Below are 66,959 nucleotides of genomic sequence, written 5' to 3' on the forward strand. Positions count from 1 at the left end.
GCATCGAACTGGCAACGGTGGAACACTGAGTGATCCGCGGTTGACATTAGGGCTACTGCTTGGTGCTTGCTTGGTCCCGCTGTGTTGCGGAATCCCATGTCCCGAGCAACAAAGCCTTGGCCGAATACAGCTGTGAGCAAGTAAAAGAATGGTCGGATGGTGACGAGGCCAGAGAACTTATTTTCATTTTAAAATCATATAGATGAACTAAGAGTCCATGACATCGTCTCTGTACGGTTTTTGAGTTTTACCACTTACTTTCTTATCGTTAAAAACCTTTACAAAAATTTTATATACCAATTATATCTCTAAAAATCTTAAATATCATGTTTCATTCATTGTGTCAAAACTATAATAGAAAAAAAAACATACGGTCTGAAAGATAAATATAACATTTTAATGAACAAATAAACAAGGATAAATACAATGAGAACTTACCAAATGTTGCAGTTGAGAATGTGGGAGTCCCGTCGATGAAGTTCCGGTGGCCGGAAACTATTGTTTCATTCATACCATCACCAATCATCACGACATTCCACTTTGGCTTCTCAATCCTAACATTTTCTACATAAACTCCTTTCTTAACGTAGATGATGAACTTCTTTTTGCTTTTATCTGGCACAGCTCTTAGGGCATCATTGATAGTCTTGTACTTAGCAAACCGATCTTTCCCCACAACGGCATTTGCATTCTTCTTCCAATTCTCCGCCGGACTCTGCAGCAGCTTCCGGTCCTCAGGCCGCAGCCACTCATGCGGCGGTTCACCCAGTAACCGCCTCAGCTTCAGAGAGCTCTCCACTTTTGAAATCCCGGTCAAAATGGCAAGCGCATTGCTTGTCATTTCAGTAGAGTTCCTTAAATACTCCAAAACCCTAGCTCGGAACCCTGGTTTTGCTTCTTCCAAGCCATCAATGCATGTCTCTTGATACGTTCCCGCTGAACTCAGCATCGTCTTTAGATCATTCACAGCATCCGACACAGACTTTCCCGACGACAACGAGCTGTCGAGGCTGTCCCATGCCATGGACAAAAGCTCACGACAGTTTCCCAAAGCATCAAGAAACATTATATTATTATTATTATTATTATCATCAGACGTTCCATTATGGTCCGAGAAAAATTTATCAGATGCTTTCGAAAGCTCGTTGGAGGCCACTTTGATGGCCAGCTTAAACAACTCTTCAGGCTGAATTTGGCTTGAATTACTAGCCCCCTTACTGAGACTATCATAACAAGTGTCCTTGTACATCGTGACATCGCAAACAGCTTTAATGGCAGTAGAAATGACACGTCCACGGCCATTATTTTCGGCCTCAACTCGATCAGAATCAGTGTTGCGAGTGATTCCCACAACGGCGGCGACAATGACGGCAACAAGAACGATGGAAGAGAGGGAAACGATGGCGATCCTTCGTCTAGTTCTCCGGCGAGCTTCGAGCCTCGCATGCAGATCAGCCTCGTCGACCTTGCCGTATGATCTGAAGGAAGACATGTTTGGCATTTAATTAGCTTACTTATTTTGCAATTCTTATTCTTGATTTGTTGTGAGTTTGTTTTATTTATATATAGAAAGCAAGATTACTATACCGTGGTGTTACGTGCGAGTCACTAAGTTTTCGAAATAGCAAGCAATTAGAGAGTTTTCAAAGCTTAACAAACTCATGAAGTGCTCCTCATGTTTGTACAGTAGAAACTTTTAAGAATGTGTATAAAATGAAATGATTGACAATAAATATATTATTGGTGGTTCATTTCATTTGAGAATAATTATTCTATATCTCATTTGACTCACTAAAATGTTATTATAAATCAAAAAAAGAAGTATAAATTGTATACAATTGTGTCTAAGTAATCCACTATTTGGCTTTCTTAATAATTGCGTACCATATAGATGTGTTAGAATAAGAATGGGTTGGATTCAATATATGTGTTAACATATTTAGAGTAATTTCTCCTAAGTAGTTTTCAAGCAATTTTATTTAGGTGGCCATCTAAATTTGTCCTTTAGAGAAAATACAATTAAAAATCAATTTAAACTATGCACACCCCCTAGTTTTAATAAGAAATTAATTAAATATATCCCGATATCTCTTTTGCATATACATTTTTTTTAAATGAATGATGGATTATGAACTAATTTTTATTTGATGAATAGGAGTCTTTTGGATCTAACAATTATTATTGTATAACTATTTATTCATCTATTGTTTGAAAATACTCTAGGCCTTGCAAGGTGTTTTTAAATAACTTTATTTAATTAGTCATTCGAGTTCAAAACCAGGAGAGGTAGGGAGTAAAACATTCTATGTAGAGCTTTACCAATTCCTCTACCTTTTAAAAAAAAAAAAAAAACTCTATTGTTTGAAAACATGCATCCTTTATGTGCACGTTGATTTTAGTATTTCATTGTATTAGGGTCCTTTCCTTTTTTTTTTTTTTCTCTTTATCTCTTCTTGCCTTAATAATTTAGTGAAAAAAAATTGACTTCATTATAAATAAAGTGAAAAGATAAATATATAATTCAATCTTAGCCACTAATTAAATAATGAGAGGTAAAGAGAGATAAAACAAAAAAAAAAAAAAACAAGAAGAGAATCTTTGCCCTATTTACATTAGGGAGGAAAATGTAACACTAATAATTAAATATTTGAATATTACATTAGAGAGTACAGAAAATTAAAATTAAAGAGGTGCTGAAAAATAACAAATAAATAAACACAACCAACTCAACCAAAGGATTCTTTTTTTTTTTTTTTATATAGAGCTAAATTATTTTATAAATTCCTGTTTGTAGTAAATTAAAGTAATTTGTAATTTGGAATACTTTGCACAGTCGAAGCAGATATAAATATGCCATGCTCTAAAATATTAATAAAAAATAAACAAACACGTAAAATTCATTCCATCACCAACCTTTTAAAATTATGAATATATATATGATGATGATGATGCATTGTGCTTGTAAATAAGATCATTTGTATCTTTGTCAAATTTGTTTAACACTTCACCCCATGTCTAGTCCAACAGAAAATATTTTAATTTAAACGATCGACAATATGCAATGATCGATGCAAATGTCAACTGTGTCTAGTCTCTAATTTCTCTATGTCAAATTAAAACTATTTAGAGCAGTAGCCGGTGTATAAATATATATATATAATCTCTATTATTGAGTTAACAACCCACGGGCAAAAGAAGAGTATCCACAATCAATATTCTCATTTAGATTATTATACTTAGCTAATTCGAGATTTATGATCTTAATATTCCACCACAGTTCACAATCGATGCCCATAAACTAACATCATACATATCCAGTTTAGATATGCAAATATTTCCCAACTATTCTGATCCATTCACAGTTATTGCTTCTATGAACACAATAGTTAAAACAATCCCAAGAAATTATAAACCTTCATGAGTATCGTCATAGATAGGGCGACATGACTGAAAAAAGACGAGATCAATTCCATACTCTTGAAGTGATGCCGCACGTAAACTTATTTATATTTAGGCCGTGTTTGAGATTGAAGTATTATACTTTTTAAATTATAATTACTGTAAAAAAAATTTGTAACTATAAAATAAAAGTTAATAATATGTAGTTATATAAGATAATAATTTTTAAAAAATATTAAAGATATAATAAATTTTTTATTACAAAAATATAAAATCAAAGCAACTTAATTTTTAAACTGCAGCTAGCAGTTAGTGTTTATAAATTATTTTAGTGTTATAATTCTTAATTTAGTTAGTTATAAATGCCCAACTTGAATCCCAAATAATGGCTTTAACAGATGTGAAATTTATAACCTGTTTGGGGCAGCTGCTCCCCAGGCCAATTTTAGGGGAATATTCCCCTAGAATTGGCCTGTGGAGCAGCTGCGCGGTGGCAGCGCAGCTGCCCCAAACGGGTCTTTAGTATCCCAACATATATCTAACTTTTGATTCGCTTTGATTTTTTTTGGGAAAGGCATTGACTGTGAACACAGCGCATGCATGATTGTCTTCCAATTCTCCTCGCAGTTGCTTCGGTGGATTGGATAGATTTTTAGACAATTAATGGCCAACGGCAATAGTATCCTTTCACCAGCAATTTTGACTTTTGTTTTGAGTTATCCCTTTTTTGTTTCATTTTTTAAATCTTAATAAATATTTTTATGGTTGATAAATATTTAATTGTGAACACAAATGTCGTTTTCAGGTTTAAAAGTTTTCGGATGGCAAAAAGGCCAAATTTTAAATTATATCAAGGCAAAGCCTGTTATAATTAGCACAAGAACTGATTGGTTGGAAATTTTAGTAAATCATAAATTTGAAATTTGTTTATGAAAAATAATTTAAATGTTAAACGAATAAGTAATGATTTGATAATGCAATGCAACTCCAAGCATGAACAATTTTCGTCGAAATTTTACTTACAAATATTAATGTATCCATTTTTACTTGAACAAAATAAATTAAAGAATAAAGAGAGGATGAGTTTGAGATGGGATACTTAACTCTTAAGCTCCTGCTTGTCTAACACTAAGTCGACATTCAAATAAAGCAAATGCTTTTTGAAATGAATTAGCTAAACCTCTCTTTTTCTTTCTTTTTTTCTTTTTCTTTTTTTAAATTTTAAAGTCCAGCTTTAATTTAACTGTAAACGCTGTTTGGAAACGTGATAGCATTTTTGTATTTTCAATTTCATGTCCTATAGAGAAAAATAAACAGAAAATCTATCTATTAACATAGATTATTGAAAATAGTAATAATCAAAGTCAACTTTATTTTGTGGACGTGATCATTTAATACAAATGTATTAAGTTCCGTCAGAATTTCACAATTTCGCGTATTAAAAACTTGATGGATTAATTTTTAAACAGTATTTGAGTTACCATCTAAATTTAAACTCTAATGAATATAAAAGACCTAAACTCCGAAAGATGAGAATGTCAATTTAAACTTTAATCATACACTCATAGCTTTTGAAAAAAAAAATAAATAAATAACTAAAAGTCACATTCATCTCACCAAAAGCATGGCCCTCGTATTAATAGTTGCATGTTGATTGTTGAACCTCAGCAAACGATTTGGATAGCCATTCAATACATAATTATCTTCTCATCCTCTATATATAAATGTAGTACTTTTTAAAAGGGCCGGAGAGATAAAATTCCTCATAAATAGTATAATTCACTATTTTAATTGACGAGTTTTGGTGAATTGATTTTAGGGAGCAAATAGTACAAAATGGATAATTTGTTCTTTCAATAACGCTCGCAATTGGTCAAAGAACCTGTGTGATAAATTTACAAATCTTAAGGGATTATTTTATATTTTTGCAAACGTCTGGCTCATATGCATTTTGGTTAAAAAAACAGGGACCTCAACGTAAATTAGTCTTTTGGTGTTTATCCACTTCCGCTCGTGTACCGTGTCCCTTTTGAAAATGACAAAAGTCACGGAATACACCACAATCACGACAACGTGGGGCCCAACCATTTTTGGACGTGTCAATTTGTGAGTGAATGGTAACAGTGACAGCACCTGCGCAAGTGGTAATAATCTTCAAATGCGGCAGCTGTTTTAAATTCCTCGTGAATTTACATAACTGCCCCTCCGACGTTGAACTCTTTTTTTCCTTGGTTCTTTATTATTTTTTATTTTTTAATTAAAAATATAATTTTTTGTGTTTATTGATTTTCTTTTTCTTTATTTTTAAAAATAAATTTGAAATGAATAATGATATAACCACAAACTCTTGTACAAATTTATTTTGTATAAACTGGTGTGTCATTAATTCGTTAGTTGAATTAAATATCTTTTAGCCCACATAATTTATTTTTATTATTTTATATTTTCATTCAACTAATGAATTAATGCTACATTAGTTTGTACAAGATAAATTTATACAAAAATTTACGATTGTATCATCACTCATTTAAAATACTCGACGGACAGTTAATATTATCCCTCATTCTTAAATTCATCATTGAAAGTATTCTTAAATGTTCAAGTAACAAATCTAAAAATCTCTTTTGTAAGCATACCGTAATGAGATAAGGTAACGAATCACATTTAGAGATAGCAACCTTAATTTAAGGATAATTCTAGAAAAAAAAAACCTAATTTAACGAATATAATAGGACAAATAAGAGAGAAATTTAGAATTGCACAAAAAAGACTATTTATCTTAAAGGGGGGTCTACGTAAAATTTTGAAAAAACGCTAACGTTTACTAGCTTATTTGTCAAAAAAACAATAGATTACATTATAAAGAATTAATTAGTAAGTTGAATATCCGGGAGTCAAAAATATCGTTAATTTGAAACAAAAGTCATGACTTTATTATGTAGCATGATAACTCAAAACAATAAGCGTGTTTTCTTCTGATAAGAACGATATTGACTTAACGTAATGGTTGCCATGCGCGAATTTCACATGTCATGTTCGGTCCATTTGATTGAATGATTACCAATTTATTCTTTTATTTTCTATATTGAAAGAAGTAACACCTTTATTAGTGGTAATTTATTCACAAAAATAAAGATTGTTATTCTCTACAAACATTGTTAAATTAATAATGTAACTCAAATGATTTATGCTTTTCTTGAATACGAAATTAGAAAATTGAACATGTCGTTTTGTCATTTAAAGAAATTCACCGGTCGTGTAAAAACTCCATTAGAAATTCCTTTCCCACCTGATGGTCAAACAATTGAAGCACAAAATTCTCTTCTCAATTTATCATGCCCCACCACCGCATCCTTTGGTTCATTGATCTCAAGTTGATGTGATTAAAGAACCATGATTAATCAAACATTAGCAACGCAAAGCAAAACCCGCAGTCAAATTGATTCCTAATACCACCGTATAAACCCAAAGAAATAAGGAAATATGATCATCTCCTAATATGAGTTCTATTGAGCTTTTAAAGATATTTTATCATGTGTCTTTTAGTGATAATTTATGGGTGATATTTAACTTTTTATTTTTATTTTTATTTATTTATTAACAACCAATCAGTAATTGCGTTATTTGCTCAGGATATGATCAGATCATAAGGAGAGAATCTTGATCAAAGAAATAAACATAGGTTAATTAACGCTCGTATAAGCGACTTTTGTTTCTAAATAACACGTCACCAATAAATGACTATCATGTATTTAGTAATAGTTGATTTTTTATGCTATCATTATTGAAATAATTTCACGATACTATTAAAATAGTTGAAGGACGATAACACGTTATTTGAAATATAAATTTTTTATGCAAACTTTATAAACACATATATCATTACTCTGATTTAAAAAAAAATTCATATGCAGCCAATAGATAAGTCTTGATCAATACAAAATTGGATCATGCATGAATAATAACGATAAAACATTAGAATATATGCTTGTGATTTTCTTTGAAGTTTACTTGGGGTAAATTTAAGACCAAAAAGAATCTCATATTTTCACATATGGAAATGAGTGCATAATGCGATTGCATTCAATTGAAGGTCCATCTCTTATTGTCTAAATGTCACTAACTTGGTGGGGGCTTTACGTTTTGATCAAGCCAAGTACTTTGACCTGCTAACTGTCATACGCTATTCTTTGAGCTTGATTGATTTCGAAGAAATTTGACAAAAAAAGATAAGATCTCCCCAAAAGTTTGAAAGTCAAAGGATTCGCTGCAACATGAAGGAACAGTAGCCACCGCGCTATCAAGGATAATACCGTGGCAAGAAACCAAATAATCTTTAGTACAAATGCCCAAATGGGTTTATTTAACTGTAATTATAAAAGTATCTCCAATTTTTCATCATATATATATATATATTATGAATTGAAAATATACATAAATATCCACCATCCCTTTTGAGTACTAAATCATCTTACTATGCTGAGATGTATGCTAACTATTATGACCTTGCAGATTATTGCAGATAAAGATTGGCTAGAGTGTGATTCAACGGCTATTATTGCTTGTTATCACCCACTATATATTAATCACCTTGGGAGCTATATGCAAAACTGTTTAAGTTTCTATGCTCTATCAGACTATCACTTTCAAATGCTCTCATTTTTCCAGAGAGAGGAAGCTTTATTGGGGACTCTCTAGTAAATATTCCTATTTGTAAGAGTTTGTAGGAGAATTTCTGGGACTTGCTTAAATACCGTTTTTTTAATTGGTGTTGCAAATTCTATGCTTTCTAATTTCATTTTTCTTTATAGAGCTCCTACATTTACATAAAAATAAAAAATAAAATTTTTTTAGAACTATTATCCAATATTTAATTGATGTGAGTCCAAAAATACTGTAAACAAATTGCAATCATCAACGGTATACCGATTGTTTGCAAAACGTATCAACTTCTATCTTTAGGGTTTTATAAATTAATCACTATTCTCGTGACATTATCAAAAATTGACGTTATTAAATAACGGAGTGAAAAATTGATACACATTTTAGATCTTAGGTGGATTGCCGATGATTTAAAAATAAATAAATTGAGATATTTTTGAAATATTATTAAACATTGGCGGTAAAATTGATAATTGATGTCTGCCATTTAAGCGACGGCAACTTAATGAATGTCACAAGCGGACAAACTTTAATGTGACTTTCCGAAAAAGGGTTCCCAGAAAAATAATCCAACTGAGCAGCCCTCTATTATATTATACACATCCGAGTTCAGAAAGTTAACATACATACAGTCCACAGTCCATCCATTTTGTGCTAATTTTGCTCATCTTAATTTAAGACAGCTTATAAAAAAAATAAATTATTTGCAGATAAAAAATTTATATGAAAGAATTGACGAGAATTGAGAAATTGAGAAAGGGCAAAAAAAGAGCTAATAAAATAATTTTGATTATAAATTGACCTCCTTCCACGAAGCCAGGCTTCGATTCAGGTGCTGCTTGCACTTTCGCACGTTCGTGCGCCGTCCCAAACTCGGCTGACCCTATTAAACTTTTACGGGAAATTTCTACGGTGCTGTACATGCACTCTACTTAAAGTACACCATACAACTTCTATACTAATTATGGCAAAATTTTAAAAACACAAACCCCACCCACCCGCTTATTTATCAAATCAGTATGATTTGATACGTTGATATGATTAATAAACGAGTTAATTTTATATTAATAATAACTGCGATATGATTTTTGGATTAATATGTCAACACAATAGTGCAATAATATGCTTATTAAATATATAAATGACTAAAGAGTTATGACATATAAGATTATTAGATAAATTATAAAAAGTATTATAAATAAGTAAATTTATCAAGTAATCTAATACGAAGACACCAGGGTTATTAAATGAATTGATGCAAATTTTAAACAATTAATTTATGTTAATTGGAAGAAAAAAATTGCGTTATAATTCTTATTGCTAGGCATAAGCATTCAGTTCAAATAAAATAAAATTGAATCGTATCGAATCTAAAATTTATTTCAATTTAGTTTGATAAACCCTAAAAGTTGATTAAATTGAGAATTGAAAACCAATTAAGTTCAGCTTTGATTACCGAACATAAAAAACGATTTAGGTACATTTAAATAAAAAAATATCTAAATCTAATAAAAAATTTTGATTTTCCTCAAATCTCAACCCTCTTTCCTTCAATTACAATTCAAACTAAATTCTGACATGAAATTATAACCTGAGCCCAAATCCGAACCGAATTTGAGCCAAATCAAACTAACTCTTGAACCGGTCTGAGTTAAATTAAAATCAAACGAGTTATAATCCAAATTGAAACTCGAAAAAAATCGAACCAAAACCCTAAATGCTCACCCCCAGTTACGGCCACCCGCCCGATCCCAGAATAACTACCCTAACATATTGCCACGTGTCACACGTCATTCTTATGTACGATAATTTACAAACGAGAGACGAACCAAGAAGCGAGTCCTGCAGAAAGTTAAGCGAAAACGCCAGGCCCACGGGTTAACCGCGGTTAAAACTGAGCCTAACCATAGTTAAATAGATAAAGCCACCAAAAAAGCTTTTTAACTTCGCCTTCCCTCCCTCTGGCTCTGTCTCTGTCTCTCTCTCTCCTTCTTCCCTCTAAAAGCAGGACCAGATCAAATTCATCAAACCTTTTTCTCTCTCCTCTGTTTTCTCTCTCTAAAAGTGGGTTTCAATTTAAGAAAAAGAAAAAGAAAAAGAAGGCTTCTTGGATTACTCTATCGAACAAACAAATAATTATCCGGTACAATTACTATTCAGTATTATTATCGTCTTCATTTTCACTTCCATTTTTTTTTTTGCTGAGTTTTATGTTGTAAGCTCATGTAGTTTTGTTTAGTTTCTGTTTTTTATCTTCTATAAGCTTGTTTTTATGCTAGTGTAAGCAGATCTGAGCTAGTTTATTGAAATTTAAAACCTTTCCTGATAATTTATTAAATTTTTGAAAGTACATAATGGTTTTTTTTTTTTTTAATTTGTTGCATTTATTGTTTTATTACTTGCTCAATTTGTTTAGATTACTTTAATGGGCAGTTTCTATGTATGTTGATTAGGAGTTATTATTGGTTGCAGATTCTGCGTACCTGATTGATTATGCGAGAATGATTTATTTATTTAATTTAATTTGCAGGAGTTCACACTTGATCTACTTTTGCATCAAAATTTTTTTTTTTATTTTGAATTGCAAGTGTGTGGATTTGAGAATCTGAAAGAGGAAGGAAGAGAATTGAAGTGGGTTTGATTTAAGTTTTGAATCGGAGTTGTTTTCTGTTGGCTTATAGTGAATGGGAATCTTTGAGGAAATGGGATTTTGTGGGAACCTTGAGTTCTTCTCGTCTCCCCATGGGGAAGGAGAGGCGTTTCTGGAACATGAACAGGAGACGGCGGCTGAAGAGGATTATAGTGATGAAGAAATGGATGTTGATGAGCTTGAAAGGAGGATGTGGAGAGATCGGATGCTCCTGAAGAAGCTTAAAGAACAGAGCAAGAGTAAGGAATGTGTTGACAGTGCTAAGCAGCGTCAATCCCAGGAGCAGGCGCGGAGGAAGAAGATGTCTCGGGCACAAGATGGAATCCTGAAATATATGCTGAAAATGATGGAAGTTTGTAAGGCTCAGGGTTTTGTGTATGGAATAATTCCTGAGAAGGGAAAGCCTGTGAGTGGAGCGTCTGACAATCTTCGAGCTTGGTGGAAGGAAAAAGTGAGATTCGATCGAAATGGCCCTGCCGCTATTGCCAAGTATCAGGCTGATCATGCAATCCTTGGAAAGAATGAAGATTGTGGTTCTGTGGTGTCTACACCTCACTCCTTGCAAGAGCTTCAGGACACTACTCTTGGATCTCTTTTGTCGGCTCTTATGCAGCACTGTGATCCACCGCAGAGGCGTTTTCCGCTGGAAAAAGGTGTTGCTCCACCATGGTGGCCAAATGGGAATGAGGAGTGGTGGCCTCAGTTGGGTCTGCCAAAGGATCTAGGTCCTCCCCCGTACAAGAAGCCGCATGATCTGAAGAAGGCTTGGAAAGTGAGTGTTCTTACAGCAGTGATCAAGCACATGTTCCCTGATATTGCTAAGATTCGAAAGCTTGTACGTCAATCTAAATGCCTGCAGGATAAGATGACTGCCAAGGAAAGTGCCACTTGGCTGGCGGTAATTAACCAGGAAGAAGCATTGTCCAGGAAACTGTATCCTGATAGCTGCCCTCCAGTATCGGCTGGCGGGAGTGGCTCATTCATCATCAGTGATAGCAGTGATTATGATGTTGAAGGTGTAGAGGATGATCGAAATGTTGAAGTTGAGGAGATCAAACCTCGTGATGTTAATCTCTTTAATATGGGGGCTATGGGAAGAGATAGGCTTATGATGACTCCACCTATGGTTCCTCAAATCAAGGGAGAACTTGTTGAAACCAACTCAGATTTCATTCAGAAGAGGAAGCAGCCTGCTGATCAGTCTCATTTGATGATGGATCAAAAGATATATACCTGTGAGTTTCCCCAGTGTCCCTACGGTGACTACCGCCTTGGATTTCTTGAGAGGAGTTCGAGAAACAATCATCAGTTAAATTGCCCTTATCGCCACAATTCTTCTCAAGGGTTCGGGATGCCAAACTTTCAAGTTAACAATGACCAAACTGTGGCTTTCTCTCGACCTTTTGCTCAACCAACTCAACCTAAGCCGGCAACTCCACCGAAGAACCAGACTCAATCACAATTCAATATTTCAGGACTTGAACTTCCTGATGATGGACAAAAGATGATCACCGATCTGATGTCCTTCTATGATACTAATCATCAGCAGAACAAGAGCTTGAATTCAGGGAATCTTAATGCTATTGGAGATCAGAATCAGCAGCAGGAGCAGCGGAAATTTCAACTTCAAATGGATGATAGCTTTTATAGCCAAGGAGCTGTGATGGGACGCAACATGCCAGGGCAATCTAACATGCCAATGAACAACTCTGTTTTCTCCTCGGCTGAAATTCGTTTTGATCAGTGCAAAGCATTTGATTCCCCATATGATGCCAATCCCAGCGACAGTATCGCTGACTTTAGATTTAACTCTCCATTCAACATGGCATCAGTTGATTACGCCATGGATTCTATTCCGAAGCAAGATGTATCCCTGTGGTACCTTTGAAGAAGGAAATGGACCTGTCATATAAAGTGCTTACATTTTATGTGGTCTCTAGCAGACTAGAAAAAAAAGCTGTACATCATTGGAAGAAGGTTACTGTTACGAGTTCTGCTCCAAAGGTGCGAGACTTCTTCCTTCTAAATTTGGTATGTTTCAAGTCTAGGGTTATTTAGGTTTTGCTTTCATTGCAGTATTGAAGATGGGCAATAAGTAACTGGTAGGAACCACAACCCAATATTCACTGCTGCTGTTGAAGTTTAGGAACAGTGTCTTGTTGCTATGGTTGGTATTGGCCAGTAGTTGTATACATATATATACATATACATTATGTACACATATTTTTAATGTATGCTTGTTTTCCATCCACAACGGCTGTATTTTTTTAAGCATTCACCTAGCCAGATGTGCTACTGGGTATTGTTTTTTGGGGCACGATTCTTATTCCTTTTGTTGTTCTTTATATACGATGGATGGATCGATCGAGGTAAAATAGTTTTGTTTGCCATTTTGTATGCGTAACTCGGAAATGTTAACACTTTCTTTTTCTGTTTGTAAGCTACTGATTCCAAGTTGAAGGAACTTTGATTTTTTCCCCACTTTAAATCTACTTTTGGCTAATGAAGACCGATTTTGAACAGTTGAAATTCAATGTATTTTTTGTTAGGTAATAACACAATCGATTTTGGGAAACAACTTTTTTCAGCATGATTTTAAAGGGGTGTTGCTTTCCCTCTTTGACAAACACTACGCAACCCAGTTAGGAAAACTGCTTAATCGGATGACTCATGATAGGCAAATCTGACCGACAAAACCCAAATGATCCCATGACCACCAAAACAAGCTTCCTTTTGTGCCAACACTAAAAGGGTAGTATTATTACTTACCAGGCATGGACAAGTTATGAAAGTAAATTGCTGCTATTGGACTATTTTAATAAAAATAATTTGCCATCTAATTTCTCCTTTTTAGAAGATAGATATTATTTTTCTAGAGTGCATAGTGTGTGTCGCAATGGATATACACTTTCAAAGTTGGGGTATATAGTTTATATGTGAATTGGTATCTTGCCTCGCACATCAGTTGGAGTACAACTTTGTAAGTTTATAGTTATGTTAGAATCATTTTAATGTAGAGTATCATTTCATAATATACGATCAAGTTGTAATGAGTCTTTTTATTATTTATCATTTTATATGTGTAGTTGTGATTTGTGATCTATCTTAAAACAGTTCTAAAATAGTCATAATTTTATTATTGTAACTTCAAACTACACATTTTGCAAAGAAATGAATATTATAATTTTCTTTTTAGATTACCCTTATTTAAATTTAAAAAAAAAAAGAGTTTGGAGAATTAATTTGAACTTTCTTTATTTGAAATAAATAATAAAAATGAAGTGGGAGATCGAGTGAACTCTATTATCTAATCCGTTAGTGTTTTTTTTTTTTAAGGGTTCAAGGAGGTGACGCGTACTCCGATAATACGACGCCGTGGGCCCATCTCGATATACGCGTCGATCATTGAATGGCTCGTTAAAGGAACAGCACGTGGGGTATTGAGGATAATCTTCAAGTGCGGCGGCTGTGGACTTTTGAGACTGATTTTTTGAATAATTTGAATAATATTTTTCTTTTTCGTTGCGACAAATGCGCTTTTTGTAATAATACACTGAACTTCTCCTGGATTTACGAAACTGCCCTTCCTATTGTCGAATAATTTAATGAGAAACAATTATGAAAAAAAGAATAATTTAATTTTCAAATAAATGAGGAAAAACAACTAATTAAAGGAATTATAGAATCCTAAATTGAGATTGTAAACTTGTAATGGTAATAAAAGAGTCTTAATGGTTTTCATAAATTAACTTTGTCTTGGTTAAGCAGTGATCAATTACGGTAGATTTGTCCATGAAAGAGAGGATCAAAGAGTTTATGTGCATACATTTTTTAAATATATTTTTTAGCCAAAAAAAAAAAAAACAGGTTGGCAATGAGCACGAAAATTTAATAAAGATTTTTTTGGAGATATAAAAAAAAGTAAAATAATTTTAATTTGGATATTAAATTAGACATTATTTTGAGAAAAAAATACAGGAATATGTAGTTTTGATTGAGAAATGAAAACAAGTAAGAATGGAGTATTTTTTTAAAAAATAAAATTTTACATTTAATTTTAGAATAGGGTGAATTTCAATATTTTTAATCCATACAAATATAGCGACATAAAATTTTATAGGACTTTTTAAACATTGTGGATTAGTTTCTTAATAGTTGAGCCGTAAATAAATGACTAAAAATATAGTTGTTTTTATATTTTCGGCGCAAACACTCTCAGCTTATAATTCACACTTTATAAATCACGGATGCTTCAATTAACCATCATTTTGCATGTAAACACGTAGATTCGCATTGTCAATGAAAATATTTTGAAATATTACTTTAAAAGGGTAGCTGTTATTTTTATTTTTATTTTTCTATTTTATATGCATCTTAAACCCCAGAAGCTTATAATTTGGACCCCAAAATATATTCAAGAAGAGGAATCCAAAAACAGAAGAAAGAAGGGCCAATAAAAAAAAAAAAAAACAAATCTCCATTCTTGTTACTTTTTTTGTTAATTGACCAATTTGAGCAAAAGCTTACACTAAGGGTTAGTTTGATAATGTCGTAACTTTTAAAATAATTACTGTTAGTTGTGTTATAGAAATAATTAGCGGTGAAGAAAATTAGTTAAATGATTGTTGAGATTCAGTTTTAAAGGTGCCGTGAGTTTTAAAAGCAGTTGTATGTATTTAATAAATCTTACTCTTAAATTATTATAATAATATAAATGATTGAATTATATATAATATTAAATAAAATTTATTTACACATTTATAAACATGTATATACAATATATTTTTTTATTGTGTACATATGTTAATTGATAAATAAAATAAACATTTTACACTATTAATTTTTTTATTTTACTATCTCAATATAGTTGGTTATAATAATAATTTCTTTAAAGTTAATGATTTCTTCTAATTAATAAGAATAATTTTTATTTTTATTATATATATATAAGAATATATATGAAATTACACTAAGTATAAAAATAATTTTTCAAAATCAAATTTTACTACCCATTCGTTGATTTTCATAATATGTAATAGGATGAGATAATTGTTAAGAATAAATTAAAAAAAAACATATCAAACAGTAAACTTAACTTTTAATTTTTTAAATTTACTAAATCTCAGATGGGCCCTAAAGCTGATAATAGCTTAAGCTTTTTTATATCGCGTGAAGTTTCACTAGACAAGTCAAAATTTGCACTAAATTCTTACCCCCACGTGCGTCAAATATTTATAGTCCTTAAAGTCCTTCAAACAAAGCCAAAATTCTCCCTCCCATCAATTTTACCAGGCCCCACAGCGCTTTCTAGGTTCAATTGATTTATTTTATTTATACTTTGACCAAACTTTTTATAAAAAAAATTATTTATTCAAAATGATTAACAGTTCAGCACTTATTATTCTTGCACTCGAAAAAGAATAAGTCTTCTATCTTGTTCGAGACTTCACCATGTCTTGATAAAGACTTGGTTGATCCTCCATATTTGTTAAACATAATTCTAGGACTTAGTGAGAGCAATTTACGTTAACTCAATGAAAGTCATTGGTGCGATCATTTTTATTTCATTATTTTCAAAGATTAATCTTTTGAATTGAGTATTTGCATAATTGCATCTTTTCATTTTTTACCCCCCTCCCAATTTATCTTTTTTTTTTTTTTTTTTTTTTTACTTTAGTTATCAAATTCTAGCTAGCATATTACAAACTTGATATCATGGTCACATTTTCATCTAGCACCTACAGTTATATGCGTCCACACTATATGCACTATACTTCATAATTATGGATTCCAACTTCATTATTTAGTATTGTAGTGCTATGATTTTATCTGCATAAAATCACAGTTTCAAACTCGATAGTTGTAAATACTTATCAAACACATTATTCGTATAATTTTAGAAGTTAAGTTGTAAGTTTAGAAGCTAAGTTGGTCAATATCAATATTAATCTATGGTAATGCAGCCGTAGTATCACCTTTTGTAAATAATGAAAAATAATATAATATATAGTTAAAAAAAAACATGTTAAAATTGAGATTTGTTAACTTATATAATAAGGTAACAAACACCAATAAATACACAAGCGTTAGATTTCAATCTAACGGCTGTGTAAATGTAAGGTAATAGTATTAAAAACTATAGAGAAATGAGAATACTTACCACATTTATAATGTTTGTTACCTTATCATGTAAGATAATAAGAGCCGTTAAAATTCGGTTCATTACATCAAACATAGAGTATACATATTTACATCACAGTACAGCAATGAGAAAATAGTTCAGTTTACAGATGCCAATATATAACGGCATTTGTTCAAGTAAACCTCCGTGAAATTTAAGGAGAAAAACAAAGGCGCTAATCTCTTGCCACGTTACATAACCTGATTTGTTAATTTTAAGAAAGAAACGAACAAAAGAAACACAGAAGTGAGTCCCACAAAAGTAGTAGTAAAAATTATTAAACTCTGCATAATCAGCAGCGTAATCCAAATTCCCGCGTTTTAACCGCGGTTAAAAAGAAACTGACCGTGGTTAAATAAATGCAAAACAAAAGGTCACCGCTCTCGCCAGTCGCGAAAAAGATTTTACTGTGTCACTTCGCTTTCCTTTGTTTTTTAGCTTCTTCGTCTTCCTTCTGGCTCCATTACAAAAGCCGGAGGGAACAATCCCACATCCCATCAATTTCAACATCAAAACGGTTTTGATGGCTCGAACCAACAAGTGAAAAAAATCATCTCGTCTCAACTTAGCCGGTACATTTAACTTTCATTTGCGACTTCTTTTTTTCCTTCTTTTCCCTCAATTTTTTTTTTTTTTTGATTCATGTTAAATTAAAGTTATAGTTTTGTTCTCTTGTAAATGATCTTCAGCTCTTTTGAGCATGTGGGTTCTTATTCTTTTGGCTTTTGGATCATCACTGCTGCGGTTTATGTGTTAAGCTCGTGTCGTTTTGGTTTGGCTTGGCTTGGCATACTGGGTTCACTAAAATTTGCAGCAGGCTCTGTCTTTTTCTCTGTCCTTTTTTTTTTGTCTTTTCTAATTTGGGATTATTTAGTTTTAAATTTGTCTTAATTTCATTTAAGTAAAATTAACGAAAGCTTTCATTGTGATCGAAACCCCGAACTTCCGGATTTGTATGGATAATTTAGTTCCGTGTTTGTGTAGCTTGTGTTCAAGATAAGTGATTTTATTTTAATTATTCGTTATTATTATTATTATTATTATTATTTTTTCTTTTGCTTATTCGGAAGGGAATCTGGCTGTAAGCTTCTGTTAAAAGCTATTACACTTTTTTTATTTTTTTTGGGGGGGGGGGGGGGTGGGTTTGCCGTTTATGTATTTTAGTTCCAACTGTAGGCAGATCTGGGCTCTGGTAATGTGGGTCATTTTTTTTTTTTAAATAAATTTCGTTTTGTTAAAAGCTCTTGACACATTAATTTGTTGTAATTTTGTTTTTTGTTGCATTTATTATTTTATTACTTGCCTTGTTTATCTAATTAATGGGTTTATGGGAATTTGTACTTGGGGTTATATGTCTTTGAATAGAAGTTGATACAGATTCACTGTACCGGGTTTATCTAAGCTGGAACTGATTTGTTTTATTTATTTAATTTGCAGGACTTGACGGTTAATGTATATTTCTATATTCTGAATTGCAGAGTTCTCTGTTTTCAAGTTATTTGTGGAGTACTTTTGTGCATTTGTTGGTCGAGAGGGAGAGAATCAAAGTGATATTGACCTGGTTCAATTAAGCTTGGAATCGAGGTTGATATTTGAGGCTATAGTGAATGGGAATCTTTGAAGAAATGGGATTCTGCGGAAACCTTGAGTTCTTCTCAGCTCTCCCGGGGGAAGGAGAAGCAGTTATGGGGCATGAGATGGAGACGGCAGTGGAAGAGGATTGTAGTGATGAAGAAGTGGATGTTGATGAACTCGAGAGGAGGATGTGGCGAGATCGGCTGCTCCTGAAGCGCCTTAAAGAGCAAAACAAGAGTAAGGAAGGAGTTGATAGCGCTAAGCATCGTCAATCTCAGGAGCAAGCCCGAAGGAAGAAGATGTCTCGGGCACAAGATGGCATCCTTAAATACATGCTCAAAATGATGGAAGTTTGTAAGGCTCAGGGTTTTGTTTATGGAATTATCCCTGAGAAGGGGAAGCCAGTGACTGGAGCGTCTGATAATCTTCGAGCTTGGTGGAAGGAAAAAGTCAGATTCGACCGTAATGGCCCTGCGGCAATTGCTAAGTATCAGGCGGATCATGCTATTCCTGGAAAGAATGAAGATTTTGGTACCGTGGTGTCTACGCCTCACACCTTACAAGAGCTACAAGATACTACTCTTGGATCTCTTTTGTCGGCTCTGATGCAGCACTGCAATCCACCGCAGAGGCGTTTTCCTTTGGAAAAAGGTGTTGCTCCACCGTGGTGGCCAACTGGGACTGAGGAGTGGTGGCCTGAGTTGGGTCTGCCCAAGGATCAGGGTCCTCCCCCTTATAAGAAGCCTCATGATCTGAAGAAGGCTTGGAAAGTGGGGGTTCTCACAGCGGTGATCAAGCACATGTCCCCTGATATTGCTAAGATCCGAAAGCTTGTTCGCCAATCTAAATGCTTGCAGGATAAGATGACTGCTAAGGAAAGTGCCACTTGGCTGGCAATAATTAATCAGGAAGAAGCTTTGTCTAGGAAACTGTATCCTGATAGCTGCATTCCGGCGTCTACTGGAGGAAGTGGTTCTTTCATCATTAGTGATATCAGTGATTATGATGTTGAAGGAGTAGACAATGAAAGGAATGTTGAAGTAGAGGAGATTAAACCACTTGAAGCCAATCTTTTCAACATGGGTGCTATGGGATCAAGAGATCGGCTTATGATGCCTCCATCCTTGGTTCCTCGAATCAAGGGAGAGGTTTTTGAGACCCACTCAGAATCCATTCAGAAGAGGAGGCAGTCGGCTGATGAGCCACATATGACGATTGATCAAAAGATTTATACCTGTGAGTTTACCCAGTGCCCCTACAATGACTACCACCATGGCTTTCTGGACAGGACTTCGAGAAACAATCACCAGCTGAATTGCCCATACCGCAATAACAGTTCTCAAGGGTGTGTAATGCCAAACTTTCAAATTAACAATGACCAACCTGCAGTGTTCTCTCTACCATTTGCTCAGTCTACTCACCCGAAGCCAATAACTCCAGTAAAGAACCAGACTCAACCTCAGTATAATGTATCGGGACTTGGACTTCCTGATGATGGACAAAAGATGATTTCTGATTTGATGTCCTTCTATGATACTAATCTTCAGCCTAATAAGAGCATGAGTCAGGGGTGTCTGAACGTTACGGAAGATCGAAATCAGCAGCCAGAGCAGCAGAAATTTCAACTTCAGCTGGATGATAGCTTCTATAACCAAGGCGTAGGTGTTATGAAGGGGGGCAACATGCCCGTGAACAACCCTGTTTTCTCCTCAACTGAAGTTCATTTTGATCAATGCAAAGCATTTGATTCCCCATTTGATAACAATCCTGGCGATAATATTGCTGAGTTCAGATTTAACTCTCCATTCAACATAGCATCAGTTGATTATCCCATGGATCCTATCCCAAAGCAAGATGTTTCCATGTGGTACCTTTGAAGAATGAAAGCTGATCTTCATGCTTCCGTTTGCCGTAGACTCTAATAGAAGTTGAAAAAGGCTGTATATTATGGGAGAAAGGTGTGAGGCTTCTTCCTTTTAAATTTGGTTACTTAATGTGTTCAGTATTTAGATGTTTAAAAGCCCCTGTAAGCTTGGGTTTCTTTGAAGTCTAGGGTTATCTAGTTTGTCTTTGCAGCAGTGTTGAATAAGGGGCAATAAAATATTGGTAAGGAAACCCCCAACCCAATGTCCAAAACTGCTTTTGATGTTTAGGGACTAAGTCTGGTTGCTATGGTTGATATTGGCATGTAGTTGTACACATACATATATAATCTATGTACACATACTTTTATGTATGTTACTATCTTGTGTTTCTTTTTGTTGTTATTTGACCATGGTACTGGATTGGATTAGCATGACAGCCAGTAGGCACTGTTAATTTATAATGAATAGATGGGAAGTTGTGAAAAGTTCCGCCTGCTGTTTTGTATGGTTTACTTGGAATTATACAGAAAATTCCCAATTTTAAAGAATGAGCTTAAGAGGCATTTTACCAAGGTACACAATATCGAGAATGAAGCATATCATAATTTTCTATTTCACATGCTTTTGACCTGCTCTTCTTGCAGTGCCAAAGTCGAAATTAGAGAGCAAGTCATTTTGAGCCAGTGATGAGAGGATAACAGGTAGTCTTTTCCAGAATTGGAGCAGTGATGAAAGGATAATGTGTACACACTAGGAAAGCTTGGAGACCTTACTAAATGGTTATGCCGGTATTTTTTTTTCCTGAAAATGGAAATATGTGGAGTCAAATTACCCTTACTTTTTGTTGGGAAAACTTAGCATCAGATTACTGTGGGATTTTGGCAAATTCTAAGGTCCAAATGCTTGTGCAGTCAAAGTTAGGCGTAGACACGCTCAAGCAAGTTGCCGTTGGAGTAATCTAATAATAAATCTTTTATTTCATTATTAGATTTTTTTTTTTTTCAAATGGGGTTAAAATTTTGATATCAAATTATTGTCAGAGTCCGTGTCATTGTTGGCAGAAAAAAAGCATATACAGCCAACTTATTCATAACCGAATTTGATGTGTTGTTGAGCTTAATATTTGGGTAAGATCATTAACATATTGTCGTGAAAGATATGTTTGTAGATTGAGATTGTCTTTTTGCTTTAGCTTTAGCTTTGGTGATCAAGAAACACATTGAAGAATCAGAGAGCCTAGACATTGTGAATAAGGAACTTCAGTACAAATCAACATAGAAAGGATGTATCACCCAGATGTCAGAGATACAAGTAGCTATTCCTGACTACAAGTCTACAACTAACTGAAATATGGACAATTCAATAGCACTAGCCAAACCTTATTTGAACGAAATCCAATTCTGTCAATAGAAATGGTTCACAAATGGTCATATTTATAGAAACACACCTTTGCCTGCTCTTTCACATGCTGCAAGCTTTGCAGAAGATGATGGCTCTGAATTCGATCAGCCTGCCCGAAGATGATACATTCTTCAACACACATATACCAATAGCAATATAACTTTGAAGCTATATTTAGAACAAGAGCGATTACAAAAAACAAACACAGGCAGACTGATATTACACAACAATGTAGCCATCTATATTAAAATTCCAGAGAAGAGGAGGAAAGAGAATTTGTGGGGGAGAGAGACTGCAGTCCATGTATTCAGTACCTATCTCAGATTACCATAACTCTCCACTATGTATCCAGAACTGCTGAACATTCAGCAATTCAACAAAAGATAATAAAACGGTACATAATTTGCTCAAATGAACAAGTCAATGAACAAGTCCTACAGGCTTGCTTATTGTTGGATTCTTCATTCTGACCTAACTGTTGAGACAGATGAAAACAATACATAGTTGCTTGGGTATCCTTAATCTCTGCCTCTTTGAATTTATACAAAGACACCTACCAATGCTAGAAAAGAAGCTCAATAACTGCACAGAAGTAATAACTGGTTCAGTGTTTTTTTGGCGACCCATAGCAAATGATTATGATGGAAAGTATTGTGATCTAATAGACAATTGGTACTAAAATATTTCAGTTACCAAGCAGCCAATCCCACAGAATTGATGATAAATCCAGTGAGACAAACTGCAGATTCAGAATAGATGATAACTCCAGTTAGACAAATTACAGATTCAGAGAGCACCAGATGCTGCTCCAGGCAACATGTAAGATAAAAATAATTTATGCTGTGGTGAGAAATATGGTCTTTAGTTCATATTGTTTGTTGACACTATTGCATCAACGTTTCACTTTCACATTGCTTTTGGTAGTGTAAATAAGAGACCATCTAGCGAAAAGTTTTATTATAGTATTTCATAAGACTATCCGTGTATCATCTACCGGCTATTTTGATCTCTGAAAAATAAATGGCTTAAACAACCAAAATTTTTATCTTTTTAATGCCAGAGAGGGAGTATCCAGAAGTTATATAAGTCGAACCTGGCTTCATTGACTATGGATACGGATGCTATTCTGGTCTCCCTGATGATCCATACGTCCAGATTTACACAAGTCCTGAGAAATTAACCTGAACTGGCAATAGGCAGAACGCAGCTGTTGATATATCTCTTCCATTCTCCCACCCTGCTCATCTTGTCGATCCATCTCTGTAAGAACCTGTCAAAAACTAATTCATCATAGATGGGAAACAAACATGGAAATGCATACAAATAGAGAGGGAGAAATTTCCAAAGCACCTGGGCAGACATCTTAGTAAATGTAGGAAAAAATCGCTGCCTACAATACTCGTTAAATAAAAGAGTGCCAAAAATAAGTGGAATAGTGAAACCGAATGCGACTGTTGACCGTTTAATCCCAAAAACTCCGAGAGCAATAATTTGTGTCAAGACAAGCGAGACAATTGTAGAATTGTGAGCAATGGGCCAGAATTTTCCCCCGCTTTCATAATCCGTTGTATACACATTGATTATCTGAAAAAGTAATTTGATAATCAGCAATTTTTGCAGCACATGCGTGCACAGATACTCACAGAGCAATAATGAATACGTAACCCATCAACGGTTCTAAGCAGATCACTTTTTACTGCTTGTTCGCAGACAGAATAAGTAAATGGGTCTTGCAGCTTGAGATGAGTGTGCAAAAACAAACTTGAATGCAACAAACAGTGGGGACAGTTTCCTTTCCCCACTATTAATTCTCATGAATGTTCAGCATATTACTCTTTTTTGTCTCATTAGTAACAATAAATTCCAAAAAATTCCATCCTCGTCTCCTCATTAATATTTTTCTTAATTTGTGGATCAAAACATATCAGATCATCAACTAGTTTAAAAAGACAATAAGAATAATCATTCCTTGAATACCCAACAACAAAGCAAATGGCATGTGTGTAATGAGTCAGATGATAAAATTTATACATGGAGAAATTCCAAAATTAATCTCATATTTTCATTTAGGTCTGGAAAACACAGTGCTTTTCTTCTCTTATTTTATACAGTATATTTTTCTTCACTCTTACGCATTTTTATTAGTTTGAATTGATTTCTCTGTCTAGATAATTTTGGTTTGATTTTCCAATTTAGGCAACAAGGTACTGCTAATAAATAAATTCATATGTAACATGATCACAAAAGCCAACAAATATAGTCCTAACAATTACTGTCACTGTTGTTTGAATTCAGCAAACTTGTGCACAAGATGCTGAACAGATGAAAGAACATTATAGTTCACGTATAGTAGCTACTGAAACCAAAACTACCAATAGATGTACTCGCCGTGACCTAGACTCGGTAAACAGCAAAAAGGAGCATGATTCAAATTAAAATTTCAGTAACCTTGAGGTTAAGTACATAAACACTCCAAATCATGGAAAATAAAAGGGAGTAAATCTCTAATAGAGACAACTAAACTAATAGATTCTCTTTCACAAAATTCGAAGAAAAGCATATAAGAATTGAAGAGGATGGAAGTATTGACTGGAAATAAGAACCTGGTTTTTGTACACGAGGTAAGCAAGTACAAAATATATCAGCAAGAGAGGCAATATCAATGGTGCCATAACTGAACAGATGAAGCCAAGAAAACCAAACATGAGCAGTTTCGAAACTTCTGTATGATATGGGAAGGATAGAAATCCATTAGGCTGATCTTCCTTGATTCTGCACACACACTTTTTCATAGTGTTGTAGACAAGACCTAGAGGTTGCACCATTTCAACAGCCAAACTTGCCCAACCCGATGTTAAAACATACGTCATGAAGAAGCTAGCCTGCAGAAATTCATACATGAAAGTTTCAATTAGAATCATTTTTTATGTTTTTCAGCTATCTGGAAGAGAAATAAAGGAATTGTGAAATTTTTTTTACTATGTCCAGTCACATTGGCTACAGGGCTACAGAATAAATCCTTGAAGAGAACATTAAGTCTTGATGCAATCAGTTTTGAGATATCTTTATTATTAATCAGATTATGGCACATATGGAAGGAAATAGACCAATTCAAGAACCATGGAAAAATCACCTGGATTGGCACAGCTGCAGCCAGTTGGTTCAGTATGATCTTAACACTTGATATTGCATTCAATTGCCCCATAATGGACCCTGATAAAACATTAACGAAGAAAACATTCCAAATTGTAAAGGACAAAACTTTGATGCATGCACTCCTTTTCCTCCCACTATGTGAGACAGATCCCTCCACTGTTGAAAACAGCATCATTGTTGGTGGAACAGCATACTGAAATAAAATCAAAATGACACTTGGAAGGTAACCTGTTACCAGCTGTTTGATGTATTTCCTTCATATAAACACAAGATAAGTTCAGAGAAATTTCATATCTATTTCAAAGCCTATCAAGTAAACAACAATGCTTTATCAACCCAAAAATTGGAAACACCTGTAATCTAAAAACATATGTTCCGGTAAAATCTTGTTTTTCTATAAATGTGCAATGTTGTCAAGTGCATTATTTTTAACTTCGACAGTTTTTATCCATGTGTAATACTGATAGGTGAGCCATGTCTAGAATACATGTATCAGAATGACAAATATAAACACATATGCGTTTGTAATCACAGTTATAATACTTACTGTTTAAACATTCCTTTCAGAAATGGAAATGCATGTGACAGCTGGTGAAGTCGAGTCAAGCCTTGTACAAATGCTACAGGAGCAAGAAAAACAATCATGAAAGCAATAGCAGCCAGAAGTATTGCTATTTTGCGAAACCACAGTTGTCTATATGGTATACAAAGATTTGACCAAAGAACATCATTTGGTTCAGGAGCCAATTCTGTTACCCATAACATGGGATTCTCTGAGTGAAGAACCTCGGCAGCAACAATGGCAGCATAACGAGTCTTAAAATAAACGAAAGCAACTGCATACTCCTGCATAATAGACCATACCACAATAGGTCACAGTATTGCTCTGTTCCTGGAGTTTGTAAAGCTTACCAGCTCACTTTGGATACATATGGGTTAGGTTCTATGGCACCACATTTTTGACACAAATTCATGAACAACTTTTGGATCCTTGCACTTTTAATGGTTTAGATTAAATCCCACGTGTTCATTGATTGCATTGCATTAATTGCATATGTCAGATTTAATCTCAACCGTTGAAAATGTGGATCCAACAGTCAAGAATTTGTATAAACATCTTTCACTAGACCTTTACATCAAATAGTTCATACCACATATGTCATAGTTACACAATGTTCCCTCACCGGTCACTAACATGGGAGACAACAATAGGCTCACTAAATTTGAACACCACAAATATGGTGAAAGGTATTAAAAATAGCAAATGAAATCCTAAGAACATCATAAAATATGTTTTAAAGACAGATGAGAATATTCTTAGAGGCATAAACAGGTAAAACTACAAAGAGCATAACATTCCCTGTTAGAATTTAAAAGTGTTAAAAAAAAAAAGAAAAGAAAAATGCAAACATTCACTTTACTAGTAATACATTCATGTAGCCCAACTAAAGCCTCCCAATGCTGCTATATCTATATATATTAATGGTTACAAAAAGTTGTTACCCAATAGAATTGCAATTTGCAAAACAGGAAATACAAGAATTAAGTTTTGACAGAGAGATTGAAGATGAAGCAGAATAATACGTCCACAAAAGCACTTTGAAAATGCAAATGATCAAGGGTAAATATATTTTCCTATAAGCTTAATTATTTGGGATTAAAGTAATTTAACATGGTAACAGTGCCTTTATGGACAAAGTTTTATGTTGGAAGATTTAAAATCTCTTAATAATTAAATTCCAAAACAGAAGGGTCTGAGTAATCTATGTGATTAATCCTTCGATAAAATATGGTCATGCACTGAAAGGAGTGCACTAAGAGGTAAATTGTATTATATGGCCTTTAACTAGATGTTTAATATTTTGGGACAGATGTTCATTCTACTTAAAACAATAATCAACAAGCTCAGATGTTCAAACAAAACCACCTATATATGACAGACAACCATGATGACAGCAAAACACAATCTTTAGCTCAATTTAGGCAAAGATTTTTTACCTTCTCAGAAGCTAAATCCGAAATATCAAATCCGATGTTCTCCCTAACACTATCTGATTCATCAGAAAGGACCTCAAAAGAGTTCGGCTTTCCACAAAGGCATGGCAGTAAACTCAATTTAGACTTCTCCTCTGTGGAAAAATTCTTAACAAGCTGGCACATATTCTCTGCATCATTCTACAACAAAGCAATCTCAGAGACCAAATATAGAACATATTACAGATTTCTTGGCTTCACTTCTTTCAGTTAGGAGCCAAATAAAAGTTTAAAACAATTTGACTTATGCCTTTTAACACCAAATTTCCTCTATAATTCCACAAAGTGTAGTCTAACATCATACTGTTTGCTATTTTCAGGAACGAACTGTCAAACAATTCTTAATTTCATTCAAATTTTTTCATTAATTCTGCATTCAGTATCATTTTAATCTCCATACAGGATGCGAAAGTCAGCATATGGAGGCCAAATGCTGTAAGTGGCATCTGTTGAATATCTAAATTATTTTGAAAACTAAAGCCATAAAATTTGATAAAGCGAAAAAAGGCGCATGAAATTCATTTAATTAGAGATTTCTAGAAAAATAAAATAAAATTCTGATGCAATCAAGCTGCATAAACAATAAATTAATATTTCATCATCAGAAATCACTCAATAATACAGATGCGCACCATCAGTTTCCGAACTGTACTTGCTCGATAGACTATTTGATGTGATAAGTAGCTTGACGAATAGTAATTCATAAAGAATTGTTTCACAGAATCACTGTATGAATGTTCTGAAGACCAAGGAACAGCACGGACAAGAACTGTAAAGTGGCTTGGATCTGGAGGAGATCCGGTAATGTGTGCCAGCCTCGTTCTAGTGATGCTTTTATACTCCTATGGAAAAGTGGCAATGGTTATATATATGATTCAGAAAATATTATGAAGAAAAGAATTGATAGAAAATTCATCATGAAACAATGGAACTGTGGGTCTAAATTCTTCATACTTACGAAGTATAGGAGAACACAAGCTGACCAGGATATGACATGTAAAGCAAGGCAATGGACCCAAAACCTAGGGAAAAGGGGGAAAAAAATGAGTGATCACTTCAATTTAATGATTTATTTTACGACAAACTCAAAACATTGTGTTGACATCACATATGCCACCAGTGAGAATAAGAAAGCAAGAATGACAAGGTTAAAAATAACTTTTCTGAAATTTGTGCTGACAATTTTCTGTCAGTCCCTCCACAGAAAAGAAGAACATAAAAAAGAAACAGATATCCTAGATATTCCGTAATCGAAGCATAGAACAAAGTGAATCCATTGTTTCATCTTAACTAATTGTCTGCCTGAATCAATATGTATGCATCTACAAAATCGTTAATATACAATTAGAAAAATGAAGTCCCTCTGCAAAGTGGGTTCAACAAAATAAAAATTACTGTCGGTACCATTTTGAACCTTCTTCGACATTTGCAATTGTGAATACTTCTAGAGATTCTGAAGAAATTTCCATATGGATAATGTCATTCCCGTAATAATTCACTGGAAGCACTAGGAGAATGCAAATGATAGCAGCAATGCTGAAGATTCGAATGCTGTGGACCAAAAAATTGCTGAGCGGTCAGTAAAACTGCAACAAGCATAGGAACAGAATTAAGGCTGGGAAATTCATCAATACATCAATGTTTGAAAAATTCATGTAAAGGTAATTTGAGGCAGAGTATACATACTTAGCATTTAGAATTGAAATACAAAAGCCATTAACACAAACATTTTTAAACAAGTTACTAATGAAGAAGAAATTCTACAAGAATGTAAACAAGCCAGCATCAAGAAGTTTTGGGTTAGATCACCTGAAAACAATGATTCTGATAATAATCACTGCATCCATGCCGCCAATAGCCAATATTTCATCTTCAGATGTTTCCCAGGCCTTGACTATCCAACTAGAGGAGGATGCAAATCTCTCCAAGCTGAAAGAATCATCGAGTCTATTCCCGACTGAAGCAAGCCTTTTCCCAAAGTAGACACTTAAATTGCTTGGTTGCTTTCTCAATATTGAATACACAGACAACAGCAAACTAGTGACTGATATATTGATTCCAGCAGAAGTTAAAAGAGCAGAAACGTCCATCTCCTTCCACTTTATATGCAAGTTCTACAAATTAATCTAACAGAACATCAGTATTATATTATGTGCTGCAAAATCTAATCATTCTAAATAATCTTGAATTTACAAAATGCTGTTCCATTAAAAACATAATAGATTCTGATAAACCGGTGACTGTATCCAAGAACCAAAATCTCATCCAAGATCTTAGAAAACACATTAAATTCAATAAATGTATATCTAGTTTTACGGTGCAGTAAACAGTTATGAACCATTAAAACACATCCTGGTAATAGAAAGTCTATTGTAAAACCGTAACATAAACCAAAAGCACCATTAACAATGTGAAACAAGCCCACACTCCATTGAATAAAAATACATTAAATGTGAAACAAGACCACACTCCATTGAATAAAAATGCATTAAACAAGTCAAAGTTTTGGCTTTGCTAGGCTTGATTTAATTATGTCTCTAAAGCCCTGTTTGGGGCAGCTGTGCTGTCAAATTGTTTAACAAGTCTTCTATTGTTTCTAATTTGACACGAACTAAGCTCAGATACCAAAAGATAATCTTATTTCTCAAACTTCACCAATTATATGAATTACTTACACTACAAGAATCAAAACATGTAGATCTAAAATTATGACAATAACTGTGAATAAAGGATATTATGAGATATAGAATTCTCGTTTGAGCTAAAGTTAGGTACAGGATGATCCTAATGAGAACAAAAAAGTAAGATTTGCAACTGACTTTTGTTAAAACCCACTCGGCCCTATGGGGTAATGACAAGAACTAAATTAACTACCGTAATTATTCCTCCGTTTCTTCCTTGTTCAAGAACTTGCACAAACACAGCAATATTTCTAAAGGCAAGAGGGTAGTAATATGACCAAAATGGAAAGCTGGAATTGTGGAATGAGTATAAGAGAAATTAAAATTGATTAAAAAAAAAAACACAGCTGCTAAATCCAATAACCAACAGAGGGCAAGAAGATTTAACAGATAAATCCCTTAAAAGGGAAAAGCATTTTCTTTTAGATCAGCAGGTCATCGTTCTTGCACATGATAACAGTAAACAACACAAAGCTCGTCATATTCTCAATATATATATCTATATCGACAGATGCCAACACTAAATTCACAAATAAGAAGTAAAATAAAATAATTCGGCAAGTCAGAAAGAAATGGCAAGTACATATCTTGGAATGGCATTGACAATGCTGCAACTTCTTTTGTTAAAATATTCACACACCTCTTGATACAATCAATCAGAAAATAGCACCATTTGATTGTTAAGTAATTGCTACTTCAGATCGCAGAATTCTTTAATAATCTAATAAACTGGAACAGTATCATACTATCATTCCCTTTATCACATATCAAGTGCAATTAAAAGTGCATTAATTATCATATAAAGAGTTACTCTTTCTTTAGCCCATTTTGTCAATTCTATTAAACTACCGATCATGATAATTAACTTAAAATCAAACATAAATACTTACAAGAAAAAAAAAAAATCCCAAACACATAAAAAGATTAATGAACAAGATAATAATCAAGTAGTTCCAAGAGATACATTACATTGTATGTTATTGGACATGAAAATTTGATCAATGTTAAACCGATGATATATCAAATGCTCAAAATAAAATTAAAAAAAAAATAGCTAAAAAAGTATCATAAAACACATTGAATTAAATAAATTTCATATAACAACTCCATTCAAATAAAAGAAAGAAGAAAAAAAAAAGGGGAACAACAAATGGAGACCCCTACGAAATTGTAGATTAATTCACAAGTATAGAAATAAAATTTTTTAAACGAACGAACAATTACCGCGAGGAGAGTCGAATCGCCACAAAATTGGAACCCAAAAAAAAAAAAAAATCGAGGAGAAAATTCAATGTGAAACAACGCGTTTAAAGAGCATTAGCGCCATAACTTAAAAAGTCCATTTCCCTCGCTTACGATTGCTTGCTTTTCCACTTCACATAAACAAAATTAATTGCATTGATTTTGATTTTTGAACTTTAAAGTGAGAGAAAAATCGAAAATGAAGTAACATTTTTTCTTTTGTGGGTTTTAATCTTACAGAAATTGGGAATTAATTGCAAGAAAAGTTTGTGTTTTTGGGTTGTTTATATATAATATGAATGCGAGGAAAGCGGGTATCAGTAACTAAAAGGACCGTTGGATTAATAAAACTGAAAAGGGTAATTTACATAAGAGTCCTTATTGTTTTCTTAAAATTCAGATCCATTAGTAAATTTGCAAAATCAATCAATTTCATTCTTTCTGTTTTTGTTAAAGGGCGTGTGAATAAGGAAAAAAAAAAAAAGCAACAATTTCTCACATGATTTAGCAACATTAGCTAGCGTACGGCTATTGATTATTCCACTAAAATTAGTCATTTTTTGTTGATAAAAAGAAGATGTGTTAATGAAATTCTATGAAATGATTTCATAAGATCCAGTCTATTGTCTTTGTTCCTAAGAAATCATTAAAGTTAAGGATACAGTTGTGGTACCTGATAAGACATTGACTAGCGATTTCAAGTTGCTTATGATACAAACCTTGGGCGATGAGAGAGGACTTACATCGATCAATGATTGCTTACCTATTGTTGTGGTTTACAACTTTCGCACTAACTCTTGGAGACATGTGGAGGAAGGGTTATTTCCAGTTGGATGTTATTTTGGGGGGGTGAAGGCATGAACAATGTCTACCAAAATGGATTTTGGTATTGGGTGGCATCGGATGAAACTCCTTGCGATTATGTAACTATTCTATGATTTAGCATGAGTGAGGAGGTGTTTCAAGAAATGAGAGGACCTCGTGTTCCTCTAATTACAGAAGCATTTTGGTCCGAATATTGGAGGATTGGAATACGCGATGATTGCCTCTCTCTACTACACGTACAAGAGTCGAGACGCTCTTTTGGGTTATGGATGATGAAAGGGGGGTTTTGGACCTTTTATAGAAACGTATCATCCAGTTGGATTTTGGAGAAATGGCGAATTCATTCTAGAATCATATCCACGAGGTGTTGACCGTCGATTGGTCTTATATGATTCTAACTACGATCAAATAAGGGAATTTGGAATTCCTAGTATACGGATTTCAGTTCGTTGTTTGAAAGAAAGCCTTATTACAGTCCGAGAATAGGGGGATATGTAGCTTGTTGGATGTTCATATTCTCGACGTTACACGGCATGTTTTGGGTGTGTATGTTAGAAATCCTCTAGGACAAGTTTGATTAAGTCTACGAAGTTACAGCCAGACGTCTATCCCAACAAATTTTATAGGAGAACTTATTACACACAACCCACATTGGCGGGCAGATATCTACCTTTACCAATTTTTAAAATTGCGAGAAGAATACGATCCTAGGATATGCCAGAGTTGAACCAATGCCCTTAGGCCATGTTTGGTTTGAAGAAAAGGGAGGAGAAGAAAAGAGTGGAATAAAGAGAAAGGGAGAATAAAGGAATGGAGAAGAGTAGTGAAATTAGATTTTGTTGTATGGTTTGATATAGAATTCGATAATGAAAGGAATTATAATTTTTTTTGTAGATAAATTTATCATTTACCTTAAATATTAAACTATTTATATTAGTAATAATAATATATATATTGATATATAATAAAATGGCGTTCCAGTAGCCGGCGGTGAAGGTCTAGTGACTTTCCGTTGAAGGTCTGGTGCCTTTTCGGCGGATGTTCGGTGACTTTCCGGTGAAAGTCCGCACGAAGTCGACGGAGATCTGGTGACTTCCCGATGACGTCCGGCAGAGATCCGACGACTTTTCGACGAAGGCTGGTGACGTCTGGCATGTTGACATAAATTATTCCTTATTGATTTTGATGATAACAAACATGATTAAGATTGATTAATCGTTTTAAAAGCTCAACATAATTTTCATCTATTTTGACAAGTTTCATAAAGTATTTTTATAAAGATTTGGAGACAAAACAGTCATCTTGCAAAATAGTTCACTGCAGCAGTTTTTGTGGAAAACGGCGATCCGACATATGTAGTAAACGGCTCGCCGATTTCAAGCAGAAATGGAGATTAGCCTCTGGACGAAAACGGCACACCGACATTTGTGATAAACGGCTCGCCGATATCAACCAGTAGCCTCTGGACCTAAACGGCGATCCGATATGTTGATAAAACGGCTCGCCGATATCAACCAGAACTGAAGGGTAGTCTCTGGACATTAACGGCGAACCGACATGTGTGATAAACGGCTCGCCGATATCAACCAGTAGCCTCTGGACCTAAACGGCGACCCGACATCTAGATAACGGCGATCCGACAATTTGAAAAATCAGCCCAACGGTCATATTGACCAGTCAAACGGCGATCCGACATCTAGCTAACGGTGATCCGACAGTGTGCAGAAAGTCAATAACGGCTAGTTTTCAGCTGCATCTATAAATAAGCTCATTCAAATTCAAACAAAGATCGATCACAACACGACCATTGAGCAAATATTTGAGAATACAATCTTCATAGAGCTTAAAACACATTCTCTCTTCATCTATTCACAAATTGGGCATTGATTTGTAATCTTAAATATTGTGTGAGAGAAAAACAATTTGTAATCTTTTACTTTGAGTAATTGTAAGTGTTGGGATACACTTGGGTTAAGAGATTGGGGATAATCTCTTGTTGTAAAGGTCCATTGACACCTTGGAAGTCAAGTGTAAGCATTTGAAGCCTTGGAGGCTTGCTTAGTGGAATCCTCAAGCCCGGAAAGCTTGGAGGCGTGGACGTAGGCAAGGTTGGCCGAACCACGTAAAAATCTCGGTGTTTGAATCCCTCTTCCCTTATCTTTTTATATTGTGATCATCTTAATTGTTATTGCTTTGAATTTGATTTATAATTGCATTAAGTTTTTCTTTAATAAATTGAATAATTTTTAGAATCCCAATTCACCCCCCCTCTTGGGTTGCATACTTGTATTTCAATTGGTATCAGAGCCTTGTTCTCTTGTTAAGACTTAATCGTCTAGAGTAAAAGATCCATGGCAACCCTAAATGACTCAACCTTTAGAGAAGGGCAATCCACAACTAGACCACCTTTTTTTGATGGTAATGATTATGCTTATTGGAAAACTAGAATGAGAATCTATTTGCAAGCCTTAGATTATGAAATTTGGGAAGTTGTTTGTGATGGTCCATTCATGCCTACGTTCAAAGATGAAGTAGGAGATGATATTCCTAAACCATCGAGTCAATGGAGTGAGTTAGAAAAGAGAAAGATGTCTCTAAACTCCAAGGCTATGAATGCTTTGTTTTGTGCCCTTGATAAGAAAGAATTCCATAGAGTATCTAGTTGTGAAAGTGCACAAGAGATATGGAACAAACTTGAAGTTGTCTATGAAGGGACAAATCAAGTGAAAGAGTCTAAAATCAGTAGATACACTCGCCAATATGAGTTGTTCCAAATGGAACAAAATGAAAATGTGTATTCTATGTACACTAGATTCACGGACATAGTGAACACCCTAGGTGCCTTAGGGAAAACCTTCTCAAATAGTGAGAAAGTTAAGAAAATCATTAGGTCACTTCCAAAAGAATGGAGACCTAAAAGAACCGCTATTGAAGAGGCCAAAGATTTAAATATTTTACCTCTTGATGATTTAATTGGTTCTCTTATTTCGTATGAAGAGGATTTAGCTGCAGAAAAAGGACATGGGAGAAGAAGAAAAGCATTGCTTTCAAAGCTTCAAAATATGAGAGTGATGAGGAGAGTGAACCGGATGATGAAGAACTAGCCATGCTAGCAAGGAGGTTCAGAAAATTCTTCAAGAAAACCGGAGAGCGAAGAAATTTCTGAAACTTCAAGAACTATAGGGAGAAGAAGGAGGCAATCACTTGCTATGAATGCAAGAAGCCTGGACATATAAGATCGGAGTGCCCACTTATCAACAAACTCAAGAAGAAAGCAATGGTTGCAACTTGGGATGATAGTGAGGAAGAATCAAATGATGAAGAAGGATCGCAAGAAGTATCAAACCTAGCACTCATGGCAATAGGAGGGGATGATGATCTCAATGAGGTAAGTGATTCTACCTATGATGAATTATATGATGCTTTTCAAGATTTGCATAATGAGTTGATGAAAATTGGTAAAAAGAATGTATGTCTTAAAAAGGAAATGGCAAAGCTTAAAAATGAAAATGAATCTCTAAATGCAAGAATTGTATGCCTAGAAGTAGGAAACAAAACATTGCATGATGAAATTGCATTATCAAATGAGAAACCTAGCATCTTACATGAGCATTTGAAATCACACATAGATGAGTTGAAAAATGAGAACGAATTGCTCAAGAAAAAGAATAATGAATTAAATGAAATTGTTTTGAATTTACAAATGGGCAAAAGATGTTGGATAATATGCTTAACTCACAAAAATGTGTTTTTGATAAAGGAGGACTTGGATATAAGCCAAACTTGAAGCAAAAGTATTATAAGAATTATTTTGTTAAAACTACCTCCACAAATGATCATAAGATTGTATGTCATTATTGTAATCAAAATGGTCACATGAAATTTAGATGTCCCGTGAAAAGGAATGCATATTATGGTGTCAAGTGCATTTGGGTTCCAAAAGGAACCGTTGCTAACTCTCAAGGACCCAAAAAGCTTTGGGTACCTAAAACTTGAGACTTTTTCTTGTAGGGCTTGAAGAAGAAGAAGAATAAATGGTACTTGGACAGCGGTTGTTCAAGGCACATGACCGGAAACTATGCATGGTTCTCAAGCTTTACCAAAATTGAAAATGGTGGAGACGTATCCTTTGGAGACAACTCAAAAGGAAAAATCCTTGGAATTGGAAATGTTGGTAAAGTTTCTTCAACTCTAATTGAGAATGTATGTTTGGTTGAAAACTTGAAACACAACTTAATTAGCATTAGTCAATTATGTAACAAAGGTTATAAAGTTATCTTTGATAAATTTAGTTGTGTTATTGAGAACTCATGTGATGGCAAAACCTTATTTGTTGGAAATAGATGTGGTAATGTTTATATCATTGACATAGAATGTGCATCTACTCTTGATAAATGTTTTTCGGCATTGCATGATGATTGTTGGTTATGGCATAGAAGGTTAGGACATGCAAGTATGGATTTGATTTCAAAAATTTCGAAAGATAATTTAGTTAAAGGTCTTCCGAAAATTGGTTTTCAAAAGGATAAGATTTGTGAAGCTTGTCAATTTGGAAAACAAATTAAAACTTCTTTCAAGAATAAAAACCATATTTCTACTTCAAAACCACTTGAACTTCTTCACATAGATCTTTTTGGGCCATCTAGATATGCAAGTCTAAATGGCAAATATTATGCATTTGTGATAGTGGATGATTATTCTAGATATACATGGGTATTATTCTTAGCCAATAAGGATGATGCTCTTGATGCTTTTAAAGTACTTTGTAAGAAATTACAAAATGAAAAAGGGCATGGTATTGTATGCATTAGGAGTGATCATGGAGGAGAATTTGAAAATCATGCATTTGAGTGTTTTTGCAATAATCTAGGCATTGAGCATCAATTTTCATCACCTAGAACTCCACAACAAAATGGAGTTGTTGAGAGAAAGAATAGGTCTATTCAAGAAATGGCTAGGACCATGTTAAATGAAAATGCATTACCAAAATATTTTTGGGCCGAAGCCGTCAACACCGCTTGTTATGTTTTAAATCGGGTGTTGATTAGACCTAATCTTAACAAAACTCCTTATGAGCTTTGGAAAGATAGAAAACCCAACATTGGATATTTTAAAGTTTTTGGATGCAAATGTTTTGTTTTGAACACAAAAGACAATCTTGGTAAATTTGATCCAAAATCCGATGTTGGTATTTTTCTTGGTTATTCAAATTCAAGTAAAGCTTATAGAGTCTATAACAAAAGAACCTTAGTTGTGGAAGAATCTATGCATGTGACATTTGATGAGTCTAACCCCTCCTCTACGGAGAAAGTCGTTGTTGATGATGATGCAGGAGAAGAAGAACAAGAAGAAGAAGCATCAAATGACAAACAAGAGGATGCACCACATGAAATTCAAGAGGAACATCATGAAGAACTAAATGCGGAGCAAAATGAAGGTACTTCTCAAACACTCCCCAAGGAGTGGAGGTATGTCTCTTCTCACCCTAAAGATGTAATTTTAGGAGATCCCTCACGAGGTATTACAACTAGATCATCACTTAGAAATACTTGTGAGCATAATGCATTCATCTCTCAAATTGAACCAAAATCCTTTGAGGATGCAGAAAATGATGAATCTTGGATTATGGCAATGCAAGAGGAGTTAAATCAATTTGAAAGAAACAATGTGTGGGAATTAGTTCCTAAACCTGAACATCAATCTATAATAGGTACTAAATGGGTGTTTAGGAATAAGATGGATGAATCCGGTGTGGTTGTAAGAAATAAAGCTAGATTAGTGGCTCAAGGCTACAACCAAGAAGAAGGAATTGATTTCGATGAAACATTTGCTCCCGTAGCAAGGTTAGAATCCATTAGAATGTTGTTAGCATATGCATGTCATAAAAATTTTATTTTATTTCAAATGGATGTGAAAAGTGCTTTCCTAAATGGATATATTATGGAAGAAGTGTATGTAAAACAACCCCCTGATTTTGAAAATGAAAAATTTCCAAATCATGTTTATAAGTTGTTTAAAGCTTTGTATGGTTTAAAACAAGCACCTAGAGCATGGTATGATAGACTTAAGAATTTTCTGTTGGAAAATGACTTTTCAATGGGTAAAGCGGATACTACTCTATTTGTTAAGCATAAGAACCAAGACATACTTATTGTTCAAATTTATGTTGATGATATTATTTTTGGTTCTACTAATGAGTTGTTGTGTAAAGAATTTTCATCATGTATGAGCAAAGAATTTGAGATGAGTATGATGGGAGAGTTGAAATACTTCCTTGGACTTCAAATCAAACAAAACGAGGAAGGAATTTTCATAAATCAAGCCAAGTACGTAAAGGATCTACTCAAACGATTCGGCATTGATGATTCAAAGACCAAGAATACACCAATGAGCACAACAACCAAGCTGGACAAAGATGAAAAAGGTAAAGAAGTGGACATCAAAATGTATCGAGGTATGATCGGATCCCTACTTTATTTGACTGCAAGTAGACCCGATATCATGTTTAGTGTATGTTTGTGTGCAAGATTTCAGTCATGTCCCAAGGAATCTCATTTGCTCGCTGTTAAAAGAATTTTCCGTTATTTGAGTGGAACCATAGATATTGGCCTTTGGTATCCTAGGGGAACTCATATAGATTTAACATGTTTTTCGGATGCGGATTTTGCTGGTTATAAAGTGGATAGGAAGAGCACTAGTGGAACTTGCTATATTCTAGGACACTCTCTTGTTTCATGGTTTAGCAAGAAACAAAATTCTGTCGCACTTTCAACTACCGAGGCTGAATATATAGCTGCCGGAAGTTGTTGTGCACAAGCTCTTTGGATGAAACAAACACTTAGAGATTATGGCATTAATCTTGAACAAATTCCTATTAAGTGTGATAATACTAGTGCTATTAATCTTTCAAAGAATCCCATTCAACACTCTCGAACCAAGCATATAGAAATAAGACATCATTTCTTGAGAGATCATGTTCAAAAGAGAGACATTGCACTAGAGTTTATTTCTACGGAAAAACAACTTGCCGATATTTTTACAAAACCTCTTTGCGAAGAACAATTTTCCAAAATTCGGCATGAACTTGGGATGATGAAATTTTCACATTAACATCTTCATTCATGCTATTGAGTCTATTATTATTGATTGATCTATGACTTGATGCTTTAATTTCTATGGAATGCTCAATCGTAATATGCATGTAATGTGTATGTATATTTGAAAATGTATGAATTAATTATTGCAATACATATATATATATTCATGAATTATGCATTGAAATGGCACTCAAATCATTTTGGATCAATAAAATGATCTTGAAATGTATTAATAAGTAGCCAAATATCGAAATACATGTGCGAAATCATAGGTTGTAGAAAACGGATCGCCGTTATTTAAATAAACGGCTAACCGTTTTGGGCAGAAACAATGGAACGCTTTCTGGAAGCTATCGGTTCGCCGATATCTGTCTATCGGCTCGCCGTCCTGTTACATTTTTCTTGTGTGGACTCTCTGGACCCTATCGGCTCGCCGTTATTGATATAAACGGCTCGCCGTTTTTATGAATTTGTTTTGAGGACTCTCTGGAATCTGTCGGCTCGCCGTTTTCTTTATAACGGCTCGCCGTTATCACGCGTTAATTGAACAGTCCTTCGTCTTCCTCCTCATTTCGGCTTCTCTTTCTCTCTCTCTCTCACTTCAACCCGCGACTGCACCAGTTCTCTCCTCTCAAATCCATCACTTTTCTTGTCATTTTTCACCAAATTGAAGCATTACAAACCATTTCTATCATCTCTAACACCTTTTAACCGATTCAAATCCTTCTTTTTCTTCAAATTTTGAAAAATCTCATCTTGAAACCCTAGAACCAGCCGACTCTCATTCGTTCACTTTGACCCAAATTTCTTCGTCTTTCCAACCACATTTTCACCCACAATCACTATCTCATCTCTAAAACTTCATTTTCACAATTTTTCTCATCCATGGCGGAACGACCTCCAAGGCGTGTTCGAACCAAGCACACTGCTTCACGCCGTTCCAGTCCACCCAGGTCTCCTCCTCAAGACTTCGAAAGTCTTCATTTTCCCGATGCTACCTCTGCTCAGCGATTCCGTGAGAAGTTCATGGGTAAACCCGTAACTCCCTCTTTTTCTCTTAACACTTCGGAGTTCTCGGATATTTCTGTTTGTGGTCACTCAATTACTCAAATGCTTAGTCATTGGAAACAAGCTTTAAGTGTTGATGAACCTATTTATGAGAATCTTGTTCGAGTCTTTTATTCAAACATCGATTTCTCCTCTTCTAGTCGTGACGAGCTTCATACATTTGTAGGAGGTATTCGTATTAAACTTGATGAACCCGAATTATGTAGTATTCTAGGAATCGCTTATGGAGGATTAGATCTGTACACCTCTAGGAAAGAACTAGAGTTTAGTAATTTTCGTCATGTGGATGGTGTACGGAACATTTGTCGTCGTCGGGATCTTTCCGATGACATCTGCTCTTTGTCCTTTAGGTCTCAACTCCTCCCTTTTCAGATTCGAATACTTCACATTATTCTCCAACACATGGTCACTCCTAGGCAGGGTCACACTGATGAGGTCACTAGGCTTGATATTGGTCTTTTAGACTCTCTCATCCGTAGACGCCATGTGAGCCTATCCTACACCATTATGTGTCATATGCTGACCACTCCTAAAGTCTCCAACCGATCCCTTCCTTATGGCAGCATCATTACTAAAATCTTGAACCACTTTCATGTTCCTATCGTCGAGCCTGTTTTTCTCGAGACTCGTAAGCTCGGTCGAGACATTATTTCTGCCATTGGTTTCTTTAAGAAGCGTGGGAAATGGGAAAAGACCACATCCTCCAAAAACGAAGCCACACTGATTGCACCCGAGGATGATCGCATGCTGAATGATGTCTACTCCGAGGATGAGCTGCCTGATTTCCGTCTTGGGGCTAGACCGCGTGTTCCTCGCCGAGCAGCAGCACCAGCAGCTCCTGTTTCACCAGCAGCAGATGCATCTCAGGATGACGAGCCTACCGAGACTGCCGTCCCTCCTGCGGCATCAGCTGTTCCTGAGGATCGCTTCCAGCAGCTTCTCGACCGAGTAGATGCCCTGTCCCAGCAGCAGCAGCAGCTTCGATCTGATTTTGCAACCTTTCGGGAGCAAATTTCTGATCAGCAGATGGAGTTAATTGCAGGACAGCGTCGCATTCTCGGCCACCTTGGATATGACCCCGGCAGTTCGTCTTCACAGCCTCCATCTTAGTTTTCTCTGTCCCTATGATATTCGCACAGACATTTCTCATTTCATGTTATTTGCCTTATGCATATGATGTTATTTATTTTGTGTTTATGCTTCTGATATCTCATGTTGGACATGTGCTCTTGATTTATGCTCAAGTTGTTTTTGGTATTATATTGATTATATTGCTCTTTCTGGAAGTGTGAATTTGTTGGTATGGAGGTTGGTTGATATGGTGGTATATTTATATGGAAGTGTTTCTCTTTTTAAACTTTGTGTGTTGTTGAGGAAATGCTCATATTTCAGGGGAGACTCTGCCCAAATTTCTCCAAACATAAGTCATTCATCGCGTCTCTTTCTTTTTGATGATGAAGGGGGAGAGAAATTGGCAATTGGCAAACTGCGAAATTGGTTTTGGCAAAATAGTATTGGCATGCATGAGTTTACTGGCATACATTTTTTTAACAAAAAATCAATCTGTCGTGTTTAAAATTTTGAGATTAACAGTTGAATATTTTTTAAGGGAGTTAACAAGTCTTTCAAAATTTCACTTAGGGGGAGCACATATTTAGGGGGAGCAAAATTGCACAAATATTTTCTTGAAAAGTTTGTCATCATCAAAAAGGGGGAGATTGTTGACATAAATTATTCCTTATTGATTTTGATGATAACAAACATGATTAAGATTGATTAATCGTTTTAAAAGCTCAACATAATTTTCATCTATTTTGACAAGTTTCATAAAGTATTTTTATAAAGATTTGGAGACAAAACAGTCATCTTGCAAAATAGTTCACTGCAGCAGTTTTTGTGGAAAACGGCGATCCGACATATGTAGTAAACGGCTCGCCGATTTCAAGCAGAAATGGAGATTAGCCTCTGGACGAAAACGGCACACCGACATTTGTGATAAACGGCTCGCCGATATCAACCAGTAGCCTCTGGACCTAAACGGCGATCCGATATGTTGATAAAACGGCTCGCCGATATCAACCAGAACTGAAGGGTAGTCTCTGGACATTAACGGCGAACCGACATGTGTGATAAACGGCTCGCCGATATCAACCAGTAGCCTCTGGACCTAAACGGCGACCCGACATCTAGATAACGGCGATCCGACAATTTGAAAAATCAGCCCAACGGTCATATTGACCAGTCAAACGGCGATCCGACATCTAGCTAACGGTGATCCGACAGTGTGCAGAAAGTCAATAACGGCTAGTTTTCAGCTGCATCTATAAATAAGCTCATTCAAATTCAAACAAAGATCGATCACAACACGACCATTGAGCAAATATTTGAGAATACAATCTTCATAGAGCTTAAAACACATTCTCTCTTCATCTATTCACAAATTGGGCATTGATTTGTAATCTTAAATATTGTGTGAGAGAAAAACAATTTGTAATCTTTTACTTTGAGTAATTGTAAGTGTTGGGATACACTTGGGTTAAGAGATTGGGGATAATCTCTTGTTGTAAAGGTCCATTGACACCTTGGAAGTCAAGTGTAAGCATTTGAAGCCTTGGAGGCTTGCTTAGTGGAATCCTCAAGCCCGGAAAGCTTGGAGGCGTGGACGTAGGCAAGGTTGGCCGAACCACGTAAAAATCTCGGTGTTTGAATCCCTCTTCCCTTATCTTTTTATATTGTGATCATCTTAATTGTTATTGCTTTGAATTTGATTTATAATTGCATTAAGTTTTTCTTTAATAAATTGAATAATTTTTAGAATCCCAATTCACCCCCCCTCTTGGGTTGCATACTTGTATTTCATGGCAAAGGTTCGGCGACTTTCCGACAGCATCATAAGGCACATTGAATTAAATAAATTTCATATAACAACTCTATTCAAATAAAAAGAAAGAAGAAAAAAAAAAGAGCAACAGCAAATGGAGACGCCTACGAAATTGTAGATTAACTCACAACTCACAAGTATAGAAATAAATTTTTTTAAACGAACGAACAATTACCACGATGAGAATCGAATCGCCACAAAATTGGAACCGCAAAAATAATAATAATAATAATAATAATAATAATCGGGGAGAAAATTCAACGTGAAACGACGCGTTTAGAGGGAATTAGCGCCATAACTTAAAAACTCCATTTCCCTCGCTTTCGATTGCTTGCTTTTCCACTTCACACAAACAAAATTAATTGCATTGATTTTGATTTTTGAACTTTCAAGTGAGAGAAAAATCGAAAATGAATAACTTTTTTTTTTGGGTTTTAATTTTATAGAAATTGGGAATTAATTTCAAGAAAAGTTTGTGTTTTTGGGTAGTTTATATATGAATGCGAGGAAAGCGGGTATCAGTAACTAGAGCTGGCAAAATTTGACACAACCCGATTACCCGACACGAACACGACATAAATAAATGGGTATGGGTCGTCAAATTTAACACGATTATTAAATGGGTCGGGTCCGGGTCAACACGATTTTTTTCCGTGTCGGGTTTGGGTTAAAATTCTTGACCCATTTACCCGATCAATGACCCGATTATATTTTCTATTTTAAAATAATTTACATATTCTTATAATTAAAACTCAAATATTAGAGATGATTTTCTTTTTTTAATTCTTTAAAAGGGTGAATATAAACAATGTTTTATTTATAAAATTTTACATACATTTAGAGTTTCAATAGTGTAAATGTGTAAAAATTGATAGACATGTATATTTTATAATATTGATATATAATATTATATATATATATATATATATATATATATATAATTAAAACCTCAATAGTGTAAATGTGTAATATATTGGTAGATATATATATTTTATAATATCGATAAATTATGTATGTATGTATGTATGTATTTATGTACATACGTATGTATGATAGTGTGTAAATATTTTATGTAACTTTTGTTCAATATATAGATATTAAACGGGTTATTGGGTAACCCGATTATTTTTCCGTGTCGGGTTTGGGTCTCAATATTTTGACACGATTATTAAATGGGTCGGGTTTGGGTCGACCTAAATTTTACACGACACGAACACGACCCGATGACCCGTTTTGCCAGCTCTATCAGTAACTAAAAGGACCGTTGGATTAATAAAACTGAAAAGGGTAATTTAAATAAGAGTCCTTATTGTTTTCTTAAAATTCAGATACATTAGTAAATTTGCAAAATCAATCAATTTCATTCTTTCTGTTTTTGTAAAAGGGCGTGTGAATAAGGAAAAATAAACGCAATAATTTTTCACATGATTTAGCAACACTAGCTAGCTTATGGCCATTGCTTATTCCACTAAAATTAGTCTTTTTTTGTTCATAAAAAGAAGACGTGTTAATGAAATTCTATGAAATGATTTCATAAGATCCAGTCTATTGTCTTTGTTCCTGAGAAAACATTAAATAATTAGGAATTCATGTTATAACAAGATTTGATGAGATTATTTCCAGTATGGAATGACTCAATCATTTACTTTGATATTTTATTGAACAAAAATCCCTTTCTTAAAATGGAAACCTTTGGACAAAAAATGAATCGAAATATCTACAGATTCTCTTGTAGAGTCCAGATAATCATGAACTAAGAAAAGATCAAGTGGTGAAATTTTAAATCTATCAAATCTGAAATTCAAGATCTCAATCTCTATAACAATTAGATTTTTTTAAAAAAAGATCTCAATCTCTATAACATTTTCTATTGCTGTTTTGTAATATTTATACACTGGAGCTTAAATTTTAGCATTAATTTAAGAAAAACAATAAAGCGAATTAATTCCCACAGTTTCTGTCAAATTAAACCAAACGCCACAAATACAAAAAAAAAAAAAAAGTGCTAATTTAATTTCGATTTGCTTTCACTTCAAAAGTTCATATCACTGTTGCAATTTGCTTATGTGAAGTAACAAATTATCTTGTTCATAGGTTTAATATCACTAAAATTTTCGTGTCCAATAAGTGCGGTGCATCTCTTGAAACTGCTTGATTATTCTTTTGTTCATTCTATTCGAAACTTTAATTTGATTTAGGCGGCTGGTAATGAGTTAATGGCATTATGGTAAGAGTTGTATAGCTATTTTCTGATTTATTGTTTCAGAGATGTGTGAATATTTAATTAACAAAATAAAGCTATATACACTCTATATATATATATATATAGAAGAAATGAATCTATTTCTTTTTTATGTTCCGTCTTTTCTGTAGGAAATCGAGAATGAGAGAAAATACGGCGTCGTTTTGCTTGAAGCTTCCCCCATCGAATGGCTTTCTCTTCCTCTTCATTTCACCACACAACCCCAACAATAGAACCGACCTGCAGAACCCTTAAACTGTTTTTTTTTTTTTTTTTTTTTTTTTTCATTCTATGCGATAGGATTTGGCTTAGATTAAGCAAAACCAAAAGTTTTAACAAGGTAAGGTATTGTCTTCTTTAGCTGCGAATATGTACATAAACAAAAAGAATTGAGTTGCAGCATCTAACCTTGAAAATTGAGTTTTAATTCTATGTGGCTTTGCCATAAGGTAAGGTACTATCTTCTTTGGCAGCAGATTATTTTCAAAGCTTGAATTTTGTTGTTTTAATTTGCGAAGCCATATTGTCGTTGCTGTTAAATTGGGTTAATATTATGGGAAATAAGCTTATGCTGCGATGTTTTTGCTTGAATCATGAGCTGTGAGTTGTGGATTGCGAATGGTAATTTCAGGTGCAGACTGTGGATTGCTAATGGAAATTTGAGGCTGTGGCTGGAGCTGGATCAAAGAAGGAAAGGGGAAATATTTGGCTGTGGCTGGAGCTGGTGGTTGGATCTCAATCGACAAAGGAAAGGGGAAATATTTGGTTGTGGCTGGAGCTTGTGGTTGGAGCTTGAAGCTCGATCAACGAAGGAAAGACAAAGGAAAATACTTGGGTGGAGCTCCATCGACGAAGAAAAAGGGAAATATTTGGCAAACGAAAACGGCGTCATTTTTTGTTTTAATGAAATGCTGCGTTTAAATTTCGGAGTTTGGCCCGGGATAAACATCATTTTCGTAATTTAATTAAGGGATTGTTATGTTACAGAATCTGTAGCATACACATCCAATGCATGCACCACACCTGTCCTGCATATGGAAAAAAAGCATGGAAATGCTTTTGTTTGGTAGCTGGCTAAAGCAGAATCTGTAGGTTCCTTGTCAATAATATGGGCTTGGACTTGGACTTAGAAAACAAGCCCATATTTAACGGAAAAACCAAACCTGGCTTAATCCTGACTCCGTCCAAACTTGAACGAATTTTTAAAGAGCCTAGGTTCCTTGTCAATAATATGGGCTTGGACTTGGGCTTAGAAAAGCCGGCCCAAGCCCATATTTTGCCAAACCTTCAAAACAAAGCAATGCAAGCCGCTACATAATTACCAAATACCAAGTAAAGGAGATCGAGCACAATCTTACGAGGATATGACATGTAAAGCCTGGCAATGGGCCCAAAACCTGAAAGAAAAAAAAATGATTGATCACTTTTGAAACCAAAGAAAATCGAAATTGAAGTAGCACCCCCTTTTTTTTTTTTGGTTTTTGTTTTTGTTGGGTTTGGTTTAATTTTACAGAAACTGGGAATTAATTTGGTTTATTGTTTTCTTAAAATTTAAATAAATTAGTAACTTATAAAATCAATTAATTTCAATCTTTCAGATATCGTTTTTGTCAAATAGGTCCTTGACCAGCTTGATCTGGTTATATGCTATATATATGAACAATTCAATATAATAGTGTGAATAACAAAAAATAAACACTATAACTTTTACATGATGTAGCAACAACAGCCCTCCATCCATGCCTCAAAATCAATCGTGCTTAAAGATTCCACTAAAATTATCCTTAATTCTCGCTCATAAACCAGGGATGTCAATGAAACTCTATGGAATAATTTCACAAGAGCTAGCCAATAGTCTTTGTTCGTAAGGTCTCGTTAAGAAACAAGAATCCATGTTATCATAAGATTTGTTACGATTATTTCCAGTCGCCCCTAATTTATGGGCGCAGGAGATAAGAAATTTACTTAATCAAATAAACATTTAATACTCTAACAATTAAGCTGTGTAATATTTTGTTTGAAGAATGAAAATACACAAAAAGAGATAGACAAAAACTCACGACTTCAATAAAATTTTAACCTAACTCCCTTAGAATATAGGCACTATCCAATATATCAAACCTGCAAAATTTTCATATTCAACTACTAAAACATAAGAAAAGGTAAAAAAAAAAAAAAAAAATCTCAGGTCAGCTTGACTATTACCATGGATCTATGTACAATATTTCGACCCTCTAGCTCCCTATTGCTAGAAACACTTAACAGTTACGTGTGCATATTGTTAATGTCACATTCGTAAGCTAAATACATGTGTTAAAACCATAACTACAATAGAGTAACTTCCAAAGTTCATTAGTTAGGAATGCTTGGGTACGACCAGAACAACAACAAAAATTATTTAGAGAGTAGATAATTTTGAGAGCTTAAATTGTAAAGTTCTTGAAAGTTTAGTGATTTGAGAGATTGAGTATATTGAAGTTCTGGGTAGTAAGTCAAAAAAATATTACAATATTTGTAATCTTCATTTCACTAGTAAAATTTTATCCTTCTGTCTTTACCCATTGATGTGGGCTAAAAGTCGAATTATGTAATTTCTGGTGTCCTCTTTGCAGGGGCAGACCCAGGACTTAATATTACCCCGGGTTAATTTTTAAAATTTATATTTTAAAGCGAATATAAAAATTTATAAGTAGAAAGAAGTACATTAAATAAGAAGGAACACCAAAAGTCTTATCCCTCTAAATAGGTACTATAGACAAAAATAACTACAAAAAATAGTAGAAAACAAAAGGCAGCTCAAATATGAAAACATTATTTTTCAATTATAAAATCTGACATTGCAACCTATGATAACATGTAATTATATCAGGATTGAAAAATTAAATAATAATTTCAAATTAAAATAGCTTAATACATGCAATTACAATCAATTAAAAATTACAAATAAAACTTTTTATACTTGAAGTGAAGTACTAAATTACCAAACTTAATAAATTAAACAATTAAAATTTATTCATCATTTCAAATTGTAAAAGTATTATTAGTCAAAAGTTTCAATAATAAATTAAACTCAATTAAGCAAAAATGTATTTTGGTGTAGTTGTTTTTTTGTCAGACACTCTAGCTCTCTTTAAAAAACTAGATGTTGATGATTCTTCTACCAAAATTTCCTTAAAATACTCAAATTTTATTTTCTAACTTGTCCTCTTAATTAATATAACTAATAAATAAAATCTAAAAATTCAGATAAAAATTTTACGAAAATATTGATAATTGTTACTATATGTTGTTTCTGTAAGTACTTATAATATTAGTGACGATGTTATATTACATTCACATATTTTTTTTCAATTAAAAGCTTTTTAAAATAAATTAAAGCAATAATAAAATTTTAGCTCCCTACCGTTTTCAATCTATTCAATAAATATATAATTTAATCATTTTATAAAATAAGTCACTAATTTCAATTGAAAATAATATAATTGAATTAGGGACATATTTATAAATAAAATAAAAACTCTATTGTTATATAAAATTGATGAAAATATAAGGGTAATTGGGTTGGGGACATATTTGAATATAAAATATAAACTATACTGTTATACTAAATTGATGAAAATATAAGGGTATTGAGTTAGGGACATATATGAAAAGAAAATAAAAATTCTATTATTTTACTAAATTAATTAAAAAGTATGGGGTATAGATGATTTTTTCTGGACTAGACCGGGCTACAGCCAGGTCTAGCCCACGTGTAGGTCCGCCACTGCCTCTTTGTGTGCTTGTTCTTCATTTTTCTTCAATTTCATTTTAGCAGTAACTTTGTTTCACCCATCAATTTCCTAACATTAACTTGGTCCTTACCACATAAATTAAAAATCTATTATTAGATAATGACTGTGTGGAATCATAACTTTTATGATGAATTGAATTTAATTAATGTTACAAAAATTTAATTCGTGTTAGGGAAGGATGAACATGTCGGTAGGCTCTTGTCAGGAATTTGTGTAGAGATAGGGAGAGAATAACTAAATATTATTATTGATAATATTATCATTTGCTTAATTTTTAATAAATTACTAGATGGGTATCTTGGTGAATTTTTTTTTTTGAAAAATGGGTGCTAAAAATAATTAATAGCTTTGAAAAGTCAACTTATCATTAGCTGCGAAGTTATTGCCCATCCATGAAATACCTGCAATTAAAATCTATCCCTGTTAATTCTTAAAAATAGTTAATCCAATTTATATATAATTATGGCAGGATAAGGCATTTACTTGGGTTAGGGAAAAAAAAAATGGAGAGAGATACTACGGTGATGACAGGCTATAATTATGGAGAATTGTGTGATGATTTGCTGGTTGAGACTCTGTCAAGGTTGCCCGTGAAATCACTAATGCGATTAAGGTGTGTTTCAAGATCTTGGTTTAGTTTAGTGAAAGACCCCAAATTCATTTGTAAACATCTCACTAGAGGCGACCATAACCGTCTCATGGTCTACAATCAATATTTTATAGATACCTATCCAGTTGACGATTTCGTTGTAGTACCTGATAACACAATGACAGACTTGCATTTTCAAAATTTTGAAGCAGCTGAGACAAGGAATTATATTCTACTTGGCCCTTATGAGGGTATAATGTGCCTTTCTGAAAAATGGAATCGTAACAAAATTAATGTATGGAACATTTCCATGAATGAGTACAGAATTCTTCCAGAGCCGCCTAGACCTAGAAACGGCGTTAGTGGTAGTCGTCCCTCCAATACAGTAATTTCCTGTTGCAATTTTGCAGTTGGATTAGATCCCATGTCTAACGATTTCAAGTTGGTTCTGATACAAACCTTGCACGATGAGAGAGGAATTTCATCGATCAATGATTGCTTACCTAATGTTGCGGTTTACAACTTTAGCACTAACTCTTGGAGACATGTGGAGGAAGGGTTATTTCCAATGGGATGTTATTTGGGGGGTGAAGCCATGAACAATGTCTACCACAATGGATTTTGCTATTGGGTGGCACCGACAGAAACTCCTTGCGATTATGTAGCTATTCTATCGTTTAGCATGAGTGAGGAGGTGTTTCAAGAAATGAGAGGACCTCGTGTTCCTCCAATTACAGAACAAATCGAGTTCGAATATTGGACGATTGGAGTACATGATGATTACCTCTCTCTACTACACGTAGAAGAGTCGAGACGCTCTTTTGGCTTATGGATGATGAAAGGGGGCTTTTGGACCAAACACTTGAGTTTTGGACCTTTTATAGAATGGTATCATCCAGATGGATTTTGGAGAAATGGCGAATTCATTCTAGAATCATATGGAGGAGCTGGTGACTGTCGATTGGTCTTATATGATTCTAACCACGATGAAATAAGGGAATTTGGAATTACTGGTGTATGGTTTTCAGTTCGTATTTTGAAAGAAAGCCTTATTACAGTCCGAGAATAGGAGGATACATAGATTGTTGGATGTTCATATTCTTGACATTACACGGCATGGTTCGGGTGTATATTTTAGGTTAGGAAATTGGGCTTCCTCCCAAGATCACTCCAAGCAATTTATCAAGCAACAAATTAATAAGAAAATTAAATGGAGAATACACCAATCAAACAACACAAGATTTACGTGGAAAACTCCAAATCCGGAGAAAAACCACGGCCGTTGTCACAAGACAACCAGAGAAAAATATTCACTATGTGGAAAATTATTACAACCACTCTCAGAAATAATTTTCTCTCACCCAAGCCCCAAATACATAATCCTGAGAAATACCCATTAACAAAGCAAACTCGTAATACCCATATTGAGGAGCCAAATGCTCCTTCAATATAACTACATGCTTAAGAATATTTCTCTCCCATATTGGAAGCTCTCAATGCTTCACTTGCATTCACCAATTGAATGCTCTCAATTGGATTGCTTCTCTTGGATTTTGGATACCAAGCTCTTGAATGAGAGCTTCCTTTTATAGGCAAGATTTTGCCTAAAATCAAGCTCACCAATCTTGATCAAAATTGGTGGCTTATCCATCAAATTTGATCAACAAATTTGGTCAACAAATTTGGTGGTTAAGCCACCAAATTTGAAGCTACCTTTCTTTTTTCCTCTTTTTTTTTTTAATCAATTTTCAACAATCTCCACCTTAATTAAAAAAAAAAATACATAACTATTGATATAAAGCACCGTCTTCACCAACAGTCATAATTCTCAACATAGAGAATTATCATACTCCACCATAAAGAGTATATCACTTAGAATCAACCATTCTAAGATTTTTTTCCCGGCACATGTCGAACATATCCGCTGAAAATTATGGTGCAATTCTCATGCTTGGTTTCCCTAAGAATTCTTCAGCCATGACATAACTTTTCCACCACACACCTTGCATTTATACCAAGCCAATGCCCGCGTGCAAACTTATGGACCCCGCTGATCATAACATGTTCTCTTTCATGGCAACTTGGAGATCTACATGCCAAAAGAACTAATCCAGTCTCCTATCAAAAGGAAACTCACCATCTGCGGGAATATCAGTATCTCCTTTACTGATTTTGGAGTAATTTGCCGAACCCACTCCACCTTCTTGACAATTTTCTTGAGGTGCCAAAATTGTCCACACCTTCAAATCTTTGTGCATACCAGATTGGATACACCTTTGACTTGAATTCTCCACAAGCCAATAAAATCATTCTCCCATTAATTTTTCAACAACATCAAACTTCAACCAAGTTTGAAAAACACCAGCTGCTGACATATTTGCTTCCTATTCTCTTCACCACAGATTATTTGGATTGGCTCCCACTGCTTCACGTGAACAGTACCGTATACGTGAATAGTACCCCGACACCAAAACTTCAATCAATGGCTCTGATACCACTGTTAGGAAATTGGGCTTCCTCCCAAGATCACTCCAAGCAATTTATCAAGCAACAAATTAATAAGAAAATTAAATGGAGAATACACCAATCAAACAACACAAGATTTACGTGGAAAACTCCAAATCCGGAGAAAAACCACGGCCGTTGTCACAAGACAACCAGAGAAAAATATTCACTATGTGGAAAATTATTACAACCACTCTCAGAAATAATTTTCTCTCACCCAAGCCCCAAATACATAATCCTGAGAAATACCCATTAACAAAGCAAACTCGTAATACCCATATTGAGGAGCCAAATGCTCCTTCAATATAACTACATGCTTAAGAATATTTCTCTCCCATATTGGAAGCTCTCAATGCTTCACTTGCATTCACCAATTGAATGCTCTCAATTGGATTGCTTCTCTTGGATTTTGGATACCAAGCTCTTGAATGAGAGCTTCCTTTTATAGGCAAGATTTTGCCTAAAATCAAGCTCACCAATCTTGATCAAAATTGGTGGCTTATCCATCAAATTTGATCAACAAATTTGGTCAACAAATTTGGTGGTTAAGCCACCAAATTTGAAGCTACCTTTCTTTTTTCCTCTTTTTTTTTTAATCAATTTTCAACATTTTAGACAGTCCATTAGGACAACTTAGATTAAGTGTACTAAGACACAGCCAGATATCTATCAACAAATTTTACCGGGGAACTTATTCCAGCCAACCCACATAAGTGGGGAAATATCTACCTTCACCAATTTTTAAAATTGCGAGAAGAGTACAATTGCAGCATATGCCGGAGTTGAACCAATGCCCTTTTAAGTCTTTCGGGGCGTGGGATGGGACACCATAACACACTCTTTTAAGTGTACAGAGATGCAAGATGTCCAAATACCTAATGAATTAAAAGCGTTTAATTATTTCCTTAATGTAATTTTGATTTTATTTTGGTTTTTTTAAGCGAATGAAAATGTTTGCAAGGTATGATGCATTTCGAATCCTTGCATGATAGAGTTATGATTTTTATTTTTGGATTTAAGGAAAATTATATATGACATAACTCTCTTTTAATCTTAAAATAATAAAATTATTTTAGAAACTTCAAAAGTTTGTAACGGCTTATTTCTTCACCTACTATAAAAAAAGAAAAACAATAACTATCTATCTATTTTTACAAGATTGCTATAAAGGTAGAAAGACTTATAAAACAAGTATACTTATTCCTAACCTATTTTATGAATTATCTATTTAAAATAGTTCTTAAGTATGGTTTTTGTGTTTTGAAGGTTAATCCCTAAGCTCGTGATGCTTGGATTAGAAAAACATATGTAAGATTTGGATTCTAGAGGCTCAGAAGCTTTTGGAATAATTGCCAGTCCTTCAATCCAACATTAATTTTGAAAGTTTGAAATCATGCCATGTGTCTGAGCTCACATGTACCTCATTGTATTAGATTTAATACTTGTCAATTTAGTAGTTCAACCACTTTGACAAAAGAGCCAATAGTAACAATTGATTATTTTGAATTCAATGATCTATAATGCATCACAATGGTTGCATGATAGGTCCCAGTCAGAGACAGCCAATGATCACGCGTAACACAAGTGATATTTTTCTGCTTATGGCGAGAAAGGACCAAATAATTATTGTTTAGAATTCTCAATACTTTTATTCATATTCTGGAGCTTATTTATAATAACAAGACTTTGGTTTCCATCCTACAATTACGGCTAAATAAACGAGTATAACAACTTAGCTAAGAATTCGAAACCGAAAGATAATCGAAAACAACTTCCGTGTCTTATCTTCCCTCCTTACTCGCTGCACAATCGTTGATAAGTGTATTCCTAGATCACGGCTCCAGCCCCAGCACGTATCTTCACGATCTCAGCACATGCATGTTTCATGCATGGCTTGCATGGGACTCATGCCCTCACGTACCAAACTTAGGATTTGGCTTTGGCATTCTTCCAGATCTTCGTGGCTCATGCATTCTTCGTGGCTCATGCATGTGCTGTCTATCATTGCCCCACCCTCGAAGAATACCCTTGTCCTCAAGGGTCAGATTGGGAAACTGTTGGTGCAACATTGTGGTGTCCTCCCATGTTGCTTCTTCAGCCGGCATTTTTTTCCAACGGACTAGATTCTGCTCAATCACTTTACCTCCTCTCTTCACCCAACGTGTGTCAAGGATAGCTTCAGGGTCCATGATCACCGAGCCTTCATCATCCACAGGTGGTAAATCGACGCTGTTGCTAAGGAAATCGCCCACGGCTTTCTTAAGCAAAGAGACGTGAAACACCGGGTGAATTCGAGCATTCTCTGGTAATTGTAGTTCGTAGGCAACGGCTCCAACTTTGCGAAGAACTAAATACGGCCCAAAATACCTGCAAGCTAATTTCTGATGTGCCCTTCTGAACACTGAAGTCTGCTGATAGGGCTGCAACTTTAATAACACCATATCTCCCTGTGTGAACTCAACGTCGCGGCGACCCTTGTCAGCTGTTTGCTTCATCCTGTTAGCTGTTGTGGCTAAGTTTTTCTTTAATTGTAAGAGCAGTTCATCACGCGAATGTAAGGCTTGATCAACCTCATGCACCGGCGAGGAACCAAGTTGATACATGGGCACGGCTGGAGGTGGTCTTCCATACAAAGCTTGGAATGGAGTCATTCCGGTGGAGACGTGGAATGTGGTGTTGTACCAAAATTCTGCCCACGGTAAAAAAGAGTGCCACTTTCGCGGCCACTGGTGAACAAAACATCTCAAGTACTGTTCCAAGCATCGATTAATTACCTTTGTTTGGCCGTCGGTTTGTGGGTGGTACGCCGAGCTCATTTTGAGTTTGGTGCCTGATAAATTAAAGAACTCTTGCCAAAATTTGCTGATGAATATGGGGTCACGATCGCTGATGATTGACTTGGGCATACCGTGCAGCTTCACTACTCCTTCACTTTCTTCTCGAATTGGCTGCGGTGAACCAATGGTTTCGTTGGTGCCGTGGCTAGTGGTGTCTTTGGATGCATTGAAAGTTTCTGCTAATTTGCTGATGGTGTCTTCTAATCGCTGAAGCTTGTCATTGATCCCAATCTCCATGCGTTCCATTCGGCTCTCCATGCTTTTCAGATCAGCTTCAATTTGCCCAATACGTTCTTTGTTGGTCATCATTGTTAACCCGCTCTGATACCAATTGATAGGTCCCAGTCAGAGACAGCCAATGATCACGCGTAACATAAGTGATATTTTTCTGCTTATGGCGAGAAAGGACCAAATAATTATTGTTTAGAATTCTCAATACTTTTATTCATATTCTGGAGCTTATTTATAATAACAAGACTTTGGTTTCCATCCTACAATTACGGCTAAATAAACGAGTATAACAACTTAGCTAAGAATTCGAAACCGAAAGATAATCGAAAACAACTTCCGTGTCTTATCTTCCCTCCTTACTCGCTGCACAATCGTTGATAAGTGTATTCCTAGATCACGGCTCCAGCCCCAGCACGTATCTTCACGATCTCAGCACATGCATGTTTCATGCATGGCTTGCATGGGACTCATGCCCTCACGTACCAAACTTAGGATTTGGCTTTGGCATTCTTCCAGATCTTCGTGGCTCATGCATTCTTCGTGGCTCATGCATGTGCTGTCTATCATTGCAATCATAGACCTTTAGATTGTATTAGTAACACTCGTCTAAAGATTGTGGTTGCGAGCTCACCAAAAATATAATGTCAATGCCCACACTTGATCAACTGAGAATTTGCCTATATAAAGGCAAGAAATTTCATAAGTGGAAGTGTAGAATATGCGTAGAATTTTGAGAGATGAGAAAATTGGTGTAATCTAGAGTGAATTTTAGGAAAATGTGTTGATTGACACTAAAAAGTGTACATTTAATAAGAATAAAATTATTAGTTTTCACTTATTGTGTCGATTAATGCGTTCATTATTTTTAAACTATTTTAATACTCCCCAAATATATTTTATGTTAAATTAATTCGTAATTTGTTAATTTTTATCTTGTAAATATTTTTCAGGAATAAAGATAGAATTGGAATTGAAAGCGGGAATAAAGAAGAACTACTGGAACAAAATTGAAGAGATGTAATAATAAATAATAAATAAAATAAAATAAAAAATAAAAAAGAACAAAAGAACAAAAACATGTTGGTGATGGTCAGGAGGCCATTACGCCTCCTGACCATCACACATTTCAACACACTTATATATTTTAAAATAACAAATAAGTAATAAAATTAAAAAAAAAGTTAAAGGCAATTGTTGCCTATAAAAAGGTGACGCGACGGAGAAGCTGGGGGCGGATTTTTTAAAAAGCCGAGAGAGCTAATTTGAGAGCTGAAGCCGAGACTGAAGATTTTCTTTCTTTCTTTGTTTCTTTTCTTTTCTTATTTCCATTTGTATCAATTTTCTTTGTAATATATTTCAAAAAGTTTATCAAATAAAAAGAGTGTTGTGTTTTCTTTCAACATGAGTAGCTAATTTTATTAAGCTGATGTGAATGGTGAAGCTCAATATTTTAAACTATTAATTATTATTTTCTCAAATGAGCTTTTAAGTTTATTTAATTCTTTTCTAATTATTTTTATGTCATGTTAATTTATAAATTTCACTGGATTTTATGGTATTTTGACATAATGTCGACACATTAATATAATGTGACACATTAGGTACTTTATTCTATATTTATCCACACACATAGAATTAAATGATATAATAATTAATTGGTAAAAGTGAGGCAAAATATAAATGAGAGAGTATTAAAATTATAGTTTGAATACAGAGAGTGGATCTTAAACATTAGCTTTTTTTAAAATCAATTTCAAATAATTTCTTAGTTTTACTAGATTTAAAACTCCATGTGGTTTGACCCCGTTCTCACCGAGTTATATTATAACTAAATACTGTTATACTTGAGAGTAATACACTTTTGAGTCGTGTCAAGTTTTTGGCGCCGTTGCCGGGGAGTTTTCTAAATTTGGTATTAGTTTGTCTTTACTTTATTTTTATTTTATTTTAATATTTTTTTGTTTAGTCGTTACCATCTTTCCGTAATTCTATTTTATTCTTTTTTTTAAAACTTCAGTTAGCACCCCTCTTCTTTTCAAACCTTAACATTATCCATAAAATTTGTGAGAAACTTCATCTTAGCCCAAAACCCTTGCAAATCAATCCCCGAATCAAATTTATTTCTTTAAATTTCTGCAATTTACTTTCCGCATTTATTTTAAATGGTCGGTTCTACCGCCTAACTATTATTTAAATTTTGTTAATTTATGTATTTTATTTATGTGGTCGGTTTTATCGCCTAGCATTTTAATTTCAGTTTATTTATTTTTGTGCATTAATTTATTTAATTTTATGTTTTATTATATGGCTGGTTTTAAAATACCGTCTAAACTATTTCTTTTAATGGTTGGTTTCACCGCCTAATTTATTTATTTATTTATTTTTTCAGTTTGTTTATTTTTATGTAATTTTCATTTAACGTTTTTGCATCATTAGTTTAGCACACATCATTAGCATTACATGCGTCGTTGGTCTCGTACAAATAGTGGTAGATTAATTAGAAAATCACCTTCACCACCCTTAAATATGGCTGACATAGGAGTTAAAAATTTTTCGGAGCACGAAAATGACCAAGCCTTGCAAAATCTTCATGAACAACCTATGACCCTTAGAGACTTCATGCATCCTACTAGAACAGGGTCACCATCATGCATAGTTTTCCCTCCTGATGCATCACGTTTTAATTTCAAGCCTGGTATCATTCAACTTTTGCCTACCTTTCATGGTTTTGAATATGAAAATCCATATTTGCATTTAAGGGAATTTGAGGAAGTCTGTAACACTTGTACTGATCAAAATTGTAGCATGAATATAATCAGACTTAAGTTTTTTTCTTTCTCACTAAAGAATAAACCTAAAACCTGGCTACAAAATTTTAGGTCAGAATCCATTAGAACTTGGGATGAAATGCAAGCACAATTTTTGAAAATATTCTTCCCACCCCACAGAACAAATTCTTTCAAAAGACAAATCACCACTTTCACTCAAAAACCAGGAGAAACTCTCTACCAATGTTGGGATAGGTTTAAAGAACTACTTAACATTTGCCCACATCACGGTTTTGAAACATGGAGATTAGTGTCTTATTTCTACGAGGGATTAACATCCCAAGGTAGACAAGTCGTTGAAATGATGTGTAATGGTGAGTTTAGGGATAAAAGTCCTGAAGATGTATTAGATTATCTTAACTATATAGTAGAAAATGCACAACACTGGGATACAATTGGTTCGTATGAGTCGTCAAGTAAACCCCAGTTATCTCCACCTGGTGGAGGCATGCATAACCTTAGGGAAGACCATGATTTTCAAGCCAAATTTGCATCATTAGCTAGAAAAGTTGAAGCATTAGAGTCGAAAAAAAATGATCATGTAAAGTCTGTTCAAAGTATTTCATGTTATGTTTGCGATTCTACTGACCATTCTACGCAGGACTGTCCAACTTTACCAGTCCTTGAAATGATGTGTAATGGTGAGTTTAGGGCTAAAAGTCCTGAAGATGCATTAGATTATCTTGACTATATAGTAGAAAATGCACAACACTGGGATACAGTTGGTTCGTATGAGTCGTCAAGTAAACCCCAGTCATCTCCACCTGGTGGAGGCATGCATAACCTTAGGGAAGACCATGATTTTCAAGCCAAATTTGCATCATTAGCTAGAAAAGTTGAAGCATTAGAGTCGAAAAAAAATGATCATGTAAAGTTTGTTCAAAGTATTTCATGTTATGTTTGTGATTCTACTGACCATTCTACGCAGGACTATCCAACTTTACCAGCTCTGAGAGAAAGTCTGCATGAACAAGTAAATGTCGTTGACAATTTCAAAAGGCCAAATCCAAATCCATACTCCTAAACTTACAACTCTGGTTGGAGAAACCACCCAAATTTCAGTTGGAGAAATGATAATCATGCACAAACTTCACAACCAGGTCCTCCACGTCAAAATTTTCAAAACTCCCAGAGTTACCCACCATATGTCCCACCACCAAGAAAAACTATGGAAGACACATTGCATTCGTTTATTGAAAAACAAGAGTCGATCAATAACCAAACGATGCAAACCTTAATCAATTTGACAGAAACTATCTCCAAACTTACATCTGCTCTGACCATACATGAAAAAGGAAAGTTTCCTGCTCAACCTGAACCAAACCCCAAGAGTCAACAACATCCTCAAATGGGAAATTCAGGAAACTAAAATATGAGTTAAGTCAAATCGGTTATAATCCTTCGTGGTGGTAAAGTAGTCGAAAAACACATTGTGGACCCTCATGAAACTAGTAAAGATTCAATTTTAGAAAATAGGGAAGAGTCTATCGAACCTTTAAACCATGAAGAAATAACCAACTCTCCCCCTATACCCCCATTTCCTCAAGCACTAATCAAGCCAAAGAAATCAAACTACAGTCCAGAAATTTATGAAGTTTTTAAACAAGTAAAAGTCAACATTTCTCTGCTGGATGTCATTAAACAGGTACCTTCTTATGCTAAATTTCTGAAAGATCTGTGCACGGTGAAAAGGAAACATAAGGTGCAAAAGAGAGCTTTTCTAGCAGAACAGGTAAGTTCTATTCTCTCAACTAATAATGCTTTAAAATACAAGGATCCTGGTTGTCCAACTATTTCTTGCACTATTGGGGATCATAAAATTGGATATGCTCTACTTGATCTTGGTGCCAGTGTTAATTTGCTTCCTTACTCAGTGTACCAACAACTTAATCTTGGTGAGTTTAAACCAATTTCTACCACTCTTTTACTTGCTGATAGATCGATTAAGGTTCCAAAAGGAATAATTGAAGATGTATTAATTCAAGTCGATAAATTCATATATCCTGTGGATTTTATTGTTCTGAAAACGGAACCAATTGCTAATGAATGCAAACAAATTTTTGTTATTTTGGGTCGACCATTTTTAGCTACTGCTAATGCTTTGATAAATTGCAGGAATGGATTAATGAACTTATCTTTCGGCAACATGACACTGGAACTCAATGTGTTCAACATGTATAAACAACCTCACCACTAAGAAGATGATGATAATGAGAATGAGGAAATTGATCTCATCAAGTCAATCATTGAGGAGCACATTCAGGATGAGAATTTTACAAACTCTGCTGAAATTTATTTTGCTGGTTCTTTTGAATCAAGTAAAGAATTAGATTGTGATACTGCTAACACATGCCCTACACTTGATTCTATGCAGGTACCTATAGGTGACGATAACCAATCGAACTTTGAAAATACGGTGCAACCTGAAGAAACAAACGAAGAGGAAGCACCAGAGCTTGAATTAAAGCCCTTACCAGAAGAATTGAAGTATGTCTATCTTGGAGAGCAGCAGAGATATCCGGTGGTAATTTCTTCTCAGCTCACGCATGATCAAGAAGGTAAGTTGTTATCTGTACTAAAAAGGCATAAAACTGCATTTGGTTGGACCTTAAAAGACATAAAAGACATTAATCCTTTAATTTGCACACACCGAATACACTTAGAGGAAAATGCCAAAACAACCTGTCAACCACAAAGAAGACTAAACTCTCATATAAAAGAAGTGGTAAAGAATGAGGTCCTTAAACTACTAGATGTATGAATTATCTACCCTATCTCTGATAGTAAATGGGTAAGTCCCACTCAAGTAGTACTAAAGAAATCTGGAATAACTGTTGTAAAAAATGAAAAAGGTGAACCAATCCCAACACGAATTCCATATAATTGGGCGCATGTGCATTGATTACAGAAAATTAAATGATACCACTAGAAAAGATCATTTTCCCCTTCCATTTCTAGACCAAATTCTCGAAAGAGTAGCTGGACATCCCTACTACTGCTTTCTTGATGGCTACTCTGGCTATTATCAAATCCCTATAGCCTTAGAAGGCTAGGAAAAGACCACATTCACATGCCCATTTGGAACATTTGCATTTAGGAGAATGCCCTTTGGACTTTATAATGCTCCTGCAACATTTCAAAGGTGTATGCTAAGCATTTTTAGTGACATGGTTGAAAATTGTCTAGAGGTTTTTATGGATGATTTAACTGTATTTGGTAATTCTTTTGATACATGTCTTGATAATCTAGAAAAAGTTTTGGAAATGTGCAAAGAAAAAGGACTAGTTTTAAATTGGGAAAAATGCCATTTCATGACCACTTATGGAATTGTCTTCGGCCATATTGTGTCTTCAAAAGGAATTGAAGTTGATAAAGCCGAAGTTGAAGTCATTTCAAAATTACTCTCACCAAAGATAATTTGAGAAGTCCGTTCTTTTTTAGGACATGTAGGATTTTATAGGAGGTTTATAAAAGATTTTAGTACCTTATCTAGACCAATTTGTAACCTCCTAATAAAAGATACACAATTTGAATGGACTAAAGATTGTCAACAAAATTTTGAAAAGATAATTAGTCTTTTGACATCAGCCCCAATAATGCAACCCACTGATTGGTCTTTACCTTTTGAGCTAATGTGTGATGCTAGTGATTATGTCGTTGGCGCTGTTTTGGGTCAAAGAAAGGAATGTAAGCCCTTTGTCATCTATTATGCAAGTAAAACTTTGAATAGTGCTCAAATGAATTACACTACAATTGAGAAAGAACTACTTGCTGTAATATTTGCATTGGATAAATTTCGTTCGTATTTAATTGGTTCATCTACTGTTGTTTATTATGATCATGCTGCTGTGAGATATTTAATGTCAAAACAAGATGCCAAACCAAGGTTGATACGATGGATTTTGCTACTTCAAGAATTTAATTTGAAAATCAAGGATAAAAAGGGCACTGAAAATGTTATTGCAGATCATCTTTCAAGACTTACAAATGAGTCTTCAATTGAAACAACACCCATCAATGATTCTTTCCCTGATGAATTTTTGTTTTCTATAAACAAAATGCCTTGGTATGCTAATATTGTTAATTATCTTGAAACAGGTGAAATGCCATGTGACTGGAGTTCCCAAGACAAGAAGAAATTCTTAACAGAAGTAAAAAGCTTTTACTGGGATGAACCATACCTGTTCAAGTACTGCTCTGATCAATTTTTTTGAAGATGCATACCAGACGACGAGGTAAGTAGGGTCATTTAATTTTGTCATTCTGAAGCATGCGGTGGCCATTTTTCTTCAAAAAAGACAACTGTAAAAATATTGCAGTGTGGATTTTATTGACCTACATTATTTAAAGATTCATATGCATTCTGTAAAATGTGTAAGAATTGTCAAATAGTAGGGTCTATTTTAAAGCGAAACATGATGCCTTTAAACCCTATCATTGTCATTGAAATATTTGATTGTTGGGGAATTTATTTTATGGGCCCTTTTCCATCATCATTTGGATTTATATACATTTTGGTTGCTGTTGATTATGTTTCAAAATAGATCGAGGCGATTCCTTATAGGCACAATGATCACAAGATTGTGATCCGCTTTTTAAAAGAAAATATTTTGAGCAAATTTGGAATACCTCGAGCCATTATCAGTGATGAAGGTAAGCATTTTTGTAATAAGCCATTTGAGTCCTTAATGAAGAAATATGGAATTACACATAAGGTTGCTACCCCTTATCACCCTCAAACAAGTGGTCATGTTGAATTAGCAAATAGGGAGATAAAACAAATTTTAGAAAAGACAGTTACTCCAAACCGTAAAGATTGGTCTCTTCAACTAATTGATGCACTTTGGGCATATCGTACTGCTTTTAAAACATCTTTAGGTATGCCACCCTATCAGCTTGTTTCTGGAAAATCTTGCCACTTACCAGTAGAACTTGAATATAAATCATTTTGGGTCATTAAAACTTTCAACTCAAATCTTGATGAAGCCGACAATGTGCGTAAATTGCAAATAAATGAACTTGAGGAATTAAGGAATGATGCATATGAGAATTCCAGAATTATTAAGGCAAGAACCAAATTTTTTCATGACAAAAGAATTTTTCGGAAAACATTTGAAATTGGTCAAAAAGTGTTGCTTTATAATTCTCGTCTTCATTTATTTCCAGGGAAGTTAAAGTCAAAGTGGAATGATCCATTTGTTGTAAAAAATGTGTATCCATATAGAGCTGTAGAAATTGAGAATCCAAAGGATGGTGTACATTTAAAGTTAATAGCCAAAGATTGAAACCATATCTGAAATACCAACCACATGAAGCAGATACTGAAATCCATTTGAGTGTCCCACCAAAATTTTGATTAAGCCTTTTCATTTTAACGTTTTGTGAATTTGATTTACTGTTACTTTATCGTTTGAATTATTTATTTTTTTTCTTTTTCCTTTTCCTTATGTCTTGAATGGAGTGCATTGCATTGTCTTAATTATGTGTTGTTTGACAATTGTGATTTAGCTCACCAAATTTTTATACTTGTCATGAGCACCTCCATGAGAAATTTCCTTTTCGATCATCTTAAAATGCTTTTTCATGTAAAATTTCACCTAAGGAAATTGCTCCGATTTTGTAAATTACATCCCATTTGGGATCTGCAACCACCAGAGTTAGTATCTCACGTGAAAGATCTAGAAAGACAACTCAAGGAAATAGAGGATGGTATTTATAATCTGCAATTGGAACTGGATTCAATAAAAGGACGAAGGTGAGTTATATTCCTTGTGTGTTTTTGTTTTATTGTTCTTTTTCACATTTGATTTGATTTTGTAGATTTGATTATGCAGATTTGATTCGTTTTGTTTTGATTCACTCTTCCATATAAATGGCGGATAACGGTACTCCGTGATTTTTTAAGTCGGTATTCTCAGTTTCCCACAATAACTGAAACCTCAATGTCAAGCATGGAAGCAATACAACAAAATTTGCATCAATATTTACAAGATTTACAAGATTTACAAAACTCGTTGTGAACGACTGCGTTTGTTAATGATCAATGGGATGCCTGCTGACATTCGCTGGTAATTGAAGCAAAGGTCCGATTGGCAGGTGAGTTTTCTGATCCATTCATTTTCTACATGCCTGGTTTTGGTAAAAGTATATTTGCTAAGAAAAGAAGAGCTAAGCGACTTGGCTCTGAATGTTCTCACTGTGTAAGACTTGCTTGCAAAAATCCATGTTGTAAAGCTTTAGGAATGGTTTCTGTAAATCGTGAAGATAAAATCAAATTCGTTAAGGATGGCATGAGTAAAGAATCGTTGGATGATATCTTACGATCTCTTGAGACGCATCCGAGCGGATATGTTCAACGTGAAATTCAAAATTTGTGGAAGCTATTCCAAAAGGAAAGTGCACATTTTAGTCTTGAGAATCTGACTCTAAAAGACTCTGTTTGCCAGTTTATAAGAAAATTGGATGGGAAGTCTATCCTCGACCCATACAGGGCGTTCAAGTCTTTACTGGATGTAAAACCAGAGGAAGATGTGAGCCACAATCACAACTACCAGTAAATATCCTTTTATTTTACTGTTCTTTTATCTTTTGCATTATTATTATTATTGTTTTTTTTTCTTTATTTTATCTAATCACTGTTTGCCTTTGAATTATTAAGCTAAAAGCTTCACGCGTCATTTGACAAACATACCACCCCATTTACAGATGTATATAATTATGTCTATCACCAAGATCCTTAAATAAGAGCTTCTTTTTAAGCACTCGCAAATTGTTTCTTTTTAGAATTGTTCTAATGGCAGCAACTTCAAGCAGTCAACTTAAAAACATTTATGTGCTTTCTGGATTTCGTTATGGAAAGTATAAGGAGTTCGTTTAGGCAGCCATAGATCTTGGTCGTGCTATAGCAGAGAGGAAACTACATCTTGTATATGGAGGAGGTGACCGAGGGTTATCAAAGCTTGTCTCTGAAGCTGCTTTCGTTTGAGGAAGCCAAGTGCTAGGCATCATTCCAAAAGCCTTAAAACCTTTAGGATGACTGGAGAAGAGTTAGTTGTCTCAAGTATGCAAGAAAGAATATCTGAAATGTTGAATCATGCTGACGCTTTTATTTTCTTGCCAGGAGACCTTGCAACTTTAGAGGCGCTAATTACATTTGCTTCTTAGGCCCATTTGAATATCCATAAAAAATCCATCGGTTTGTTAAATGTTAATAACTTTTATGATGGCTTAATAACATTTCTTAATCATGCAATAAAAAATTATTTCATTCCATCCTCAGCGAAAAAACTCTTCATTTGTGCTCCTTCTGCTAATGAGTTACTTGATTTTTTGCAAGCTTACAAACCAGAGCCAGATCCCATGACTTTGGCGTTGGATTGGGCAACTGATGACGATGGCAGTAACTCTCGTAAAAAGTGTAAATTAGATTTAACTCTCCGTCTGTAAATATTTCCAGTAGTGGCTAGGTGATATCTTCTAAACTCTACTCCTTTCTTTAGACATTGAAGACAATGTCTCCTTCAGGTTAGAGGGAGGGAATAGTTGATAATTGTGGAATGTCTCAGTCCTAGTGATGTTTTTACTAATTTTTGTTGTAAAGACTAACTTTGGATAAAAATTTGAGTCGAAGATGGCAGAATATAGAATGTAGTGTCTCTAGAAACGTATCTTCTTAATTTTTGTGTTTTCTTAAAAAAAAAAAAACGTTTCTAACTTTTTGTTTTCGGTCTTTTTCTCTCTTTCTCTTAATCATCTCCCTTAAGTTTTTGCAATCAGTCCCAATTTCTTTTTGTGTTTTCTTTAAAAAAAAGGAGTTTCTTTTTCGGTGTGATCTTTTAACATTGGATAACATGATGATTTTCAAATTTTGGTATTCGTATTATCTTTGGCCTTGAGTTATGTTACACTATGTTTTTCCCTTTGCATATTGGAATGTAAATTGAGAAATTGAATGAGTGAAATTGATTAAGCCATTTGGGGGAATGTACATGTTATGAAAAGACCAAGCAAGTTTTTGAGCCTATTATCCTTGGAGAGTAACCTTATTTGCCTACACAGCTTCACAATTTATTGTACAAGATCTTAATATAAAAAAAAAAGTTTGTGCAGCCGCATCTAAAAGTCCATTGAATTAGTGGATATAAAAAATTATATGGAACCCTAAAAGATGACAGAAGGCCATCTTTGATCCGTTTGAGCCTTTCTAGTGAACCCTATTATAAAGAATCCATAGTTAACCCCTTTGAGCATTTGAAAAAAAAAAAAACTTTTTCTTTAGTAACCTATCATATTTTCCTACTCCAATGAGGAGTATCATCTTATGTTTTATGTTTTCCATCACCCAATTATGTTTAAAAATAGGGATGATTATATATTCCTAATAATGGTGCTATAAAAAAGAAAAAAAGAAAGAAAGATGATATGTATATATCAATTAATAAAAAAATAAAAAAAAGAAGAGAAAAAAAATCCAAGCAAAAAAAAAAAAGCACCTTATAATCTCCACAAAGTCCCCTATTTTTCAAACATATATTTTTGTTTTCCCTATTACCTTTTTTGTTAGCCATAACCCTAGCCTACGTTACATCCTACTAAAAGTCCTTCTCGATTTTTAGGAACTATAGTCTGAAGTAAAAGTTGGTAATATGGATTAAAAGATATGGTGATGCATAAAAATAAAAATAAATTTTGCTAGTAATTCATTGGACTTGAGATCATTTTATTTCTAAGCTGTGAGCATTATTTTTTCATCTTGGTGAGAGCGTGTGATATTGTTTTATTATTCTCTCAAATTTACCATTTTTTTTTAGAGTGACAAATTAATTTGGGGTATATATCCTTTTGAGAGAGTCACTCTTTATCGTGAGATTTTTAGGTTTGATGTATCATTCTTAAAAGTGACTTGATTAATGTAGCTCTGATGATTAATTATTTTACAGGATTTTACTGAACTGTTTTGAGCGGGTGTGATTTTCTTTAGGCTGAAGATAATGCTTATACTTTTATTTGATTGTTGTCATTAATCTGATGGAAGAAGCAAACACAATTTTTAAAAAAATGATTTTCAATTTGAGTTTGAATTTTTACTAAACTTTTATCGCTTAAATTGCTAGGGCCTAGCAATAAGGTGGTTGGGGGGTGTGATTGACACTAAAAAATGTACATTTAATAAGAATGAAATTATTAGTTTTTCACTTATTGTGTCGATTAATGCGT

At 34.4% G+C, this 66,959-nt stretch overlaps 5 protein-coding genes and 1 pseudogene across 8 annotated transcripts in view; 4 read left to right on the plus strand and 2 right to left on the minus strand.

The window, feature by feature from the left end:
• Positions 1-1,492, minus strand: part of LOC18040525 (putative pectinesterase/pectinesterase inhibitor 24) — a 2,039-nt gene extending 547 nt beyond the window's left edge. Inside the window, exons 1-2 of the mRNA XM_006432472.1 lie at positions 439-1,492; positions 1-130 (exon numbers count right to left, since the gene is read on the minus strand). The exon at positions 1-130 is cut by the window's left edge and continues 547 nt beyond it. Coding sequence (XP_006432535.1) covers positions 1-130; positions 439-1,492 — 1,184 coding nt within the window. The remainder of the gene's footprint in view (positions 131-438) is intronic.
• An 8,526-nt stretch (positions 1,493-10,018) lies between these two features.
• Positions 10,019-14,292, plus strand: LOC18040526 (ETHYLENE INSENSITIVE 3-like 1 protein). Of its 3 annotated transcripts, none has more exons than XR_002905271.1 (3): positions 10,019-10,204; positions 10,592-12,715; positions 14,048-14,292. XR_002905271.1 is itself a non-coding variant. In XM_006432474.2 (2 exons), the coding sequence occupies exon 2, from the start codon at positions 10,746-10,748 to the stop codon at positions 12,597-12,599; it is 1,854 nt and encodes a 617-aa protein (XP_006432537.1). In that variant the 5' UTR covers positions 10,019-10,204; positions 10,592-10,745; the 3' UTR covers positions 12,600-13,040. The 3 variants fall into 3 exon arrangements, 1 of the variants encoding a protein (XP_006432537.1); XR_002905270.1 differs by lacking the exon at positions 14,048-14,292 and adding an exon at positions 12,788-13,040; XM_006432474.2 differs by lacking the exon at positions 14,048-14,292 and having other exon boundaries at positions 10,592-13,040.
• A 2,977-nt stretch (positions 14,293-17,269) lies between these two features.
• LOC18043186 (ETHYLENE INSENSITIVE 3-like 1 protein) lies at positions 17,270-20,790 on the plus strand. 2 transcript variants are annotated; one of them, XM_006432478.2, is made up of 2 exons: positions 17,270-17,464; positions 18,330-20,790. In XM_006432478.2, exon 2 carries the CDS (start codon positions 18,500-18,502, stop codon positions 20,342-20,344), a length of 1,845 nt encoding a protein of 614 aa, XP_006432541.1. In that variant the 5' UTR covers positions 17,270-17,464; positions 18,330-18,499; the 3' UTR covers positions 20,345-20,790. The 2 variants fall into 2 exon arrangements, with proteins under 2 accessions (XP_006432541.1, XP_006432540.1); XM_006432477.2 differs by having other exon boundaries at positions 18,371-20,790.
• A 1,657-nt stretch (positions 20,791-22,447) lies between these two features.
• Positions 22,448-29,020, minus strand: LOC18040228 (CSC1-like protein RXW8). Its single transcript, XM_024183183.1, has 11 exons — positions 28,733-29,020; positions 28,328-28,474; positions 27,882-27,945; positions 27,556-27,765; positions 26,888-27,064; positions 25,437-25,735; positions 24,867-25,143; positions 24,337-24,615; positions 23,084-23,317; positions 22,827-23,003; positions 22,448-22,472 (listed from the first exon to the last, which is right to left on the minus strand). Exons 1-10 carry the CDS (start codon positions 29,011-29,013, stop codon positions 22,833-22,835), a joined length of 2,139 nt encoding a protein of 712 aa, XP_024038951.1. The 5' UTR covers positions 29,014-29,020; the 3' UTR covers positions 22,448-22,472; positions 22,827-22,832.
• A 20,250-nt stretch (positions 29,021-49,270) lies between these two features.
• Positions 49,271-50,465, plus strand: LOC18040229 (putative F-box protein At1g32420). The gene has a single exon (XM_006432480.2). The coding sequence runs from the start codon at positions 49,278-49,280 to the stop codon at positions 50,409-50,411; it is 1,134 nt and encodes a 377-aa protein (XP_006432543.2). The 5' UTR covers positions 49,271-49,277; the 3' UTR covers positions 50,412-50,465.
• A 6,976-nt stretch (positions 50,466-57,441) lies between these two features.
• On the plus strand, positions 57,442-63,028 carry LOC112098056 (annotated as a pseudogene).
• The last annotated feature ends 3,931 nt before the right edge of the window (positions 63,029-66,959 follow it).

This window comes from Citrus clementina, unplaced genomic scaffold, assembly GCF_000493195.1.
Source record: "Citrus clementina cultivar Clemenules unplaced genomic scaffold, Citrus_clementina_v1.0 scaffold_5, whole genome shotgun sequence".
Classification (NCBI taxonomy): Eukaryota; Viridiplantae; Streptophyta; class Magnoliopsida; order Sapindales; family Rutaceae; genus Citrus; species Citrus x clementina.

Coding starts and splice junctions, on each gene's coding strand:
- LOC18040229 (XM_006432480.2), top strand. CDS start 49,278: ATGACAGGCTATAATTATGGAGAATTGTGTGATGATTTGCTGGTTGAG.
- LOC18040526 (XM_006432474.2), top strand. CDS start 10,746: ATGGGAATCTTTGAGGAAATGGGATTTTGTGGGAACCTTGAGTTCTTC.
- LOC18040228 (XM_024183183.1), bottom strand. CDS start 29,013: ATGGACGTTTCTGCTCTTTTAACTTCTGCTGGAATCAATATATCAGTC. Junction 27,766..27,881: donor CTTGTGTTCTCCTATACTTC/GTAAGTATGAAG, acceptor ACTTTTCCATAG/GAGTATAAAAGCATCACTAG. Junction 23,004..23,083: donor TTACTAAGATGTCTGCCCAG/GTGCTTTGGAAA, acceptor AGTTTTTGACAG/GTTCTTACAGAGATGGATCG.
- LOC18043186 (XM_006432478.2), top strand. CDS start 18,500: ATGGGAATCTTTGAAGAAATGGGATTCTGCGGAAACCTTGAGTTCTTC.